The sequence below is a fragment of the Arachis hypogaea genome, chromosome 10 (assembly GCF_003086295.3).
Source record: "Arachis hypogaea cultivar Tifrunner chromosome 10, arahy.Tifrunner.gnm2.J5K5, whole genome shotgun sequence".
In the NCBI taxonomy this organism is placed as follows: Eukaryota; Viridiplantae; Streptophyta; class Magnoliopsida; order Fabales; family Fabaceae; genus Arachis; species Arachis hypogaea.
In genome coordinates, this window is record NC_092045.1 from 24,651,490 (window position 1) to 24,723,578 (window position 72,089).

Here is a 72,089-nt window from a genome sequence, read left to right on the forward strand (position 1 = left end):
TAAATAAAATAAATACAATAAAAAATAAAAATATGAAAAAGAGTATTATAAATTTTATAATATCAAACAAAAAGAAAATATTCTATAATGTTTTTAGTACTTTCAGTACTCTGTAATTTTGTATTATTTTAGACTATAAATTTTTATTATTTATGACTCTATTATTATTTATAATTATTTTTTTATTTATTTGTCCTTTTTTTATAGGATCATAATTTATATTATATAAAATTTTGATAATAAACGTAGTATATAATAATTACAATTATAAATATTACAAAGTCAGAATAAATCGATAAAATTAATACAAAACAAAAATAGAGTACATCAAAAAATAGAAAAAAATGATAAGAAATTATAAAAATTTCATAAAACCAACAACATATATCATATGAACAAAAAATTACAATAAAATCAAATAAAAAAATAAAAAATTTCATACACAACATAAATACAATGCAAAAAAATAGAAAAAAAGAATTTATATGAACAAAAAATAATAAAAATATCATAAAAAAAGTCAACTACATTTGTCATATGAATAAAAGAGCACTACACAAATAATATAAAAATATTTATCATATAAATAAAAAATACAATAAAAATATAAAAATTAAAATATAAAAATGAGTATTAAATATAATAAAAATTAAAATATTCAATTTGCTGGTAATTGAAACAAATCTGAACTATTTTGATGAAAAAAAAGTTATAACTAAGAATTATGAAGAAGCAGGAAGAACTATAAAGAACTAATCCTTTTTATAGAAGAAAATAGAAGATATAGTTGGTAAAAAATAAATAAATTTTTCATCTAATTTTTCAAAGGTGATCACCAACCATGAACGTGAAACGCAGAAGCTACAAATTTTAGCTTCTCCTGAACGTGTGTTCAAAGGCAGAATCATTTCTACGTTTAGAAAAACAAAAATTGCTAAACATAAAAGTAAAACTTTCAAGAAGTTCAAATGCACTTCTATCCTCTCCATTGTGGTTGCCAAACACACCCTTCGTTTTCTTTGTTGTTGTCGTTGCTGTGCTTGGTCTTCGGTCTCCCTCTTCTTTGTCCGCATGCTGCTACAAAGTGCAAACTGCATCAGGTATATTTTTTAATTTTTTAAGTTATTCTGTTAGTGGGTTATAATTTGATTAACTGAATAATTGATTAATGATATTGATTAACTAAATTTGTTGATTCTTGATTGTTGTTGATTATATCTGGTTGATTATAATTTATTGATTTTTGGAAGATTATTCAATTTTTTATCTTATAATGTAATATATTGTTGTATATATATTGTTGTGTATATATTATTGCTGTTGTATATATGTTTTATCAGTATTTTTATTGTATCAAATTAAAATACTAATGTAATAATACTGACAAATTTTATGTTTATTTTTGTATTAGTTATTTTTAGAATTTAAAATTTAATTTTTATTAAAATGTTAATGAAGATATATATTTTAAAATTTAATTTTAAATTTTGACTATGTTATATTTTTTTATTACCGAGTCAATTAGTTAAACCAATAATTCAGATTATCGGTTTAGTTCTTACAAGCAATTATGAATCAAAATGTGAGAGTGGACGTTAAAAGTAAAAATGAGTTTAAAGACAAAAGAGGGACTAATTAACAGAAATAATGGTTAAGATAAAAAAATAATATATCTATTAATTAACAGAAAAAATGTAATTAAGGGACTAATTTTTAACTAGTTAATAGTAATTAATGTCTTTTTATATATAATTATTCTAAACATAATTAAAATTATTAGTTTTTTTTCTACGTATACATCATTATAATTTCAAATTATAAATATATCGATATCAAACAAAATATATGAGACAACACTTACAGCTTATATAAAGATATAAAGAGCTGCGGGTTTGAAGGTTGCTATAGTGATCCGTGGTTTATTCTTTTAGTTATTCTCTTATAATTAATTTCAATGCTTTTTTCTGTGAGTTGTGTTATATACCTACTTACCTGGTGAAATGCTGTATGTATAATGAGTGAGTTATTTCGATGTGATCGATTTGGCAGGTGTATTTTGAGTTGTAATTGTTGCGATGTTACAAATTTATATAACTTTTGTTCTGTCCTTAATGGCAATACCAAAATAAATGGGTCACTGAGTTATTGGTACTTAAGGTCGAGCTTTTTTACAAAATATCTTAAAAAATTTCAATCAAAACCATAGCCATAAATATGCACATGATCATTGCCATTACATGGGATGGTGTAGTACTTGTGAGTGTGTTGTAATAGGTGGGGTGGGAGAATCTTGATGGCTATATCGAAACGTGATCTCTGTGACCTTAGGTATCATGATGTACTTTGTGCTGGTAAAGATTTTTTTATGTGGGATATTTAAATAATATTTTTTTATTCTTTATTTATAAAATGTGTACTTTTTTTATAATACTAAAATAATCAATGTATTAGTTTCTTTTTACTAAAATATCTGTTTTAAGATAATACTTAAAACTAAAGTAATTTGAATCTAGACTTAAAATTTAGACTGCTATAAATAAAAGTTTCAATTTGTTTTTCAAAGAGACCAAGTTGTTCGAAGTCTTTAAGTGGATGATGGCAGATAATTTTTATAAAAAACTTTAATATTTAAGTTAGCAAGAATTTTAGATAAATTTAAGTAAATTAAAATTAAAAAATATTTAAAATTGATAGAATATTTATAAAAAAAGTGATGATTTTGAGCATTATTTTTGTATTTCTACATTTATAGTAATGGGTGATTTTTTTTAATTTTTAGAAAAGTTATCTCATATTGTAATAGATGATAGTCTTGTAGATTGCATATGAAGTAGTTGGGTGATAACGGATGAGGCACTAGTTGCTGCACAAGTCAGGTACAGTCGAACACGGACAATGAAATCGTATCGATGCTCCAAACAAAGTCGGGTTGACAGATCCAGATTGAATCTACAGGTTTAATGAGTTTTTTTAGGATGATCCAATTTTGTTGAGTCTTTAGACTTGAACTATTTTAATTAGAGTATGAACAATATCTTTTAATAAAAACAACAATGATAATATATTTGTTGTTATAATAAATTTTATTTATTTTTAATATTTTATAATTAATTATTAAATATATAAAAAACTTAAATTAATTTTTTGTAATTATTTGAATCAATCAAATAATTATTGTAATATATATATAAATTACAATAATTATTAAAAATATTTTGGATAAATAAAGAAAAGAAGAATGTCAATTAGAGATTTTTTTAACTTGTATGTTAAAAATATATATCACATATGATTAATTCCGTGCAGAGGCTTTGACTAGTATATATATATACCAGTGCAAAATAGAAAACGAAAAATCTCTACATTTTAAAATAGTCCTCTATTTAGATAAAATAGTATATTAAAACTAAATATTTAAAGGCCTGAATACATTCATGTTCAATAATCAATATACAGTTTTATTTAAACCGAAAATTATTTTGAATTAAACTGAATGAACTTTTTTTCACACACTTTTTTTTTTTTTTTTCATCTACTCATGTTGAGAAAGCAATTTGGTATTATTGTAAGTAAGAAACGTTGAGAGTATACGTAAAGCAAGTATAGGAGAGAAAGAGTGAATGAGAAACATACATTCCCTCTTGGCAACATTCTCAATTACATTTTAGTGTTAGATATACACCAAATTCCATTAATTAATGGAGGAATAATTCTGATTTCACGAATTGGAAAAATAAAATATCACCTCTTGTTGAGCACTTAATTACGAATGCAATAATTATTCTTAGACCTATTTATTTAAAGTTGCTTGTGTTAATTCAATTACTCTGATTGACATTATATGCGGGCCAAATCGCTATAGTAAATTTTTTGCTTTTTGTCTCCAATTAATCATGTTGGAAATTGCCTTTGATCCAACATCATATAACAAAGCATATACTGAAAATTAATTTCTTCTCATGAACTAATTATTTTTTATCCACTCCCTACTATTCTTAAGGCTGAACCAATCAGATTGTCATCAATTTTTTATGCACTTGATATGCCCTTCTTTAATCTGACAGTAATTTGAAATTAAAGTTATTGGATCGGAAAAGGCCGTGAAATCTAAAATAAAGCACATTTTTTTTTGTTTTGTTTTACTAACTAGTGATCTTCTGACTTTTGAGATTGTCTAACATATATTTGGGGAGACATAAGCAAAAAAAGTATCAACACAATGCTAATGTTTCTAAGGGATATAATCATCCATGGTCGGCATGCTCTTTTCCCTGTGTCTCTTTTTCCACCCTAAGTTATCATGTAATATATGATCCTATTACGCCATTCATATATCTCCATGGCCATGGTATATCTTTCTCATAGTATTCTCAATTTTTCTAGAAGACCTTTTTAATGCACTTTTTACTTTCCCATTAGTTTGTATTGTTTTCTCATAATACTTTCATTGTTGTAAGAAAATCTTGAGACGAAAGATCCGATCCATATATAGGTGTTGTCAATTATAAAAATATACCACCATATTAATGGACACAAGAAAAATTAGTCAACATACAATTAACAATCTATTTAAAAATATGGAAAAATAGCTCTCATAGTTATATTTATAGTTTAACTTTATGATATTATAGTCAAAATTCATATATATATATAAAGCACAAAATATAATGGTGGCTAATATTTTGTTTTTACATACAAAAAGTTTGATTATTATATTGTGAAAATATTTGATTAGTCTATTTCAAACATTTTGGCTATCCAAATATGATAAAATTGATTATTTTAGTGGTTGATTATTCTAATAGAAAAATATCTATAAAATATATAAATATACATAAATATATACTTAATGGTTAATCTGTTGGTCGATTTTAATTTAAATGTTCATAAAGTATTTTTGGAAAATATATCATTTGGAGATTTCTATTTTATTTAGTCTTAAAACATATTGATATAATAATTCATTAATTAACAATAAATCTTTAAATACATCAGTTCAGATTTAAGATGAATTAATTTTTTATTTATTAAACTAAGGTGATTAAGAAAAACAAAAAAAAGTGTATTAATAAAAGAATAAATCTAATTACACTCAAATGATGATTCATTTTTCTTCTACAGTAATAATAATTAAGAAGGTTAAATTTTATGAAATTAAATTTGCAATTAAGTTTGTATAATTTAAAATCTTTCAATTAGGTCTTTATCCTGTACTATTTTAAATTTTATAAATTTGTAACTAAATCATTTTCGTGCAACAAATATTATAGTTAACATAATATTCCTCACCAAATTGAACATACACATACTTAAAGGCTAAATATTCCTAAACCTAATCGCCTTCTCATTTTCATAATATTTTATTAATAATACTACTTTTTACACGATAAAGACTTATTTCAAAATTCAAAACCATGTGAAGATCTAATTAAAAAATTTTAAACTATAAAGAGACTTAGATGAATTTAGTGAAATTATCGGGACAAATAGAATAACTTAATCTAATAAAAGAATATTAGTTTTTTTAATTTGGAATTTTATTTCCTAAGATTTTCCTCTAAAAATGTTTAAGAAAATTTGTGTTCATCTATCGAACATTATTAAACCTCGATAGATGGTTCCTTTTTGAAGTTCTAACTTTAAGCCTTTTTCCCTTTATAAAGATAGAGAGAAGGGAAGTTTCCATTATGTGAAATTCTCCTATATTTCAATTGGTTACAGTATTGCTACAATATAGTAGGAGATTTAATGGTTACCTATACCATAATAACAGCATGATGAGATCAATGACTTCATTGTGAACTAACTAACTAAGCAATGGTAAAAAAAAAAATGAAGAATAATTGTTGACCCCATCACACGTGCAAATGACAACAAAAACTCCGACATTGGTGAGTGCTCAAAAAGATGAACACTACTAATGATGATCGAGGAGGTTACTACTATTAACATTTTCACTTTGGAAACTGACATTAGATATAATAATGTCGGTGTATGTACTAGATGCTAGGATTTGACACATTATAAGGAGGGAAAAAATATAATGATGATTAAGCAACACACAAACACCACCTGGGATATTACTGATTAGGGTGGTAAATTTGTAGCCATTGTGGGAGGATTTTTCCTATTTGCTTTTTTGCTTTTTGCATTATGGGGATGGCCCATGTCCCTTTGCAAACCTGCCATTCACATTTTTGACTTTCATGTGGTGACAAACACGTGTCAATGATGGGCCATTTTTAGTGAAACAGATTAAAATTGTTTACCAAAGATTATAAAGGTATACAAATTCAAAACTTAAAATTTAGAGTAGCTCGCAGCGATTAATTAACGGGTGACGAGGGGTGAAGTTATATATGGTCGTGTTAAGAGTGATGTTGGAAGGAAGAAAAGAAAAAAAAAGCGAAAAAAGATATCGTAAATATGAATATAAAAAATAATTAAAAAAGTTTTAAATTATGGTAGATGAAATATTGTTTTTCTAGTGGAAAATATTTGTTTTTCTGGTAGAATTGTATCAATTAACTCGACCAAATTCACTGATATATAAGGTGTACAGAAGCAAGTATTTCAGGTTTATAGATTTTCTCAGAGCTGAGGTTGGGAATAGTCCCTCCTGGGGCTGGCAAAGTGTTTTAGAAGAAAGAAAAGTACTGGAAAAAGGCATTTTATGGAAAATCGGAAGGAAAATTTCTGTCAGAATACGAGAAGATTCTTGGGTCTCCAAGTTTACAGTAATAACCCCTATCTCGAATCCTAACTCAACAGACCTCCCTCTATAGGTATCAGACTTAATTCTCCCGAATAAACAGTGAAACCACAATAAAATAGCAGAATTTTTCAGTGTAGAAGTATCAGACGCTATTATCAATACTACCATTAATGATGGAGAAGATAAAATTACCTGGATGAAAGAGAAGTCTGGCAGTTACTCAGTTGCAACCGGCTACCAGACATCATTCCAATTTAACCACCCACCAGTTGAATACCTCCCTGAACGCTTTCGACATAAACAGATGTGGTCAAATATCTGGAAATTGAAGTGCCAACCAAAAATAAAGAACTTTATTTGGAAGATACTGCATGAAGGCATACCTGTTAAACAAAAACTTCACGAACGAATTCCAAGTGTTAACCCACTTTGCCCCAGATGCAACTTGACAGGGGAAACAGTGGTTCACTGCATCTGGACGTGTGCGGATTCAGTGGAAGCTTGGCAGACTTCTGAAATTACTGTGCTACCCTGCGAAGAAGAAGCATGGAAATGGTGGTTAGCAATTTAGAATGAAATAGGTCAAGCAAATCAATTAGAAGGAAGGAGAGAATTAGTTGCGAATTTGTGCTGGCAACTGTGGAAAGCAAGAAACGAGTGGGTATTTGAACAGAAGCGCAAATCTCCATTGTTGAGCTTGGAAGAAGCACGAAGAGCAGTGAGAGAGAGAGCGTATAAGATGAAACTTCCCCCTTTTTGTGTGTAACTTTGTCCGAGAAATTGGTTTCTTTAGTTGGATCTTTTCTTTTTCTGTACCCCATGTAAGTTAGCCCAATTGGGCTCAATGCAATAAATTTCTACTATCTTGGATAAAAAAAAAAAAATTAATAGATTGGAATAATAACTATTAACGAAGTCAATTCTAAAAAAAAAAATTAGAGTGAGTAATTTAAAATTATTAAAAAAATAAATTTAATAAATAATTTTTTTTAAAAATTAATTTAAAGGAGTAATTTTTTGAGACGAACTTGATTATTAATTCAAAATAGATATTGACTAAATTTGTAAAGTAATTTAAACGGTTAAAATTAAACTCATTTTAAAAACCGAAAAAGAAAAATGGAAAAGACTTTCATATACTTTCCCACCACCTAAACTACTCTTATCCTGATAGATTAAAAGGGGAAAAAAATAATTAAAGAAAAAAGAAGTGCCAAGGGTGTAAAATATCCCTTCTTTAATTTCTTCCCCACACACATACACACATCATTTTCGTCCCCCTGCTTCTTCTTCTCTTTCCACTCAACCCCCTCGTGTGCTCCTTCTCCCTCCATTAATGCCCTCTCTCTCTCCCCCTCTTTCTCTCTCTAGAACTCTCTATATATACACTAATACACACATACATATACATACACATCTACACTACTAAGTTATTGTTAATACCAATAATAACCTTAGCCTTTTACATTTTTCCATGTCTTCTTTCACATCACTACTCTTCTCTTGTGCAGCCATCGCCGCCTTCCTCATCCTCCTCCGGCGGTGGCGCTACCGCCGCCTCCGCCTCCCTCCGGGGAGCCTTGGCCTCCCCTTCATCGGCGAGACTCTACAGCTCATATCAGCATACAAGAGCGACAACCCAGAGCCCTTCATGGATCGAAGATTGAACCGGTACGGTCTAGTCTTCACGACTCACGTGTTCGGAGAACCGACCGTGTTTTCGGCGGAACCGGAAATGAACCGGTTCGTTCTTGCGAACGAAGGGAAGCTCTTCGAGTGCAGTTACCCCGGTTCGATATCGAACCTTTTGGGAAAGCACTCGTTGTTGCTGATGAAGGGGAATCTTCACAAGAAGATGCACTCACTAACGATGAGTTTCGCGAATTCTTCGATCATAAAGGATCATCTTTTGGTTGATGTGGACCGGCTCATACGGCTCAACTTGGATTCTTGGTCCGACCGGGTTCTTCTCATGGAAGAGGCCAAGAAGGTTAGTTACTTAGTTATTAGTTAGGGATGGCATACATTGATTCTCTTGAGTTTAATGTTCATGTTTGATTTTTTTTATAATTATATTAGGTATTGAAACTTGAAAGCGAGTTAAATATATATTATTTGAATTATTTTTCTATGAATTTTGAATAAAAAAAGGGTTCATATGAACTATTTGTATGAATTTCTTCTACGTAACCGCGTGCTAAATTCGGTAGACTACCTTAAATAAGAGTTTCATGTGCTATTATTATGATTGATGGTTGTCGGGTGTTTTGTTATATATATATTCTTGTAACAAATGTTTTTTCTTACATTAAATAGTATATTTATTAAATTTTGAATTTTTTATTATGTGAAAAAAGATTTTTGTTTTCTGTATAACTACTATAAATAAAATTGATGTTTGTGTTTTTTTTTTGGTTTATTTTTTTTACATGTTATAGTGTTAGTTTTTGTTATATTTCTTATCAATTATTTTTCATCACTTTTATTATTAAAAGTGGAAATTATAAAAAAAAATATTCCTCTAAAACAAAATTTTACTGAGTCAACTGGGTGACAGATCGAACGAGTCAGGTTTCTGAGAGCATCATCATCACATATCATGTGGTAGAGATGGTGGACCAGCACCTTCTTTCTGCACCACCTCATAATAATCATAATAATAATAATGTTATCGTTTGGATCTTGTTTGTTTATTTGCTTATTTTGGTTCAAAGTTAAATACCTCCTTTTCTCAAAGTGTCCAACTATAGCGCCCCAAGTAACATTCTTTTTTTTTTTTTCACATCTAATTTTAACTTTATTTTTCTCAAGCTTGGGTTGATCGATGAGTATTTAGTTGAAAGCTTAGCTTGTTATAGATAGCATGTGATTGTGATGTACCTGATGGAAAATAATAGGGAATGGTGAGTCAGATTCTATGGCTCAGTGCAATGTGTCCAAATTCTTCCATTTCAATATTTCTTTGCATATAAGTATATAAGATGAATCCCCACATCACGTTAACTTAACTGAAAAGGTTCTTTCAGCTAATAAATAATTCTGAATATAAACATTAGGTCATCATCATGTAGAGTAAGCATGCACATATATGAATATGTTTGTACATGCATGTGAAAACATTTCACCATTTCCTTTTGTTTTTCCTTTCTTTCTCTAACCCTACTGAACTTTTATATTCCCAAATAGCCAAATATGTATTGTGTAATGATGTTGACTATGACATATTGTATGTATGAATTTAATTTGAATGGGGAACAAGTGTTAATATAAAAAAGTATTTATACAAATATTTAATTATGATTATATTAGTAAAAATGATTTAGTTAATAATAATAATAATAATAATAATAATAATAATAATAATAATAATAATAATAATTCATGATTGCATGTGTCATGAAACTATTTGCTAATAAAAAGAGATAACATAAATAATTAAATTTCTAACTTTTTTTTCAAATCAGAGTTTTTTTTAGATTTATTTAATTTTTATATAGTTTTTTTTTATTTGTTTATTTTATTTTTAACTTTTAAATTCACTAAAAATCAAATTTTAAATCTTCAAGACATAAAATCTATATTATATTATAAAATTATTTATTTTAAAAATTTAAACTAATAAAAAATAATATAAATATTTATATCTCTAATAGCATGTTGTGTTGGTTGTAGATAACATTTGAGTTGACAGTGAAACAACTAATGAGCTTTGATCCAGATGAATGGACTGAGAATCTAAGGAAAGAGTACGTTCTTGTGATTGAAGGATTCTTCACTCTTCCATTCCCTCTCTTCTCCCCTACCTACCGTAGGGCCATCAAGGTGCATGCACCTTAAACTCATCATTTTTCTAATCACCTCTTCTTTTCTTTTCTTTTCTATTTTTTTTCTCTAATTATTAATACTCTTATTGTTAGTTATTATTTTGCCATGGGGAAAACATGCATTAGCAATTATTAAACCTAATCAAATAAAATAGTATATAATCCACGTTATCCTCCAAATACTGATCAACATATAGTAATAATTATTTGGTTAATTCAAATAAATAATAATATAAAATATATATTTATCGTAATAATTTTTTTATTTTTAATATTTTATTACATAATATAAAATATTTTTATTCGTTAAAAATATTTAATTTAAAATTTTAATATATTTCATGATTGTTAGAGACAAATATATGCAACATTATATATGACTCTGGTCCTCCTAATTAGAATAAATTCTTCATCCATTTCATTATAGTTATGTTATTTTGATTTCTTAGTCAAATATATTTAAATATTAAAATTAAATTAGATATATTTAACAATGTTAGAACGACTTATTATTAAATATAGAAAGAATAATAAATACTGAATATAGCTGAAATGATCTAATTATTCTCGGCTATTATCCCAAACTTGTTATATATAACTGAAATATTAATACTAATATTGAAAATGAATTGGCAGGCAAGAACGAAAGTGGCGGAGGCACTAACATTGGTAGTGAGGGAGAGAAGAAAAGGGAGTGAAAGTGATGGGAACAGAAAGAAGGACATGCTTGGGGCACTGTTGGCCTCCGGGGAGCAATTTTCCGACGAGGAAATAGTCGATTTTATGTTGGCTTTGCTCGTCGCCGGCTACGAAACCACCTCTACCATCATGACTCTTGCCGTCAAGTTCCTCACTGAGACTCCCCTTGCCTTGGCTCAGCTCAAGGTATGCAATATATTTACTTGCTATAGAAGATAAAGATAATTAATTATTTAAAGAAAAAAATATTATTTTTGTTTATAATATTTGAACTAAATTTTATTTTAGTTTCTGTCATTTTAATCGTTCTATTTTTATTCTATAACATTTAAAATGGTATTAATATTATTTCTCCACCAAATTCTTCAGTAACACTTAACAAAAGAAATAAAAAGACAGTAGGAGAATGAGATTTAAATATTTTAAAATAAAAATAAGACGATTAAAATGTTAAAACGGATTTACTCCAAATATTATTTTTAATGTTCAATCACAAAGTCAAAACAAATAAATTTATACATAATGATAAAGGTGAATGCTACGATGCCTAAAAGATGGTGTCTATTTACTAAAAAATGTTAAAAGTTATTATTTAATTTAAAAGATATAAGAATAAATCATTTTTAAAAAATAAAAACTTACTACAAAAGATAAGTTAGGTAAAATTTAGACAAAAACTCATAGGCACCATAGAATTGGCCAATGATAAATTGATAATAATTATGATGAGCACACTCTGCACTACTCTTTCTTGTTTTTATGCTGGTAACAAATAAAGGTTGTTTAACTTAACCTTCTAAGAGTTTATCTAATATGAAATATAAAGCCTATTTTTAATTGTTTGATATATATAAATTTTTATTTTATTTTATGAGTTTGCATGCATGTATATGGTTGTACATGTGAGAAACCCCACCACCCTATGCATTATATAACCATGTCCGTCTCCATAACCACCTTCCTTCTCACAATGTGGCGTTGCTCTCTTTGGACCTCATTTTCATTATCTAATCCTCTCCATCATTCTACCCTACCTCACCTAGGATGCTCTCAAGTTTTTTGAGTTTAATTAATAGATAAATTCCAATAAAATTTTCTTGTATTGCACAAAATAAAATAATAAACTAATAAAAAATTGAGTTGAAAATGGAAAGGTTTGAAGTAATACATACGACATTCTTTTTTTTATATAGTATCGTTAATATCCTATATAATTTAAATATTTAACTAACTTGCAGATTTTAAAAATATAATAATAAATTTTTTTAATAATTTTCAATGATTAAAAAAATTAATTTTTTATAATAATTTTTATAAAATATTTTTTTTTTGGTATACTTAACCTATCTCGCCAAATTAGCAAAACTGATAATTTAAGTTTTCAAGGAGGGTATTTAAAGTTGTAATGTAATCAGGCAAAAATTATATTGAAACATTTTAAAGGAAAAAAAAAAAAAGAAAACCTTGTCAGTGCTATAATTCTTCTTTGTTGTTTTGTGAACATTTATGGTTAGATTCGATTAATTACATCTTATCCCGTTAAAACATTCACCTCAGTCAATACGATTGAAAGCTTGAAATTCATCATGCATTGGGTACGTCATCTTGGTAACTTCACCATTGATGACTTCCATATATAATTTTTTGTTCATTAATTATAGTTAAATTTTATCAATATTATAATTAAATCAATTTATATTAATAATTAGAATAGAATAAAAATATAAAATATAATAGTAACTAACACGAGAATTTTTTTTATAAAAAATTGATTATATTGCAAAATTATTGTAGTTATAAATTAAATTTTATTTTAAGTATAAAATAATTTTTTACATATACATTTAATTATATAACTATCATATCGACAAAAATAACTGTATTAATTGTATAAATAGTCATCTAAAAAGATAAATATAATTGATTTCTTAAAATATTTTATATTATTAATTTATTAAACATGTAATGACTAATTTAGTTATTATTCTTTTTATTACTTATAGAATATTTTTTCACTATATATAATAGTGATCTTCATTACATTAATTTTGTTTTGTTTATACCACTACGGCAAGTTAACTCAAAATTTTAGTAATTATTTGTAAAACAGAAATACAAAAAAATTGTAGTAAAGTGCAAAGCAAAAAAAAGAAAAGAAATAAAGAAAAGAAAAGAGAAGAGAAAATAACATAATGAAAGGAGAGACAGCGGTCAAACTAAACCAATGGACAAAATTATTACATGCGAAACGCACGCTTGCCTTGCAATGCATTATGCATTCATCTCTTAATTCTTTTGACCGTATTGTTACGTTTCTTCGGTGTTTGGAATGACGGAAATACCCCTTGCCACATCCTCTGCGTAATCTCCAATTCTCCACAGAAGGTACTTTTATATGTGGCAGAGAGAACTTGTTCTGCTTCAGCTTAGGGAATCGTGTGACCTTGATTTTAATGACTATTTATCATCACACGGTCCTAAAAATTTGACCATGTCATAAATACACGACTATACTAATACAGAATTAAATTGGTGTTCCAATAGCTCGAATTAAAGTTACTAGTAATGGATAATTTCAAGAGATCTATGTTGTGTTTTAAAGGTATATACTAAAAATATAAATTAAATTTTTTTATTAAAAATATAAAAAATGTAAATATTTAATATATTTATTTTATGTTATTAAATAAAAAATTTAAAATTTTTTATTAATAAAAAATTTATCATAGCTAAACTCTATTTTTAAATAATTTATTTTAATAAATAGATTGATAATTTTATAATGTGTTCCAAAGACATATATTAACTAATCCCAAAAAAAATACATATTAACTAAACCTTTAAATTAATCATTCCTTCGTACACTTTTTAACATAATTTTTCTTCAGTAGTACTAATCTAATAATTATTCTTTCCAATTATTTTATATTTTATTCTTTTTCATATATGTTTCAATTATTATAAATGCCCACAAAAAATTAATTATTAAATTATTTATATAAAATATATATCAAACAAAATATATATATATATATATGACATTTAATTTAATAATTAAGCTTTTGTGAATACATAATATTTTTGTGTTTGTTAAAAAGTAGACTACAAAAAGAAATTAAATTAACGTTGATGTGTTAAATAAATAATTATTTATGAGAAAAAATAAAATTTAAAAAATAGACAGTTAATTAAAAATAGAGAGAGTATTGGTACTTATGATTAGATCTTGATATTAAAATAAGGAAAATCTGTTTGTGTATCCAAATATTACATCCACTTTTTTCTGTTTTAATCATCTTCTTTACGACATTCTCTTCTTTTTACTTTTTTTTTTCTTTTTCAGTATTATTGTGCTCAATTTTTTTGTTAATATAAAATTATTAATAGAAAAAGTTTAAGGGCCAGCAATTTTTGTGTTTTTTGGCCAGCACTTAATCATAAAAAGAAAAATGAGTGATTTCTCATCATTAGATGTAATCACACACCATTAAAAACACTGTTGATAACTAATTGATGGTTACAAAATACTAAAATTGCTGGCTCAAACATTTTTTTTATTAATATTTTATAGGTACCTATCCTTTTTAAGCTACCACAAACTATATATATTAAACTGCACTAACACATGGAATAAGAATTAGACTAATGGAGGATTGAATTGAGTGTTCCTCTATTGATATCTGAGACTTAATTGTACAATTTGACAGGAAGAGCATGACCAAATCAGATCAAAGAGTAAAACAGGTGCACCACTTGAATGGTCAGATTACAAATCAATGATCTTTACTCAATGCGTAAGTAATTAACAGAAAGAGTTTGTATCAATATATTTATGTTTTTTTTTGTAATTGCTCTATCTCTAAATTTTAACTTTGTGGATGCGGTTCATGGCTTCATGCAATGTAGGTTGTGAATGAGACCTTAAGGATGGCGAACATAATTGGTGGAATATTCCGGAGAGCAACCACAGACATAAATATAAATGGTAAATTACTTAAAAAAGAAATTTTTTTATGCACTATTTTCACCAGTTATATTATGTTCCCTCCTCTGTCTTCCTTATATTTATTGTCATTTTTTAGTATATTCTTGTTGAAAAAATTTACGAGTTAAAGTTACTACCTCTTATTTTTTCAATTCTCTGTTTTTTTTAATCAGTATATTTCAATCCATATTCAAATACAAACATACCAAAAAATGGTCAATAAAAACCAAAATGAAAAGAACTATATTAGACTTCACATTTCAAGAAATGATATTTGCATTTTTTTTCTTAACACGTTTTTTTATAATATAAAATACAAACGTTTAATACCAAAAGTAAAAGGTAAACAAAATTATATACAAAGTGGTAGATATAAGATTCGTCGTTGAATTTCCACCATAGTTTTGAATGCTTGGCTTGCAATAATAGGTTACACAATTCCAAAGGGATGGAAGGTATTTGCATCATTTCGTGCTGTACATCTTAACCCAAACCATTTCAAAGATGCACGCAGCTTCAATCCATGGAGATGGCAGGTGCATATATACACTTTTTGTTGTTTGATTTCTAATATTTTATTTGTTCAAATAATTTTGATCAGAAATATTTGACAGAATAACTCAGAGGCAACGATCCCTGTAAATGTATACACACCATTTGGAGGAGGGCCAAGGCTGTGCCCTGGCTATGAGCTTGCCAGGGTTGTTCTTTCCGTCTTCCTTCACCGCTTCATCACCATCTTCAGGTATAATAATTAGTTATTTTTGTCTCTCTTTGCTGCTTTAAAGATGTAATTCACATTATTAATACGATATTATGTTATAATGGCAGTTGGGTACCTGCTGAGGAAGATAGGTTGGTGTTCTTCCCTACGACTAGGACACAGAAGAGGTATCCCATCATAGTAAAGCGTAGGGAGGAGTCAAGTCCTTGTATATAGCCCCATGAAAGAGCACCATGTAGAAGAGAAAAGAAAGAACAAGAATCTTAGATTGTAGATCAGTTTTAGCTGTTAATGTTCATTATTATGTAATAAATAAGAACAATAATAAAATTATTATAATTATGTCTACTTGCATGTTGGCTTTTAAGGTATGACTTTAGATGATTCTTTCATTTTATCTAGTAGAGTATACCAACATTAAATCATTATTTAAAAGCCTTCGCGTACTTGTTAGTCCACTGCACAAAGTAAGTTAATCTAATATTAAGAGAAATATTAAGACGTGGTGGTGAATTTGTGTCTGCTGGTCATTAGGAGAATTTTAATTTTTTTCACACAATCCTGTGAATATGACATGATTTTTCAGGTCTAATTCTGATAAATATTCAATTTAACATGTTGATGAGATGCAATTCAAGCTTTTTTTGATCTAATTCTCCTTCATGTTCTCTTGACATTCACAATCTATAGTAGTAGTTTCTTTGTTAAACCCACGATTTCAGTCATATCTTATTGATGAACTGATAAGTCTTCAACAGTTTAAGGGACATGTCAGAGATTTAAGGTGCATGTGAGTATCAGAAAAAAGAACGCTTCATTTGCATGCCATGATGGCTGAGATTTTCTGTTTTAACTTTTAAGCATGACCATTTCTTTCGCAATAGCTATGTGATACAATAGTCAAAACTTGACCTCGTAACTTTCTTTTTTTTCTCCCTAAATTAAATTATTTTAAAATATGATAAAAATACATATTCGTGAATTGAGACTATTTAAATTAACGAAAAAGAATGGTGTGGCAAACAAAATTTTTTATACAGCAACTAATTAAGAGTCTAATAGTAAGTTATGTCACTTTTTTTATTAATGGGACATTTTTAACATATTTTTAAATTTGGGCCTGCTACACATACAAGCAATAAGGCCTTACAAGTGTTACAAGCCCCCAGCCCACAAACATTCCACACGCGCACTAATTATATTGAATGGAGCGTAACATTCATGCGCTCCCACTCAAACGGTTACGCTTTTCTTCGCGTAAACCGCCCATTAATGGCAGACTCTTCCACTTCTTCTACTTCTCAAAGCCATTCAGAGAAAACGCAACCCTTCCATTTTCGAGCAACATTTAAAACTCAAGATATACAACTCGTCGCTAACATTCGAAAACTCCATCAACACACCATAAAACTCTCGATCAAGAATCTCCAGAGAAAACAAAGCTATAATACTCAAGGTACGTTACATTACCATTCCTGTATATTTTTCAGATTTCGAACTAGGTTTTACTGTTCTTCTACGTTGTTGTATGTTTTACTGTTCTTCTTGCTCTACGTCTCATTTTACAGTTTATAATGTTCTAGGTTTTACTGTTATTCTTGCTTCTATGCTACACTGTTCTTCTTCGTTCTTGTAGGTGTTACTGTTCTTGTTGTTCTAGTTCTTCTGGTAACTGATTTTTGGGAGGTATATTCCGTAGTTTGGTGGGTGTATATGGAGTAATTTATTGGGTGTATATGGCATAAAATGTTGGGTGTATATTTCTGAACTGATATACTGTAATAGTCAGCACTTGCTTATATTTGCTTGTCCATGGGTGTATATTGCTTGACCTTGTAATGTTGCTTGATATTGATGCATGTTTGAGTGATACCTGACTGATATATATGGGTGTATCTGAATCATATCTATGGGTGTATCTGACTGATATATATGGGTGTATCTGAATCATATCTATGGGTGTATCTTACTGTTATCAATGGGTGTATCTGACTCATATATATGGGTGTATCTTACTGATATCTTACTGATATATCTTACTGTTACTATTTTACTCATATTGTATATTTTCCACATTTTGAAAATGAAGAATTAGGTTTTACTGTTTTTCTACGTTCTTCTAGGTTTTACTGTTCTTCTTGTTCTAGGTCTCATTTTATAGTTTTTAATGTTCTACTTGTTCTAGGTTTTACTGTTATTCTTGCTTCTAGGTTATTCTGTTCTTCTTAGTTGTTCTAGGTGTTACTGTTCTTGGTGTTCTAGTTCTTCTGGCAACTGATTTTTGGGAGTATATTGCGTGATTTGGTGGGTGTATATTGAGTATTTTGTTGGGTGTATATTTCTGAACTGATATACTGTAATATAGTCAACAGTTGCAACTGTTCTAATATTTGCTTGTCCATGGGTGTATATTGCTTGACCTTGTAATGTTGCTTGACCTTGTATATTAATGCATGTTTGAGTGATATCTGACTGATATCTATGGGTGTATCTGACTCATATCTATGGGTGTATCTGAATCATATCTATGGGTGTATCTTACTGATATCTATGGGTGTATTTTTCATTTCAGAAAAAATGGCAAGCAGAAACCAAGCTGAAAAAAATGTAAGAACAAATATATGTCTTAGATGAAATCAGTTTTATATAATAGAAATATATCTGACTATAATTTTGCTTTGTTTACAGCAAACCAAAGACCTTAAGTGTGCAACACATATGTTAAGTGAGAAATTCAGAAACATGAGCGAGGAGAAGAAAATAATTATTAGGGATTTGGGATTTGGTGGCCTGATGCACATCCCGCCGCTAAGGGTGCATCACCAAATTGTCAGATAGATTCTAAGGATATTGACACTGATTAATGTAAATGTTATATAGTCCTGTAACAAATTGAACACATGCTGTAAAAATTTTCCAATTAAAATCCAGTTTATTGTAAAATTTCTTTCAATAATTAAACTCTCTCTGCTGTATTCAAAATGTATGAATTACAGGTACTATAATATGAAGGAAAACATCAAACCAAATATACACCCATAACCTGCCATTTTTTACACCCAAAGAAAGTTGAATATACACCTAAAAATCTATCCCCCTGATGCTTTATCCCTAAAATCCTGAACCCTAAACACTTAAAACCTAAACCCTATCCCCTAACCCGTAAACCCTAAAACCTAAACCGTAAACCCTAATACCTAAAACCCTTAAACCGTTGTAAAAAAAATAGTATTTTATAACATAAAAACAAGATTCTGAAGTATATATATGTATATATATGTAAAATGTGAAATACAAGAAAATTCTGAAATACACCCAAAAGAACATTGCTTTTACACCCAAAAGAATGCATGCTCTCGCTCCTTTGTGTGCTTCTCATCCTTGTCCAAAAGTGGTGATCCAGATAGACTGGAACCCATATATGACGGTCTTCATAGAGATCTGCAGAATACACCCAAACAAAGACTATAAATACACCCGAAAAAAATTAAATTTACACCTCTGCTACAGATTTTAAACAAACATTACCTGAAAGCCACTTGTTGTCCACAAGACCAAAATTTAGCAGAAAATCATTTCAATTCCTATCAAATGAGTCTTTAAGCACACCCACGCTTCTCGCACTTCTCTCGTAATATAATTACTCACATCCTTTTCAATAAAATTTAACTCGCGATGACCCCCGACAGCCGCAACAAATGATTGGTAAGTTTTGCTTAGTCTAATACCAGCCTCCTCGTTATTCTCTATTGTACGACGAATGGACATGCTTAGTTCCCTGTGTTGTTTGAGATATTTTAGATTTCCATTTTCTCTCTTTGCTACATGTAATCAATTGGTTCTTAATCTCGTTTCCCTTCCTATTTGTGCTCCGAACTCTTGTAGAAAACCCTGCAGCCTTGGCGTAGTTCTTGTAAACTTTTTCAGCATCTTCAAGGGTGGTAAAGGTCATTCCAACCTTGGGAACAAACTGGTCATCAACAACAGAGAGAGGCTGCAGAATACACCATGTCAAAAACTAAAAATACACCTAATCATGTCTGATATAATACACCCGAACCGCAACAACTCAACTAAAATGACAATAAAAGCCATAAACTGTAAATACACAGGCTGCAGAATACACCATGTCAAAAACTAGAAACACACCCAATCGTGTCTGATATAATACACCCGAACCACAACAACTCAGTTAAAATAATAGAAAAACCAGTAAACTGTAAATACACCCACACTTCCCTCAAAAATACACCCAAAAAAGTTCTTATCTACACCTGATTGTCTGCTATAAATTCCAGAAAATTAATCAAAACTAATACATTACATTCAATCCACAGATTTATCTTCATGCGTTAGTTTGACAGTCAATGTTCACGAATTATTCACCTACACAATGCTATACAAATTACTGCAACAAAATTCATAGTAATCCTATGTAAATCAAACCTCAGGAACTTCGTTAGATTCAAATTCATAATCCACTTCGCTTGGATTCAGCTGACAATCTGAGGTTCAATCATCCATTATCTTCAAAACGAGTTCAAACTTTGATTTCAGAAAACAAAAAATCAAATAGAAAATGAAGCTGGAGTTACAGAGAGAGGAACTAACGTAAATGACGAAGAAGAAACGAGTGAGAAAGGAGGGGAAAAGAACGATCGAAGAAACCAGGGGAAGCTTCGCGAGAAGAAGAACGAGCAAATCTGCAAATAAGAAAAATGAAGAAGGAAACAAATCTTTTAAATTTGGTAGTTATATATAGCGCGTGTATACGACGTAGCCATTGGAGCGCATTTTAGGTTTTAGGGTGTTAAGTAACTTGTAAAGCATACAAGTCGTTAGTGCTTGTATGCAGAGCTTTTCTGTTTTAAATTATTTAAAAATATTTTTGTTGATAACAAAATTTAAAAATATTTTTATTAGCATCAAGATAATTTAAGTGTATTTTTTGTGATTTATCTTTTTTTTTGGGCTTGAGTTTGCCCTTTAATTAAGATATTGTTTGTCCTTTTGACAGTGGTCATTCACTATTACATATATGCTCAAATGGGCCTTCAATTGTTGTCAACAAAAAATGGGTCTTGGGCTCTTTGTTAATTGGAAAAACTATTATAAAGAGTATGTTTTCGAGTTGGGTCTCCAAAAAAGGAAGTGTAGCAAGATAGTCAAAGCGCGGCAGTGTAACCCTTTAATTTAACTATGAAACATCGTTAAGGCTATATTTGGTTGGAAGGAAAGAAATAAAAAAGAGAGAAAAGAAAGGAAAGAAATTGAGTGAATTTTTATTTTTTTAAATGTATTTGGATGAAAAGAAAATAAAAAGGAAAGAAATGTTATAAAAACACAACTTTACCTTTGTATTATAAAATACATTGAAAAAAGTGAAGGGGTAATATTAAAAGTTGTGAGAAAAAATAAGTTGAAAGAAATTTATATCAAGGAGCCTGTGAAGAAAAGTTTAAAACAATAGTCGTAATGCTCACATAAATGGAAAACTTGCGTACGAAGAAAATTAAGGTTCATAAACCTAAATATATAGAAAGTAAGAGTAGGGAGTCAAGGATACAAAATAACAAGCTCCTAATTCAGCCTGTGAAGCTAAGGTTGGGTAAAGAAATATTTACATACATATATATGTATCCCAAAATCCAAAATACAAATATAGACCCTAATTCTCCTTAAACCTCTAAGAGGTACAAAATAAAGTAGCTGTTCGGAGAGTTAAGTACATATATAAACATAACTATACATGCCATACAACCTATCTTAGGGTCACCTAGCCTAAGTTTTCACAAGACATTATATATTAAATACAAGAAACCAAAACTATATCTTGGCCGATTTTCCGATAACCCGGAACACCTCAAGCGTTTCCGAACCACAAGCTACACAACTCCAGCCCCCCTTACCAACGATACCCAGCCTCCAAATCTAATCCTCTAGCTTTTAATTTCTCAAATTAACTCCAACTGATAACCAATTTCAATCTAACATCACAATTATCACTATAATCAATATAGAATTCACTAAATCAACATCTCACAAACGATTGGAGGATTCTTACCTGACCCACAGCTCAAACAAGCTAAACCCGACAATACTCGCAGGTTAACTCGAACCTAAACACCGAAATCATGTAAAATTCAACATAATTTCACATTGGGTTGCAAAATTGGGAAAGAGAAAATTAAAAAACAAAACGTGGATTCCTTACCAAATTGACCACCGGGCTTTGTAGAGATTGACGCTGCGATTGCGTGGCCACAAACGGTACGGCGATCGGAGCTCCAGCTCAAAAGTTACAAGGATTTGATTATGGAAGTGAGGGTTCGTGTTTTGGAACTCTCTTCTTCCCTCTCTTGAAGCTTCCAGCGTGAATTGTATGTTGAGGGAGAGAGAAGATGGCTGAAGCCATCTTTATTAAGCGTTAAGATTGGGCCCGGTTTGTCCCGTTCGACTCAATTATGGGCCGATTTCTTTAAAATTAGTGTTAAAATTCATATTTTAATTTTCTCCATCATATTAAATCATAAAAATCACATTTCTAATTATCTTTATTAATAATTAATTTATTAGATAATTATTCGTAAATTATTTGGGGTTTACATTCTACCCCCCTAACAGATTTTTTTCGTCCTCGAAAATTTGCTCTCAATTCTCCATATACGCTCCCTCTGATTCAACTGATCTCTTACCATTCATTTTGTCATTCTCCAACATCAATTTAATATCCTATTCCCCGTTTAAGCCTAAGCTAACCCGTTTGTCTCACTATTAGCTTTGTTTAACTCTCTTAACGAGTACAAACTTCTTTAATATCTTATTTTGAGTAAATATGTTATAACCTAAGCCGCACATTCTCACTCTTCATACTCGATCATGTGTTAATCCTTGAATCATTCTCATACCTCAAGACTCCTTTCTCTCATCATTACAACTCTAGACTCACCAAAATTACTGTGCTTCCATAGCGTTACTCTGATTATAAGTCCCCAAGATTCTACATCGTTCACTTATTCAGCCAAAGCATTCCTTGAATCTCTCCATCTTTCTAACTAAATGTTATCGACCTTTGCCCTTGCTACAAGAGTCCTAATCCCTAGGCGTCTCCACCACCTAATCCATTATTGCCTCCATCACAATTCCTAGGTTATCCGCTCCATTCTTTCAGTAGTAGCTCCCACAGAAGCAACCATATTGTCCAAAGTAGCTTGAAAATCAATCGTACTACCTTGCTCGCGTTCACGAGACGTCATTTGGGTCTTGTCGACACCGAACAATTGATATTAAGGTGATCAGTCTTAATATCTAAAGTCTAGTGCTTCGAATCTCCAAAAGTAATGCTCATGAATATTTAAGCTATATATGTCAAGTAGACATCCTAAATAGTATGTACACACAGACAGAGTATGCTCAGAAGCATATAGTCAGTCCATTCCCGAGGCTCTACGGGAATGAACTGCTCTGATACCATAATGCAACACCCTACCAAACAGAGTCTTATGCTTAAGTCATAAAGCTGAGGTGGCAAGGTACTACGACCTCTAAAAATAAAAAATGTATAAATATATAATAATAACAATAATAATAATAATAATAATAATAATAATAATAATAATAATAATAATAATAATAATAATAATAATAATAATAATAATAATAATAATAATAATAATAATAATAATAGTTGAAAGAAATTTATATCGAAGAGCATGTAAAGAAAAGTTTAAAACAATAGTTGTAACACTCACGTAAACGGAAAACTTGCGTACAAAGAAAACTAAGGTTCATAAACCTAAATAAATAGAAAGTAAGAGTAGGGAGTCAAGGATACAAAATAACAAGCTCCTAACTCAGCCTACGAAACCAAGGCTGGGCGGAGAAATATTTACATACATATATACGTATCCCAAAATCCAAAATACAAAGATAGACCCTAATTCTCCTTAAACCTCTAAGAGGTACAAAATAAAGTAGCTGTTCAGAGAGTTAAGTACATATATAAACATAACTATACATGCCATATAACCTATCTTAGGGTCACCTAGCCTAAGTTTTCACAAGACATTATATATTAAATACGAGAAACCGAAACCATATCTTGACCGATTTTTCGATAACCCGGAACACCTCAAGCGTTTCCGAACCACAAGCTACACAACTCCAGCCCCCTCACCAACGATATCCAGCCTCCAAAGCAAATCCTCTAACTTCCAATTTCTCAAATTAACTCCAACCGATAGCCAATTTCAATCTAACATCACAATTATCACTATAATCAATGTAGAGTTCACTAAATCAACATCTCACAAAAGGTTGGAGGGTTCTTATCTGCCCACAGCTCAAACAAGCTAAACTCGACAATACTCGCAAGTTAACTCGAACCTAAACACCGAAATCATGCAAAATTCAACATAATTTCACATTGGGTTTCGAAATTGGGGAAGAAAAAATTGAAAAGAAAAACATGGATTTTTTTTACCAAATTGACTACTGGACTTTGTAAAACTCGACGCTGCAGTCACGTGGCTGCAAACGAGGCGGCGATCGGAGCTTCGAATCAAAAGTTACAAGGATTTGATTATGGAAGTGAGGGTTTGTGTTTTGGAACTCTCTTCTTCACTCTCTTGAAACTTCCAGCGTGAATTGTATGTTGAAAGAGAGAGAAGATGGCTGAAGCCATCTTTATTAAGTGTTAAGATTCGGCCCAGTTCACCTTGTTTGGTTCGTTCGGCTCAATTTTAGGCCGATTTCTTTAAAATTGGTGTCAAAATTTATATTTTAATTTTCTCTATCATAGTAAACCATAAAAATTATATTAATAATTATCTTAATTAATAATTAATTTATTAGCTAATTATTCATTAATTATTTGGGATTTACAGTCGCCATCACCGTCGTTTGTGCTCGCCGTTGGGGAAGCCGTCTCCGGAGAAGCTGAAGGCGAAGGAGGGAAGGAAGCCGCACCATTCGTTGCTGCTTCTGCCATAGTCTGTCGCTTCCAATCATTGCTGTTCGTGTCAGTTGCCGCCGCTATCGTGGTTGTCACACTTCTAGTAGTCAAAAATCGCCGCTGGAGCCCCTGTCTTTTTGGTAAGCATTTTCATTTCGGAAACCCTTGTAATTGGTATTCTGTTCTATGTTGTTAAAGGATATAAGGTTTTGGTACCGTAGGATTGAGTTTCAATTATTGCATGTTGGTGAATTTAAGTGCTGCCATGGCTGCGGATATAGTGGGGCTGTGGTTACGGCTGCCGCTGTTGCAAGCCAGGAGAAAAATGAGTTTTGATGTGTTTTGGAGTTTCGAAGTTTCGACAATCGAGGTAGGGACGATTTTTTAAACTCAATTTACTATCAAGAATTGTTACAAGTCGATATTAATGCAAAAAATATATCTTTATGATTTTCTTAAGTCATATGGATTGAATTGAATTATTTTGGATGACTCTAATAGTCTGTTTGATTGAATTATTGATTGGTTGTGGTGGCTTAAAATTATAATTTTTAATTGATTATGTTGAAGTTGATTTAAATTGTGATTTACTGGGACTGGTTTGATTTTGCCAGTAATGAATTAATATTTAGAAATGATTTGAAAAGAGTTTGAGAAATGGTCTGGATGGGACTCAAGAAAGGTGGCAAAGTTCGAGTTTTAGGGAAGATGCTGCCAAAATTTTTATAAAAATTTTGGAAAGTTTTATTTTGGTTAATTTGGATTGAAGAATTGTTTTCTTTGATTTTAATTTATTTAAGAAACGAATGAATTATGTTTAAGTTTAAATTATTGAGAAAAGACTTATGTTTTGAGTTTCATTAAGAAATTACATTTGAAAAATTTTAGTGAATTTTAAAAGTAATTTGTTTTTGATTGAATAATTCTGGTTTGTGACGTTTTGGAAAAAGTTGAAGAATTCGAATTTTGATTTAGCAAAATGGGACGATCTCCGAGCCTTTGGGAATGTTTTAAATTTAAGAATGAAACTAAAATTAATTTTGCTTTAAATGATTTGGTTTTAAAATTGGTTTGGAACTTTTGGTTTAAATAATTTGGTTTTGGTTTAAATGATTTGGTTTTGGTTTAAATTTTATTTTGATCGATTCAAATTGAGCAGCTATGATTTTAAAATTTTTTAATGAATTTAAGGAAATGAGATTGGTGATCATTCCCCTAAAATCTAAAGGCCTTGTCGAGGGGTTTAACTAATAAATGATTTTCTTTTGTCTTTTGAAAAAAGAATTGGCTTTAAGTGAAATTGTTTTGAAGGTTTTGATGAATGTCACAAAGAGGTGGTATTAGTTAAAGGAAAAAGAAATTTGAGATTTGAATTACCTTGGCAGTGTGCAAGGGTTGTGGTTCGTCCCACTTGCTCTGGGTCAAGATTTTAAAAGATTGTAGTTTTGAATGTGAGCTTTGACCTAACAATGATTGTGGTAGTGTACCGCTTGTCTAGTGTCGCAATGTGTGTGAGGATCGTGATGGTTTACCACCCACGGGTGTGTGCTTTCCAATTGAAAATCTTGCGAGGATTGTGGTGGTGTACCCCTCGCAATGGTGGGGATCGTGGTGGTGTACCGTCTACAAGTTTTCAGGAGGACGATATCTGGATTATTTACCGGATTTGTTGGGTTCTGGCAAAGTAATTGACACGTGAGCTCACGGCCCAGTAGGACAGGCATGCATCATACTACATTTGTTTTCTTTGTTTGAGTTTGCTTAAGTGTTTTGGTTTACCTATCTAATAATTTTTGTCTAATTGTCATTTGTTGTACTTACTGTAATTGCTCTCTGATTGTATTTGTCTTACATTATTGGTACCTATGATTCATTATGTTTTGGAATTGAGTTTTGATGGTGATTTGTTTTGAATTGGGCCAGAGACCGAGTTGATTTGATTTGGGTCAGAGGCCGAGTTAATTTGATTTGGGTCGGAGGCCATGATTGGTTGGATCAGTGGTAAGTTTGGTTAAAATGGTTTCTTAGTAAGCGGTAAAATGTAAGGAATCTTATTTTGCGTAAAATTTTTACAAGAAAAATATGTTTTAGATTTGGATAATGAACTGATGATAACGTGATTGAAAATAGTTTTATTTAAAATATCTTCTTATGACAATTCTTAAAAATCCTCTACTGAGAACCAGCGAGGGCGATATTCTCACCCCCTACAGACTTCTCTTTTCAAGACAGACGAGGAAGCTTGCGGTGGTTTTGTTAAGTTCTTAGATATGTTGTTATTGTGTGTGTGTGTATTAGTCATGGTTTTTACCTCACCTTTGTCATTATAAGTTTGTAAAAGGGATAGGAGTTGTATGATTTGTATATATGTATATGCATGTTGGTAAAAATTTAAAAGTATTTTCAATTTTTTCAAAAAAACAGCGATACAGTTTCGATTTAAAGGCTCGTAATCAAATTTACTTACTTCCCAACGACTAATTTCTTCTATGCTGCCTACACCATTTCATTACATCCACATCACCAAATGACACTAATTTTGAATCACTCACGACTTTGCATTATTAGATTCAGATCCTACTCCTCTCCCTATTTATACAACAGACATACAACTACCTCAAATACCTTCCAACTATACTAAAAAAAAAAAAAAATACTCATACAAGGATTACTCAATCTAAAACAGGATTCATATAAAAATTAATTTTAAATTTTTAATTTAAAATTAATTTAAAATTATAAATAGATATAATTAAATTTAATTTGATAAAAATAAACGTATCATATTATTATACTTATATGATTAATTATGTTTATTCGGTTTTGAAAAATTAACTATTTAAAATGGTTAATTTCAAATTAAAAAAATGTATTCGTCTATTTTTAATAAACATCCTCACATTATTTTGTTTTGAAAGGGGACTGCAGCCACTATAATCTTTTAAGTGTCTCAACAAAAATTTCAGAACATAATCACAAAATAATTCTAAATAATTAAAAGCAATATCGAATTCAAGTAAAAAGCATATAAATAATTATAAGTCAGCATAAATTGTGGCTTAATTTTAATTTTTTATCATTAAAGAAAAATAGGAGCTAATAGAATAACAAGCTTTAAAAAACATATTTTAATGTTGTTTGATGTCTTCATTTATAAGTCTAATTTTTAGAGCTTTATTCGAAGGTATTTTGTCTTATAGTACTTTAATACTTAGATCTTAATTTTTATTACAATATTTTTTATGTTCAGATTATTTGTTTGCAATTATCATTCATGGAGAGGACGAGATAATGAATGAATTCGAATAGGAGCATGAGGATGTTATTTTTAAATTAGTCGTTAATTTAATAATTAGCTATAGATAACCTATTTTTAATGTTGGTTATTAAACCGTCCTATAATTTATCATTGTCAATTGATTCAGCCATTCACTGTCTTATAACCTAATATTTTTCTTTGGTTACTAAATTACTAGCTAACTTAATTATTAACAACTAACTGGTTAGTGATCGATTAGTGAACAAAAATTTTTATCCTAACTTTTATGTTGGTTGCTCAATCAATCTCCAAATTTGCCATTAGTAACTTGTTTAGCTACTAAAATGTTTTTAATCATCTCAAAGCTTATTTTTTCATCTTGATTATTAAATCGATCACTAATATTTTATTTAAATATCACCATTTTTGCTTAGTAAATATCTAATAGATCACAAAATTGATGGTATAATAGATTAAAATATATTTTTTACATTGCGCACTTGGTTTTTCTATTATAGATGCCAATAATATACATTACGATAGACTAATACTTAATTGAGCGCTTATTCGAAACAATTATAAGAATCGATCATCTGAGCTATAGTTCATAATAAAACACTAATAACATGATACAATGATAAAATTAGTAAAGATATAATAATTTATATTTTCTGATGATAAATTTAATCATTTTTAGTGAACATATTGTTCGAGATGAAACTTGATATGAACTTGAAGGAGCTATTATGTTTAGGGTTTAATCCGCCATTTTTAGACATTAAACATTACAGCGAATCATTATATAATTTTTTATTAAATTAGTTGTTCAAACTTATAAATTTGTAACTAATCTTAATAGGATGTATTTTTGTCCTTTTTAAAGTAATTAATACAATATTTAAATATTTTGAATTAAAATTAAAATTTTGTTTTCTATAGCTAATTATTTAAATAATCTAATTCTAAAAGAGCTCTTACTATTCGAAATAAATAATGAGGCAAACATGTAAATATTAGTTGAGAGTTAATATTTATAATTAATTTGATAATATCCTAGTACCAACGATAGCCAAAATTGAATTAGGTTATATGTATGTCTTGTTTACAACTCTATATAAATTAATTCGATTTATGTGTAAATAGAGTAAATCGAATCAATTAGATTCGATTTATATAGAGTTGTAAACGGGACATGCATATAATCCAATTCAGTTTAGGATATTGGTCTAATTTTAGTTGATTTATCATGTATATATTGTACTAGTAGTAAATTGAATAAGCCTAATTTAATTTATTATTGATACAAATTATTGACATTTTTTACTTTTAAGTTAATTATTTATTTTTTTATTAATTTTAAAACATAAATATCAATAAAAAATACTCACATTTAGATTCAAATAAAATATAAGAAAAATCAAAACAAATAAAAATAGAAATTCAACTTTTGTATTTTAATTCAAATAATTGAAAAAATAAAATAAAAAAGAGAAAACGCGTGTTTTTAATTAATCTTTAAATATATTTTTTAAAATTAATCCTCGAATGTAGTAATTTTATCATTCTAAATTCAAATATAAATTTTTAATATTTAAAATAATCCAGCAACTTTAATTTTAAAAGAACAATTTTGTATTTTAAAAATTAACTAATATTATAGGTTACTTTTTTAGAATTAAATCATATTTTTAAATCAAATTAAATAATTTTAATTTTAAAATATATTTTAATCTTTTAAAATTAACTGTAAAAAATATTCTTATTTTATTATTTTTTTACCTTTTATTTTTGTTTTTATTATAATAGTTCAATATCAATTTCAAAATAAAATAGCTCAAAATAAAAATAATATAACAAAAAATTTTAATTCAAACAAATTTAAATAAAGAATTATAAAATTATTTTTTTATTACTATAGTTTTTAATTTTAACTCACTACAATTTTAAATAAAAAAATTAATTCTAACTTAAAATGAATTTGAGAAAAAAACATAAAATAAATTTTAATAACCTAATATCAAGGTTGTAAAAATTGGACCAATGAATGAATCGGTGAAGCAACGGGTTTATTGGTTTAGTGGTTCGACCGGAATTCAGTCGAAGTTTAACCGGTTTAATTAAATATAAATAAAATTATTAAAAATTTAATATATAATTTTTAATATTTAAATTTAATAATTTCTAAATCTAAAATTTTTAATATGAAAATAATTTTGGAGTTATACCTCAACATGAGACTAAAAAGTGTTATACCTCAAAATTAGACATTAATAGTTTTCTTAAAAATACTAACATTGGATACATTAAGATGCTCAGTAAAAACACTAATAGAGATAATACATTCATAATAATTAAGACAGGATCTCTCCATTATTTAAAAAAAATGGTACCAATAAAAATAAAATATCCTCTAAACTACATTCTCAACAATTACCTAATTTTAGAAATTTCTACCAAGGGTGACTTTATGTAGCCAAAGAGAACACAACATATAGAGAGACACAACATATAGAGAGATTAACGTAAAAAAATACTTCAATGCAGAAACATGTCTGTGAATGCCATGATTGATTGAATTGGGCGAGAATTTGTCATGGCTACAGAAGCGAATCAAATTCCAAAATCTAGAAATTCAAATTACAAATTACATCCAACCATTATAGCAAAGTTCAAAATGATAACAATTTAGAACCTAGAGAATTATATCAATTCATACCGCATTCAAAATAAAAAATTATATTCAGCAAAATTCAATAGGGCAGAATTTTGAATTTATATAACAAAATTCAAAATCCAAAATTCTAAAATTGAACTTATATTAAATTTATATTCAATAAAATTCAGAATTACATAATGATTAATTCATATAATTACAAAATAAAAAAATTGATAAGCAGAATAAGAACTCTGCATCAAGCCATCAATTCATATAATTAACAAAATAAAAAAATTAACTAACTTAAATCTGAACTAAATTCCTCATTGCAACAACCAGCAATTCATACAGTTAATTAAAACCAAATAGAAAAATTAATTGAAAAACCCAAAAACTCACTGCGGTTCACGGCGGCAGAACAGATGTCCAACTACGATGTTGATAGAAGCTGACGACGCCAACACCAGAAGCTTTAGTGTTTAGAGTTGAAGACGACGACACTGCTGACAGCTGTGCTGTGGGGGTGTGTCGTGTGTGTTCTTCCAAAGACCAGACGACGATGATGCTAGACGCTTCAAACCGCGTGGGTGGCAACCGCTGGTGGTCAGTGACTCACTGCCGGCATTGATTGTGGTATGGATGGTAGAGTCCCTCTGCTCGTTGGAGGAAAAGGAAAGTAGGGTTGAGGGAGGCGTGGTGACAACTGAGTGCTGAATGATTTGGGGGTGGGTTAGGTTAGTGGGTCGTGGGTTTTGTTTTTTTTTAGTTTTATTTTTTTGTGTCAAAAAATGACACCGTTTTGGGCTATTTTCAAAACCGGAACTTCAAAAAATCTACACGCGGTTTGTCCGGTCCATCACTTCAACCGATTTTTTAATCGATTTTTCGCAAAGAAGTTTTGGAGATCAATTGGACCAGTCAGATAACCGGTTCTCGATTAACCAGGTTGAACCGGCTGGTTCGATTCGATTTTTAGAACCTTGCCTAATATTAAAACACTACTGAATTTAGCCCCCCCCCCCCCAAAAAAACAAAAACCAATAAATTTTTTTCTCTATTCATACTAAGAGCTTTTAAAATTTTAAATGCAAACTTTACTTTTTCTTTTACTCATAGAGTTTAAAAATTCTATTTATCTATGGAGCACCTAGTCGCGTCCCATCATTGCATGGTGGAAAGTTTGAAGAAAACAAGATAGAGACAAAATGGTTTCTTAGGCCTATATGAGGCAACACTTGGAAATGATCTAAACATATAAAGAGCTACAGGTTTTAAGTCTTGCCACAATGATGGAGGTTTGTTCTTTTGGTTGTTCTCTTATCATTGATTTCAATGCTTTTTTTATGAGCAATAATGCTCCACATTCGTATAAAATACATATCCAAGTCATTCAAACAGTTTTTCGTTAACGCGCCTCTCTCTCCCCCCAAGTTACGTGAAATATATGTGCGCCCCTCTCTCCCTCCTATCAACGTAATAGATGAACCTCTTCTTCAACGTAAATATTCTTCTTTCTATTCTCTTCTTCAATGTTAATGATTTGTATTGTAATTTTTGGATCTGCAATCTCTACTACTCGTCGTTCTTCTTCTTTTTTTTCTTTTACTCGTTGTTCTTCTCTGCTGCTCATCCTTCTTCTTCCTATTCTTCTTCGTTTTCTTCTTCGATTTTGTGGATTCATCTTCTTCGTTTTTAGATTTTAATATTCTATTAAAATAATGAATGATTCAACTTTAAATCAGTTGAATGAGAGCGTATTGGATTATTCTTCTAAAACGAATCAAGCGGACATGGTTTGGATTTTTTTAATCGAATTGAATTGAATTGATAATATCTCAATTGTAGACACAGGTGTTTTGAATTTATATAATGGATAATATTTTGTTCATTTTGTACTATACAATTGTTTCACCATAATAACGTGTTCGATTCATTCTACAAAAAGCTGTTTGAATTTGATTTTATTTTGTTCATTTAGTACTATACAATTGTTTCACCATGATAATGTGTTCGGTTAATTATGTAGAAAGCTGTTTGAATTTGATTTTATATAATGGATAATGTTCCATTCATTTAGTATTATACATTTGTTTCACCATAATGACGTGTTTGGTTCATTATGCAGAAAGCTGTTTGAATTTGATTTTATATAATGGATAATGTTCCATTCATTTAGTACTATATAATTATTTCACCATAATGACGTGTTCAGTTCATTATGCAGAAAGCTGTTTATTGCAAATATATATTTTTTTCCCAAGTCTCCATTCCAAGTGATCCACTAGTTTATTGCAAATAATCTCTGTTATATGCACACAAGGAGCAAGCGCGTCAAAGTAATTAGTTTTTATGAGTTGTGCCACATTATTCTCATTGAATTTTGTTGTATTGCTATTCCTTTCTAAGCTTCCCAATAAGTAAAATTCTTTAACATCTCCAGATGAAATATTAAAGGCCCAGTCTTTTGTATTAGATTCATAAATTTATTCAAGCACTCTTTTAGATTATTTTTTGAATCGAATTGAATGGAATGCAATTGCTAAATTGAATTGAATTGAATGTACGCAGGTGTTCTGAATTGAATTAAATTGATAATCTCTAAATTGTAGACATAGGTGTTTTGAATTTAATTTTATATAATGGATAATGTTTTATTCATTTAGTAATATACAACTACTTCAACTTAATAACGTCTTCGGTTCATTATGCAGAAATCTATTTTGAATTTGATTTTATATAATGGATAATGTTATGTTCATTTAGTACTATACAGTTGATTTACCTCAGTAACTTGTTTGGTTTATTATGAAGAAAGCTGTTTTGAATTTGATTTTATACAATGGATAATGTTCCGTTCATTTAGTACTATACAATTGATTCATCTGAATAACGTGTTCAATTCATTATGCAGAAAGCTGTTTTGAAACTAAATACTAATGGAAACATTTTTTTAATAGTGATATATGCACTTTTTCGGTCCATCCAGTGTATTAATTTCGGTTCATTTGGATTTTTAGGGCTATTAATGTTTGATAAATACCTTGATTTCCATTCACTATGAACCTAGAACAAAATAGCAGCCAGATAATTCCAACAATATATACATTAACATCTCAGACCGACAAGACAAGAACTAATCCATCCTAAATAAGATATATACATTAACATTAGATTTCTAATAATATTTACATTAATATTCACATATATACATTGAAAGAAGCAGTGTTTATTTTTTAAACAAGTTAAACAAAATAGTGTTAATTACAACCAGTCAAACAAAGTATATCCTATTTACTATCTAAATCTTTAGATGTGAATTTACAATAAGGGCTGGAGAGGGTAGCAGATGGCTTCAGGAGTCTTATTGCTTCAGATTCTCGAATCACTTGGTTTCTCATTTTGTACATATGCTTACGTTATAGCGCGACTTCTTCTTCTTTGTCACCATTGTCTTCTTTATTTTTGCTGTAAGGACAAAAAAATTTGGTCAATAATTCACTCAATACACTGACAAGCACAAGTAGGCACATTTTAATCAAGCAAATCAAAATGAGCAACTCCACTGAACCGAACAACATTCATGTGCTGAATAAAACGTGATAAATATTCATTCATCAAGAAAAATATTTCTGCATGCACAAGGACTCAACTGAACACACTAACAATCAAGTGAATCAAAATGAGCAATTCCACTGAATCGAACAACATTCATGTGCTGAATAAAATGTTAATATTCAATCATCAAGAAAAATATTTCTACATGCACAAGGACTCAACTGAACACACTAACAATCAAGTGAATCAAAATGAGCAACTCTACTGAATCGAACAACATTCACGTATTGAATAAAACGTGATAAGCATTCAATCATAAAGAAAAATATTTCTGCATGCACAAGGACTCAAATGAACACACTAACAATCAAGTGAATCAAAATGAGCAACTCTACTGAACCGAATAACATTCATGTGCTGAATAAAACGTGATAAACATTTAATCATCAAGAAAAATATTTCTGCATGCACAATGACTCAACTGAACACACTAACAATCAAGTGAATGAAAATGACCAACACCAATGAACTGATCAATATATCACAGAAAGAAAATAACAGCACATTTTCTATTCGTATGCCCTAGTTACGCAATAAAAATGGATTTAGAATAAGCTGATCTACTAAACGAAGCAAATCAATCCACTAAACCTTAAATCGAACTAGGAGAAACGCGAGTTTTGAGAGAAATTAAATGAACATAATAATGACCGTTTTTCTCATACTTTGCAGAGTCTTTGTTCTTGTTTTTGTTTGTTTTTCTTCTTTCTTTCGAAAGCTTGACGCGATTTTGGAGTAGGAGCAGTTTTTGCAGAGAATACGATCAATGTTTGAGAGATTTTGAGAGAAATTTAAACTTCTTTAATGCGGTTTTGAGGTTGAAAAAGGAATGTTGTTTCATAATAAAGGCGCGAATGAATGTTAAATGTTTTGGGGGTTTGGGTGCGTGAATACACGCTCATTTAATGGAATTGAATTTTTTAGTGTTAAACCAGTTTGTATGAACTTAAATAAAAAATTACATGAATGTATAATATGACCGTTCTGTGAGTGGTGCTATGTAATGTATAATGAGTGTGGGTTATTTTATATTAAATAGAAAAACTTAAGAATCACTAAAAATTAGTGTTAAGGACCACTAAAAAGATTTTTTTTAAGTAATCAAAACCGATAAATTAAATATATATGATAATTAAAGAGAAAACAACAAATATTAAATTTATGAGTAGACAACAATATTTTTGACAACAATATTTTCGTTATGGAAAAACTTCAAAATACTATATTCTTGTTTTTTCAATAAAATTTTAGAAAATATAACATAAAATTTTAAATGTCACAAAAATTTCTTTCTTTCTTCCAAATGGGTGGATTATAATTTCCAAATTAAATCCATAGTATTAGTATTAAAGGTGAATAGATAATGAAAAAAAAAGCCCTCTAAATTATTTACAAATTTATCGGATAGACAAAGAATTTCCAAAATCATCAATTTAAAAAGGAATGACACGATATAGTGATCTCAAATTATTTATAACGAAGGAGATAAATCATTATTGTCTACTTGAAAATATTGTATGATCCTTCTCTTTAATTAGTTAATGACAAATATAGTCTTCTTAATCCTTTCTTTTCATCAAGTACTCTCAACGGTCCTACATGCAAAATTTCCCCAAATTTTAATAGACGAGTCTCATAACCAAACATATTTATCTCTACACAACTTTTTTGTTTACTTTTACAAAGCTTCCAAAATAAAGGGAAAAATAAATTAAAAAAAGACAAATGTCAAAATGTAAATAATAAAAAGGCCTAAAATGAAGAGTAGTTTTTCCTCTGAGGTCCACAAAATAAATGTGAAGCAGCCATCAACCAGTCATCCAAGCACACCCATGGAAGATAAGGCAGAGAGATAAGCCACTTCTTCTTCTCCTCACACACACTCGTCTCCACACTTCCATCACAAACTTGTGAAAAAAATATCATATAATAATAATAACACATTATATATAAATTAAAAAATATAAATATACAGTTATATATCCTTCTATTCCCACTTTGTCCATTGATTCAGAGAGACATAGACACCTTAACACCACCAATTAATAATGGCCACCGCCGGCGCCGCCGCCACGTCATACTTCTTCGGCACACGCCTCACAACCTCAACCCCATCTTCTGGAAGGTTCCACGCCCTCTTCAACCTCGGCACCAAGAAGGCACCACCATCTCCACCACAGAAGAAGAAGGAGCCTGCGAAGCCGGCAAAGGCGGCGAAGCCATTCTCCTCCGGTGACCGTCTCGTGTGGTTCCCGGGCGCACAGCCACCAGAATGGCTCGATGGATCAATGATCGGAGACCGCGGATTTGATCCCTTTGGGTTCGCGAAACCCGCAGAGTACCTTCAGTTCGATTTGGACTCGCTGGACCAAAACCTGGCGAAGAACGAGTATGGACAAATCATCGGAACAAGGATTGAGACCTCAGACGTGAAACCGACGCCATTTCAGCCGTACTCGGAGGTTTTTGGAATTCAGAGGTTCCGTGAGTGTGAACTTATTCATGGAAGGTGGGCCATGCTTGGTGCTCTTGGTGCTTTGGCCGTTGAAGCTTTGACCGGTGTTGCGTGGCAAGATGCTGGGAAGGTAATCATTTTTGTTTTCTCACTCTTTTTTTTAAGAATAAATCTGCATTAGTTGGGTCAAAAATAGTAAAAATTTTTAGACGAAAGTTGATAGTTAAGAAGAGATAATTTAATATGTTTGATTAAATTATTATTTAATAATTTTTAATTATTATTTTATTTAAAAATAACTATGTATAAATTTTTATTTAATAAATATAAATCTAATTTTGATGATATTATAATCTTGTATAATTAGATTCATTTGTTTTACAGTTCTCTAACCTATTTTCGGTGGGGCAATTAATCGAACACTTGGTGGTTAATCTTTCTATGTATCTTTTGTTACACATGCTTTTTGTCCTTTTAAAGCTTTTTAATTAGTGTTTTTAATTTTATCAATGACATAAGAATCGGAAACAACCTGAGTGTGGAAAGAGTGCTGAAAGTTCGTGACAGGACAATACGATTAACATGTACAAGTTGATTTTTAATTATTATTATTATTATTAGTTTATCACTATTGTTATTGACAAGTATAACATGGTCCCATTGTGTCTGTATTAGTGTAATATACCTTTGACACAGAGTTTTGTGGAGTGTGTCTTATTGTTATCCAGTAAAGCATTGGTGTGGTTATGGGGTACTAATTGCTATGATGATGATGACTTGCCTGGCTAAAAACGATGAAGACAAAAGTTTTCATTATTATTTGATTTGTTTGAACATGTTTGATTGGATCCTATTTTTCATACACGAACAAAATAGTAATACCCTGCATTATTTTAGCCCTACACAGGTGCTATTGTGCTAGAAGTTTAGTTCAAGGAAGCTTTTAATTTCCAGTGGAATGGATTATTGCATTAATTAAGCATGAGATTAGCAAAAGATGACACTCAAAAGTAGGTCTCATGATTTTTGCATTATCTTCATAGACAAAATAATATTCCATCTAACTCAAAAAATTTTTTTTTATCAAATTATTTTATCCTTGAATTTGGAAAAGTGTTTTAATATTAGATGGAATACAAGAGTACAGACACATCTCATGATTTTATTCCATCCTAATGTTAGAGAGTTTTATGTTTGCTTATTATGCTAAGATAATAGAAGTATTTGCCAAAACAAAGGAACATAAATATTGTGAAATACAAATCTATGTGTACAAATAGACAGACAGACAAAATTTTGAATTTCTATACATCAAAGACGTAATAAAATAGTAAAACAAATATAAATTTCTCTTTATTCTCGGTTTCAAGATATTTACCGATTATGTTTATATATAAATAGAAATTTATGGACAGTTGTCTTTACATAAAGTTGATAGTTGAGAATCGTTAGATAATAATTTAGTTAAACATATCAAATTATTTAGCAATTTTCAGCTATCAATTCATAAGAAAACAATTGTATGTAAGTCCTAACCTTATATATATAAGTTAACCTAACAGAATATTGAAGATTATTCAAGCTCACAATCTTGTGTTTTCAATTCCGAAATGCAATTTTCTCTTATTATAATCAGGTAGAGCTAGTGGAAGGATCATCATACTTGGGATTACCACTTCCATTCTCACTAACAACACTGATATGGATTGAAGTGTTAGTGATTGGATACATTGAGTTCCAAAGAAATGCAGAACTTGACCCAGAGAAAAGGCTATACCCTGGAGGCAAGTTCTTTGACCCACTTGGATTGGCAAATGACCCTGAAGAGAAGGCAAGGCTTCAACTTGCTGAAATCAAGCACTCTCGTTTGGCCATGGTTGTCTTTCTCATCTTTGCAATTCAAGCTGCCACAACAGGGAAAGGACCCATCAGTTTCATTGCTACCTTCAACAAGTGAGAAACAAATCACACGTAACTTTAGCTCCTCATTATTCAATCTTATTGTACAATTTTTTGTTAATTTCTTTTCTGTACACCAAGAAATGAGAACTACTGCTATGTATAACTTTAAAACTGTGTTAATGATGTATGTATCTATGTACTTTGTTGACTTTTGTATTAATACTATATAGATTTAATTTTAATATACTCTCGGGAGAAGTTTATAAGAGTTTTACCTAGATATTAATAGCATATTATTATGTTATTAAAAGTAACTATTTTAAACTTATGAATTAACTGCTTGAATAATTATTTGAATATATGAATTTGATTGGATCATCGTGTAAAATTTTTTATAATGACAATTAAGCGGTTGGATTTATATGTTGGACATATTAAGATATAGCTTGTATTAAGTTAGTTATCAGTTAGCACCTAATTAGTTATTAGTTAGTTAGAGTGGCTTTACAGTTAGCAATCAGTTTAATCTGTTAGAAACTCCAAGTAAAATAATAGAATTCATACATCAATTCACAAATATCTCTCTCTCTCTCTCTCTCTATATATATATATATTCCAAGAAAGTTCAATTTAGTTGAAGATAAAGTGATTGGAAAAGTGTCTGAAGAATTTGAAATGTGGGAACAGCATGATGAATGCTCTCGTCAATGGAAGCGATGTTTTTAACTACGTGTATGAGATTTGGAAAGCACCTGAAGAACATTTCGCCGCAAGGTTAAAATCGATCATCAAAATGCTGAAGACTCAACCAAAATCAATCAAGAAGCTTGGTTTAACCGCCTTAGAATACTTACCAAAGATTAGCAAGGTGGTGAATAGGACACACGGTGTAGCAATATTTTCATAGATTCAATCAGAATTTTCAGCATTTCCAATTGCTACACACAAATTGAGCCCCACCACCAAATGCTTCCTTTCACAATGGACCATCAAATGCAGCTTTTCGTAGTGGCAGCCAACAACAAAATCAGCATCAAAGGTCAAACTCAGAGCCTTAAGCTTATTCACATTCCCAAACACTGCCTCAGATTCAGGTGCCTCTCACCACATAGCGTTCGACCAGGTGACCCTCATCATAGGATCAGAGTATGAAGGGCCAGAATAAGTGTATGGAGGTGGAGGTAATGGAAAAGGTATGCGCATTGCTAATGTTGGAAAATCTCTTATGTATTCATCTATATCAAACCATATATTCAAACTCCAGAACTTGCTACATGTCCCAGCCATCTCTAAAAATCTAATTAGCATGTCAAAGTTTGCACTAGATAATGATGTATTCTTTGAGTCTTGGCCTTATTTGAGCACTGTAAAATGCCAGGAATCCAGGAAGATTCTGCTTCAAGGTAAATTCAATAAAAGACTTGTAGATTTGAAGGAGTTCACATTCAAAGACAAAATTGAAAAGATAGAAACGAAAAGAATTTCACAGCTGCAAACAAAGTTAGTACAAATGTTGCTTTTGCTACAGCTTCAAGAAACATAGAAAATGAGAGTTGTTCTATAATAAAACATTGTAGTAGTGAGTCAAGTTGTAATAGTGAATCAGATGTAGACAGAAACTGCTTAATGCATTTAGAATGTGCAAAAGAAGAAATCGTTGAATATAAAATTACAAATGTTAGTAATGTAGTCAATAAAGAGTCTGTTGCAGAAGATAAAATTATTGCTTCTAGTCATGTTAGTAATTCAAAATCTATTGCCAAGAAACATGTCATTACTGCTGATGAATTTGTGAATAAAACAGTTGTTTGTGATAATTCACAGTGCAAGCCTAATGGTTCTAGGATCACTACTACAAATTCTGTTCGTGACAGGACATATTAAAGTAGACACCTATATTTAATTACATTTATTTGATATACATTATTTTGGTGTTCAATTGTCTTTGTATTTGATACTTGTCTAAAATTCATCACTTTATTTTCTTAAACAAGTAGCAAAAAGAAAGTCTCATAAATATTTTCTCTGTGGTCGAAAGCATTATAATAACGAATTACTAGCTAATTAGGTTGACATGCTTGCAGTGGATTCTTACACTTGAAAGTTGAAATGACACCATGTGTGCCCGAGAATTACGACGGATTAAAGGATATTTCCAAATCGTTTCTTTTGTTCGAAGAGAGAGGGAAGAAAAAAAAAATATTGAAACAGGTGTTATATACAGGATTTTTTTTAAATAAATAAAATAAATATTTTAATTACAAGAAATATGCATTTTGGAGCGTTTTTATCGAAAAGCATTACATTTCTTACGAGATAAATTAACACGTATCCCGTTTACAGTAGAAGAAATACAGTCTATATTTTGTTTATAGTGTAAACGAGATACGTGTTAACTTATTTCATTTACATAGTAAACTAGATAAGAGGGAAATTATGACATTTACACTGTAAACAAGATACGTTAAGACAATTTTCAACTTATAAAAGAATGTGCAACCCTTTGTATTTTCCACAAATATTTTACTACTTCTTTGCTACATATTTCTTCCGAAAATAAGTCAAAATGTCTAGTAGTAGTATTTTTTTGGTTGTGTGTATCTGAATTGAGGTATGAGAAATAATGATAATGGGGTGACATTTGAGTGTGAGAATTCCATTCTGTTGCGTACCCGGCCAGTAAGTTCATTGACAAAATTGAAGAGTCTGATATTGGGTAGGATTGGTAGTAGTGGGAGAAAAGAGATCAGAAGGGTAGGGTACGGTATAGGTTGCTATCACCGATGGAAAATGAAGTTTTTCGGTTTTGTCTTTTTTGACTCCATGGTGACGAGCATGTGCGCCTAATGTTTGACATCTATGGGAGAATCGTGGAAGAGCAAGTGATGGAGCTTTCTGCGGAGGTTGGCGACGTTAGTGGCGGTAGATCTGGGTCGTCAGACTTCGTCCAGAATGATCCACCTCTCACACCACCACCGATTCATGTTGCCAATCCAGTGGTAGACATGGAGGTCGATGGTGAGGACTCTGACGAGGAGTATGTTGCAGATAGCAACGAAAGCGGTTCCTTTGAGGATGATGATGAGGAAGAGGTTGTACCACAGACCCTGGTTGAGGCATCGCGTAGGTATCTTTTGCCTCCCCCGCGTCCAATTCCAGCCTTGTCATTTGTACCCAATCATTATGGTACCTTGGATTTGGACGCGATGATGTAAGAGGAGAACCCATTTACCAACACAGATGAGGAAGATTACAACTTAGACGGCGGAGTGGAGTTTAGGGTTGACCACAGATTCAAAAGTAGAGATGCAGTAATGCAGGGTGTTCATAATTACAGCATTCACAGAAGTGATGAATATCGAGTAGTTGAGTCGGATCGATTAAAGTCTCATATGTGTTGCCAGCAACATGTAGCAGGCTGTCCTTGGAGTTTTCGAGTTGTTCTCTGACAGAATCTCGGATACTGGTAAGTTAAAGATTCATTTTCTTCTATATTGTCTTCTCATCCAACTCCTAGGCTCTGGTCCCGTATCATGTTTGAAAGTCACAAAAGCAACCACCCACGAGCTCTCCATTAGCACGAAGTCCGAAGTGGTATGCGACGTCCTGTAGGGTGATCATGCACTCACCCCATGGCATGTGGAAGGTGTGGGTCTTTGGGCGTCAACGCTCGACGAATGCTGTGATCAGGGAGTTGTCGAATACAAAATCCCTAAGCGGCAACGCATCACCGAGCTAGCCTCCCTCAGGTATAGGATAATGACGTCTAGTAATGGGAGTGTGTGACTCACTCTTCTCAGAAGAAATAGACGAGACCTCTGGTAAATAATAAAAATACTAAATTAAAAATTAATTTAGATTATAAGTAAACTATTCAAGCAAATAACTACAAACATTTAAATTATAAATTTATTTACAACAAAATATTTACTTGAATAATAAAAATATTTAGTAAAATAATTAACTTAAACGCCTGTATAATATAATGAAAATTAAAATGTCTCCTAAAATAACTAATGACTACTCTAATAAACGTCTATTTTAATTAATTTAAATAAAATTGTTTTGTAAAATAATGAATAATAAAATTCATTTCGCATCACCTATATATGGTAGATTAACTAAAAACATTTACTAGAATAATCAACAAATACATCTATATAGATAACTTAGTTTAAGTAAGAAGAAAACTTAACAAAAAATAATTTATTTAAATATTTAGTAAATAGAAATATAAATATTTTGCTACATGATGCACCACTATTTCATGGTACATCTTGTACTTAATTGAGTGGATTTTATCCACTAATCTCACACCTATTCATAGAAATGGCATGTTTTACATTTTTCTTCCTGATTTTGTGCTATGATTGAAAATATGCTTCTTTGGCCTTATATTTGCTAATATTAATCCTCTCTTATTACCATTCGATGTTGTGATATGTGCGTTAAGTGATTTCAGGAATTACAGGGCAGGAATGGCTTGGAGGATGGAAAGGAAGCATGCAAAAGTGGAATGAATACAAGAAATTGAAGGAATTGCAAAATTGTCAGCCCTGACCTCTTCGCACTCAAACGGTCATAACTTGAGCTACAGAAGTCCAAATGAGGCGGTTCTAGTTGCGTTGGAAAGCTAACATTCGGGGTTTCGAAATGATATATAATTTATTATATTGTCCATATAGCTAAGCGACGCGCATGTGTGAATCACGCGCACGCGTCATTCTGCAAAAAATTCAGCGTCCCATAAATCGTCCCCAGTAATTTCTGGGCTGTTTTTGACCCAGTTCTCGGTCTAGAAAATACAGATTAGAGGCTGCAGAGTGGAGGAATCAAGGACACTTCTCACTTTTCATAATTTTAGGTTTTAGATGTAGTTTCTAGAGAGAGAGAAGCTCTATCCTCTCTCTAGGTTTTAGAATTCCTAGTTTTATGCTTTTAAGTTGGATATTACAAAGAGTTGCTACCTCCGTGAAGTTTTTATCATTCTAGTTTTTTTTCTATTTTCTTACTCTTTTATTTCCTATTTGATTCCATTATTTCTTGATTATTTTCAATTGAGTTTAATTGTCATGTCTTCTTTCTACTCCCTTTACATGAATGCGAATTTGGCATCCATGTCAATGGAGTAGGCTCCCAACTTGATTTTGGAGTTGATTAATATTTGAGACCCTTGAGTTAGAATACTCAAGAGTTAATTAGTAATTGGAAGTTGTTGGCCAGCTCTCTAGTTATTAACGCTAATCCTTCCCAAGGGAGAGGATTAGGACTTGTGAATAGAAATTGGCTCCCAACTTACTTGGCTTCCTTTTATTCAGTAAAGGATAACCAAGTAGAACAACAACCTATTACTAATTACTCTTGGGAAATCCAACAAGGATAGAACTTCAGATTAATCTTCTCCTAGTCAAGGCTTTCTATTTCAATTACATAAAACTTCTTGTTAATTTTCATTGCTTTAATTTATAATCTTTTATGTGCCCATTGCCCAAACTCCAAATTTCTCAGAAAACTCAACCAATAATAAAAACACTTCCCTGCAATTCCTTGAGAGACGAACCGATGTTTAAATACTTCGGTTATCAATTTTATTAGGGGTTTGTTACTTGTGACAAACAATTTTTTGTACGAAAGAATTCTTTGCTGGTTTAGAAGCTATACTTTCAACGAGACTTTATTTGTAAAATTCTTTACTAGCAAAAATCCGCTCGTCACTACATGATTAGGTTTATTACAATTTATTAATAATCTAAATTAATATACGTATTCTTAATAATAACTTAGCATACTAGTATTTAAACCTAACACCATATCCTAACATTTAAACCAAACCTAGCCTTAGTTAATAACCTTAATTAATAACTAAATCAACAACATCCATTTTAACTTGTACCTAATATTATATCCTAGCATTTAAATCAATCTTAACATATACTGCATGTTATCTACATAAAAGTACCCTAATTATAATAACACATCTATACTTTAACATAATCATAAAATTCAAAACAATACTAACCTCAAAGTTGGTTGCTCTTGCGATGTGTCAAGTCTTGTTTAGTCTGTTAATATTTCTATCATGATTATCAACACGAGCCATATTCTTCAAGTAACTCAAAAATATGATTAGAAAAGGTTAAAAGTAGAAAAAAAGTCAAAAGAGAGAAGTCAAAGAGTCTAAAAAAGGGTTGTAGATGAGATACATATATATGGACATCTGTTTCTCTTATTTCGTATATATTGTAAACGAGAAAAGAAAATTACACAACACGTGTATAAATGTAATACGACCACGTCGTTTCGTACTTTATCTCATTTACAGTATAAATGGAATACGAATTAATGTATTTTATTACACTGTAAATGAAATAAGAGATGCAATACTTTTTGATAAAAACTTTTTAAAATACATATTTTGATAATTAAAATATTTATTTTATTTATCTAAAAAAATATGTTATATATACTCTTTTTCCGTACATAATGTAGGGATAAAATAAGGCAAATGGACATTATTTTTAAAATGTTACACCTTTATTGTAGTTATTCAGAATGAGTGTGGTCTATGATTTATTTAGAAGTCTGAGACTGACTTGTTAAAAAATCTAGAATAGTATAAAATTTGTTAATAAGTAGTAGATAATAATATATAAATAAAATTTTTTTATATGTTTATTAAGGATAAAATATATATTTTGTCTCTAAAATTTATTAAAAAAATTTAAAAATATTCTTAAAAATTTTATTTTATTTTAATTTTATTCTAAAATTTTTTTATTTTTATTAAATATATTCTTGAAAACTAATTTTTTAAAAAATTTAAAATTAATTTAACAATAACTTTACAAAGAGAGTCATCAAGACAAGTAATTAGCTCTTAGTTGTCAAGTATTATTGTTAAATTAGTTTTAAATTTTTTAAAAATTTAGTTGTCAGAAATATATTTAATGCAAATAATTTTTTTTAAAATAAATTAAAACAAAATAAAATCTAAAAATATTTTTAAAATTTTTAATAAATTTAAGAGACCAAAAATATACTTATTTACTAAAAAAATTGATAAATAAGTGATAAATAATAAATTTTTTAATCTAAATTTAAAATTCAAATCTTATTTATAATTTTTTAAATAAGCCTAGCTCAGCTTAACAATGTTGCATGCTTAAGATTTTAACGGTAGCCTCACCCTCATTTTTCCTTTTTTTGAGTATTTATCTATTTTAGTTCCTAAAGAATTTCGGATCAAACGTTTTTGTCTCAACTAAAATTAATTACTCTTGGTTTCTAATAATTAATTTCATCAGTCACTTAAATTCTTTGTTTCGTCAACTCTAACGGAAGACAAAATGATCACTGACAACTCTAACAGGAGACAAAATGATCACTGACCCCTCTGTTTGGAAACGACACCATTCTCCCCCAATTTCCATCATATCTCGCATAACCCTAACATTCATACTCTCCTTCTTTACTTTCACAGTCTTCTTTATCTTTTCCTTCTTCCTCTTTAACTCCAAGATCAAGTCATGGTGTAACTGCCACGCGTGTCACACCTGTCTCAACATATCATGGACCATACACTTTCTAAATCTCTGTGACTGATACACCCACCTCTTCCGCACTTCACCCCTCTCCCCAGAAGCATCCACCTTTACGTTCTCGATAACGACATCACCTCCAACTCCGACAATGTCCACCACATCCTCAAGACCAAGTTCCACAACTACCTCAAGGGCACGTCTTTCTTCACTCGCCGACAAGCAATATAGATTGTTGGATATTAGGACATTATGAGAAGATTCTCCTTCGATTATATGCAAATTCTCATTTGAAATGGACTCTAACTGCTTCATTCCTTTTCTCCCGAAGTCCAAGATGGCAGACAGCTTCGATCAACCTCGCAACCAAACTATCAGTATAACGTGTAATATCGCCGTCGCCGCTCATATGCAAACTGAAGCGATTATTGAACATTTGGTTCAGAAAAGAAGCTGAAGGAAGCGATCAGAGTGGTGGACAATGTGGTCATAGAGATGATAGGATAGAGGAGGAGGGAGATGGCAATGACAACGGCGGGTCTTAACAAATCGGACTTGCTATCTAAATTCATGAAATCCATCGAAGACGACAAGTACTTGATAGGCATAGTCATTAGTTTATTGGGTATGAATTGGTTAGAACAAATCGAAGATTTTTCTACTTGTGAACATTGAAGTTGCAGTGTTAGACTATTAGGGTTATGCGAGATATAATAGAAATTGAGAGAGAACAGTGTCGTTTCCAAACAGAGGGGGTCAGGGACCATTTTGTCCCCTATTAAAGTTGTCAGGGACTATTTTGTCCCCCGTTAGAGTTGACGGAACAAAGAATTTAAGTGACTGACGGAGTTAATTGTCAGGAACCAATCGAGTAATTAATTTTAATTTGAGATTAAAATGTCTAATATAAAATTTTTTGAGGATCAAAATGAGTAAATATTTTTTTTTTTAAAATCAAATTAAGCCAATTGCAGGACAAACCCAAAGCTCTTGGCAGGTCACCTCATATGGTTCGCCCCTGTATACTTGCTTCATTTATATAAGTGTTACATACTTACATTAACTTCTAATCATTCTTTGGATCTTGAACTGAAGTAAACCTGGTGGCCTCTTGTTTAACTTTAATTTTTTTTTTTGGGAAGAATTAAACTATAGTTAGTACGTTCAATCACATTACTGTACGATGCATACTTGAAAATACATTTATGTGGATAACACTTAACATCACTCTCCAACCTCACAATTTGTTTGATATATTATATTCATCAATAAATGATGAAGAAATTACCTATTGATGTGGATGCTTTAAGTTACTCTAACAAATAGTAGATGCTTAAGATTGTTGAAGCTTTTCGTGACAAGTCTAAAGAATTATTGGTTCTGAATAAATTGACTTGCATTTATTTTAAAGAAAGAATGGCTACCATTTAACAAGTGGGATGATGACTGGTTCAGCACCTCTTTGTAGTTTGTAATCACTAATCAATGTCTTCATTTTCAACAGGGATTTTACGTTTTGAATATAATAATTTGAGGAGTAATATTTTAACAAAAGAATTTGATAAATTGGTGTAATAATCTTTTAGAATATTAAATAAACTAATTTTTTATTCTTTTTTTAAATTTTAGGTAATTTAGTCCCTTAATAATCATATTAATTTTTTAGAAAAAGTAATGATTACTTTATCATTTTTAAAAATATTAAAAAATAATTTATTGTTTTAATTTATAAGAAATTAATTTATCTAATGTTTTAAAAAATTAGAGACTAATTTATTTCATCTTTTCTTTAAGAACCGATTATTAATTATTAGATACAAAAGTTATTTAAAAACTATTTAAAAGTAGAATAATGCTAGATAGTCAAAATATTATAGATAATAAATAAAAATACATGATGAATAATATTTGTATTGATAAAAGAGTGTACTTAACTTAATTGACATAATTAATTTTTTTATAACTATCTTTTCTCATTTAATTACACCAAAAATCAATTCTAAATTTAATTTAAACTAAATTTTAAAAAATTCTCTTTCATTATTAGATTCATAATTCTATAATTTTTTTCTCAAATAAAAATTTTAAATTCTGATATTTTTAATCTTAAAAAAAACTCAAATCACTTCAATATATTTTAAAAAAAATAAAAACATTTTAAATTTGATTAGTTTCTATTTAGTAAAAATAAAAAAACTTCTAAAATTATTAGTTTTTTACCTGCAAAATAAAATAAAAAATAATAAATTAGTACCAATTCGTTGATTATAGATATTATGTGTTTAAAATTATAAATATTATACACACAAAATTTTGGATGTTAAATTAAAAAAATTTAACTATTTTTACTATACAATTCATATTTTACACATGGACTATTAAAAAATAAAAATAAAAATAAACAAAAATTAAAAAATAAATTTTTAAAAATAATTATTAACTCGCCATATTAAAATCAATAAATAAGCATACATATGAATATTAAATAAAAAATATTAAAACAATTAAAACTATTATTCATAAGTGTATATATGAGATCATTTAAAAAATACAATAAGATACAATTTAAAATTTGATAATATTAATTATAAAAATTTATTAATTATGGACATCATATGTATAAAATTATGAATGTTATGAGTACCAAATTATAGATATTATGTATATGAACTTATAGATGGCATAATCACGAACTTACAAATAATATCTCATATATCAGTAGAGCTAGTATAATTTTTCATACTCTCAAAAATTACTTGACTGTAAATAACCTCATCGAGTGAGTCTATTTATTGTTTCACTTCTTCAACTTCTTCCAATATAAGCACCGTATTAAAATCAAATTTAAATATTATATTACCAAAAAGGAAATTATAATTGGTTGTGAATTATTTGGCCTAATCCACCTCAAATAAGACTTAAAAAATTTGAAGAGTGTAACATGCATGTATTGGTTCTATTTACAAAACACCCTCAATTGCAAATTCTATATCTCTAGCTCTCCCAATAATTCTTCCAATTGTTTCATCCATGCTTTGTTATGTCAATAATAAAAATTCAAAGTTGAGATTTTTTTTTGTGAATGAGGTAGAGTGAGATGAATCAATGAAAGGGTGAGTAGTTACATAAGAAAATAAATTAAAATTAATGTGAATCAAAGAGTATTATTATGATTAGTCTTTATTTTAATAATATATACGAAAATTAAATTATATTAAGTATTATTAATATGTGATATGTTACATCCTAATAATTAGGAATATACTATGATTAATATGTGAGAAGAATGAAATCTGCGATAAATTATGTGGAGTTAAATTTCGAAGTATTTCCTAAACTTGTATTTGAGTCTCAAAGTGATTTCTAAAGTTAATAATTACTCAAATTCATCGTCGAAATTGTCCTCCTAGACTCATAGTAGTCACTAAAATAATTTCTGTCAATCTTTACCATTGGAGACGACTGAAATGACGTCATTTTTTATTTATTAAAATAAAAAGAAAAACACGCTCCTCTTTCCCAACCCCTTTTCCGGTTCCCTTTTTCCTTTTCCTTCCACACTCCCCTTCTCGTTCCCCTTTCCCTTTCCCAACTCATCCCCAATTCACTTTTCTTTCCCCTTCTCATTCTCTAATCTGAGATACTTTTCTTTCTCCTTTCTCTCCTCCTTCTCCAATCTAAGACCCTTCTCTAAACACATACCATAAACAAAATAAGGAAAGAAACATAAAAAACAAGAAAAGATTCAGTTTAGTTTGTCATAACATATCAAGAATAATAATAAAATAAATTATATTGACGTACATTTTTTGCTACAGAGAAGACAATAAGTAGAGCAGCAATAAAACAAGCAGCAACTATTCTACTAGTAAAAAGTTTTGTTGACTCAAATATCAAGATCGTCTCCTAAAATGATGAACCAAGATCTGGATGAATTCTATTCTCACCAAATCAAAATGCAATAATTAACAAGAAAAAGAAAAAAAAAGAGAGCGAGAGAAAGAGACATACATCTGGCTAGATGAAGCAATAAGTGCCTCCACATGTTTGGATTGTTCTACCTTCATCAGCATGAACTTGGATGTTAAAAAATTATTTTAATTTTTTAATTTGTTTGTAGGCAATACATATATTAATTGTAATCACAAATTATGCTATTTTAAATTAAATGACTTATATAATGGTGATCTCATTTATTGTTATAAATGCTAAATTGAATACATTATAATTACTTTTAATTTGAAATTAAATTAGAATAAAATTAGATATAATCTTGCACTTTAGATATATTATCTTTTAAATTTTAGATATATATCTTTTAGACCTTAGATACTATTTTTATTTGAGTTTTAAGGTTTAATAGGTGTCATGCTCAAATATAGATAATGTCTTCAGAATTTCGGTTCTCAATACACCAAAAATCGCCTTTGTCATTTTTTTCTCATCAAAAGAGTCACAATTCGGTCCTATTAAGAATACAAAAGGCTTTTATTGAGGAAGATCGAAAGAATCACAAGACTGAAACAATCTTTTCATCAATTTTTGATTTTTATGAGTAAATCTACGCTTTTACATTATGATATATTTTTGGTAATTTAATATGAATGATTTGGATTAATAAAATAATTTATTTTAACAAGTGGTATTAGAATAATTCATAATTTAATTATAAAAAATATTTAGTTTTATTTTTTTTACTGGATATATATATATATATATATATATATATATATATATATATATATATATATATATATATATATATATATATATATATATATATATATATATATATATATAAAAGAACATATATACGTGCGACTGTGTGCGTTTGTATATATGTCTTTAAGTATTGTTCCACATATATAATATATCGTCGTTTGGGTTATCTTTGGTATACATATATTATTTGGTTATACATTGATAGATGCATGTATATATTTTATATGACGGTCTTCCTTAATTTTTTTTAATATAATAAATAATAAATTGATTTATTTTAAAATATTGATAAAGTATTGCTAAACTTTGATCATTTTAGATCTAATTTTGTGTGCTATTAATTTGGTATAAAATTAATTGATTAACCTTTTACGATATAAGGATTATTATGTATACGTCACTTATGTGAATATTAATCTACTTAAAGAAATATTTATATTTAGTCAAATTATGTGTACACATTAATAATATTTGAGTAATAGAAAATAATATTCATTATTTATGCAAATCGTAATCGACTCAAAGAAAATTTATTGTTTGGTCAAATAATGAGCATTACACACTTTTGTTTATTTTCTATTAATTATGTGATCAACAATCGGCCCAAAGAAAGGTTATTATTTGGCTAATTAATAGAAAATATATGCGGTAATAAATAGGTTGCAAAATTGAAATTTCCATGTGCACATTCAGTCGATCCAAAGAAAGGGTTAATGTATGACATAAATTTTGACAATATTTGATTACTGCAATGAGAGTATCACTTACAGTTAGATTTTCTATCCAAAGATTGAAAATTAATGTTGTTCTAGATATCTCAATATAGTTTTTTTTTCCATTATTTAACTAATGTTTACTGCATGTTTTTTTTGTTCTAATCCAGAAACTATGACTTCAGTTACTAATATTTCTGCACAAATTAGCAGTATTCCTATGCTGAATGGTTCAAACTTTAAGGATTGGAAGGATACTATGGAGATTGTCCTCGATTGTATGGATAGGGATATAGCTCTTCGAGAGGAGAAACCCACTTCCACTCTAGAAAATCTAAATGAGATTAAAATAGAGAAGTGGGAGAGATCCAATCGAATGAGCATTATGATCATGAAGCGCTCCATTCCTGAGGCGTTTCAGAGCACAATTACTGAGGATAAAGATACGAAACAGTTCTTAAAAAATGTTGAAAAATTCTTTGTTAAGAATAAAAAAGCAGAGGCAAGTAGCCTCCTTTTGAGCAAATTTGTCTTCATGAGGCATAAAGGTAAAGGAAACATAAGGGAGTACATTATGGAAATGTCTTATCTTGCTTTTAAATTGAAAGCACTAAAATTAGAGTTGTCTGAAGATTTACTCATGCATTTTATTTTGATATCCCTTCTTGCACACTTTGGACAATTCAAAGTGAGTTATAACACTCTAAAGGACACTTGGTCCCTAAACAACTTATATCTCACTGTGTGCAAGAAGAAGAGAGGTTGTAGCAAGATAAGACTGAAAGTGCTCACATGGTTTCATCTTCTTAGTATAAGAGGAAGCGTGATACTACTGCGGACGCACATTCTAAGAAGAAAAAGGCTAAAAAACAGGATCAAGCTTCAACCTATTTCTTCTGTAAGAAGGTGGGACACATGAAGAAGGATTGTACCAAATATGCCACTTGGCGTATAAAAAAGAGTATGATTCTTACTTTTGTTTGTTCTGAGACTAGTTTAAGTTATGCACCTGTTGATACTTGATGGGTAGATTCTGCTGCTACTACTCATGTAAGTGTTACTATGCAAGGTTGTCTGTGGAGTCGACCGCCAAGTGATGCAGAAAGATACATCTATGTGGCAGACAGCAATATAATTGCAGTCAAAGCTATAGGAACCTTTAGATTATGTTCCACGAGTGAATTTTACTTGGATTTATTTGAGACATTTTATGTACCGTCATTTAGACGGAACTTAGTTTCTATTTCTCATTTGGACAAATCAGGTTATTTTTGTTCGTTTGGAAATAATAAAGTCAATCTCTTTTATAATTCAAATAATATTTTCTTTGGTCATTTGGTAGATAATCTATATAGGCTTGATTTGAATTTCTATAATAATAAAATACTGCAAATAGGTACAAAACAAAGACTAAATAAGAATTCGGCATCATTATGGCACAAACGCCTAGCTCACATATCTAAACAGAGAATTTAGAGGCTCGTGTCGGATGAAATCTTGGACCCCTAAATTTGGTGAACTTTGAAGTCTGTATTAAGTGCATAAAGGGGAAAATGATAAATGAAAGAAAATTATGTGCCGTGAGAGCTAAAGATGTCTTAGAACTGATACATATCGATATATATGGCCCATTCCCTACTGTCTCTTGGAATGGACAACGGTATTTTATTACGTTCATAGATGATTACTCTTGTTACGGGTATCTATATTTAATTCATGAAAAGTCCAAAGCCTTAGATGTTTTCAAGTCTTTCAATGCTGAAGTTGAACTTCAACTTGAGAAGAAAATTAAAGCTGTCAAATTTGATCGTGGTGGTGAATACTACGGAAGATATGACGGTTTAGGTGAACAACATCTTGGGCCTTTTGCTCTTTTTCTAGAGGAGTGCGGTATTGTTCCACAATACATCATGCCAGGCAAACTTAGCATGAATGGTATTGCAGAGCGAAGGAACCAAACTCTTAAGGACATGGTGAGAAGTATGATTAGTCATTCTTTCTTGCATGAATCATTCTGGGGAGAAGCCTTAAAGACCGCAGAGAACATCCTTAATAGGGTGCAAACAAAGCAGTTAACAAAATCGCTTATGAAATTTGGAATGGGAAAAGATCCAGTATAAAGTATTTGTATATTTGGGGATGTCCAACTGGGATGCTACCTTATAAGCCGCATGAAAGAAAATTGGACTCAAGAACAATTAGTTGCTACTTTGTTGGTTACGTTGAGCGTTCACGGGGGTACAAGTTTTACAATCTTGCATTAAGGTCTATTTTTGAAATGGAAAATGCGAGATTTATTGAGGATGTTGAGTTTAGGGGGGAAGAAAATATTAGGAATATTGCTTTTGATGAGGATTCTGTAACTAATAATGATCAGGTCCTTGTACTTATTATTATTCAAGATACAGTTATAGTATAAGAGCACAATGAGAATCTTACTGCAGATCTAGTTACAATACAAGAGAACAATGAGAATATCGTTGTTGCTCAAGATACTGCTACAGCACAGGAAAATAATGAGAATCCTCCTCAACACCAACCCATACAACAAGCTCAACAACCTCAAGAAGTGCCATTAAGGAGATCCAACAGAGAAAGGAGAAGTGCAATTTTAGATGAATATATAGTCTATCTCCAAGAACATGAAAATGGCATTGGTTTGACAGAAAATGACCTAATCAATTTTCTTCGAGCCATACAAAGTTCTAACTTTGAAAAATGGATCGATACCCTGAAAGAAGAGATGAAGTCTATGAAAGACAATGACGTTTGTGATCTCGTAGAATTACCTGAAGGTGTGAAACCAATTGGTTGTAAATGGATATTTAAAACCAAAAGAGATTCTAAGGGTAATGTCGAGGGATATAAAGCTCATCTAGTCGCTAAAGGCTTTACTCAAAAGGAAGGCATAGACTATAAAGACATTTTCTATCCGGTATCATCGAAAGGCTCTTTTAGAACCATAATCGCACTAGTAACTCATTTTGATTTGGAGCTACATTAGATGGATGTAAAAACAGTATTTCTCAATGGTGACATTGATAAAACGATGTATATGGTACAACCAAAAAATTTTGTATCAGGCGATTCAAAATCTATGGTTTGTAAGTTAAAAAATCCATCTATGGTCTCAAACAAGCTTCTCATCAATGGTATCACAAGTTTCATCAAGTCGTTACTTCATATGATTTTGAGGTAAATATCATAGATGAGTGTGTATACTGCAAGTTCAGTGGGAGTAAATACATCTTTTTGGTCTTATATGTTGATGACATTTTACTTGCCAGTAACGATAGGCTTGTTGCATGAAACTAAGAAATTTCTATCGAACAAATTCGAAATGAAAGATCTTGGTGATCCATCTTTTGTATTAGGAATCGAGATACTAAGAGAACGCTCTCAAGATATTTTTGAATTATCACAAAAGAACTATATTGAAAAGATTTTAAGTAGATATGGCATGGAAAGTTGTAGATCAATACACACATCCGTAGCTAAAGGAGACAAGTTCTGTCTCAAGAAATGCCCCAAAAATGATCTTGAGAGGACAGCAATGCGTGATAAACCTTATGCATCAACACTAGAGAGTTTAGTGTATGCTCAAGTCTACACACGTCCCGATATATCATTCATAGTGAAAGTGTTGGGTAGATACTTGAGCAATCCAAGCATAGATCATTGGATAGTTGTTAAACGAATAATGCATTATCTGAAAAGAACAAAGGATTACATGCTTACTTATTGGAGATTGAAAGATTTGGAGATTATTGGGTACTTTGATTCCAATTTTATGGGATGCCAAGATAGTGGACGCTTTACTTCACCTCCTGTACCTCAGAAGAAATCTGGACAGCTAGCAGAAGCTTCTAGACGAGTGGGCTTAACCGTAAAGGACCCACCCGAGTACAGAGTATAAATGAGGAGGGACCTACCCCTCCCCAGAGGTATATCACCCTACTAGCCCTAATTAGCTGCCTCTTCATACGGACACTGATTTTAGCATTGGAGTCTTCTTGCAGGTGGCTCCAACCGCCGACCCACCAACAACTCGGACAGCCATCTCACCCTAGAAGCTCGCGCCCAGGCTAGATTATACCTCACCTGGTTGCACCTACTCTCACCGCATCCGATCCACCATTCTCCCGAGCAATCGAACATTGGCACCATCTGTGGGGACCTAGCACGAGTATGGAGCTCTTTCCTCACATAGAGGAGGTACAAAAAGAGTGGGGAGCCCGCTTGAGAAGTAGGGTAGGCTCTGCGGCCTCCTCCCAAGAGCGCTCGAGACCATTGTCCCATAGGGACAACGGGTCCTCTGGATCTCCCGGGAGACGCCCATTCGGTGGTACCTAGTCACAAAAATTACACTCACACTATGTAATTCTGCACAACTAACCAGCAAGTGCACTGGGTCGTCCAAGTAATACCTTACGTGAGTAAGGGTCGATCCCACGGAGATTTTCGGCTTGAAGCAAGCTATGGTTATCTTATTATTCTTAGTTAGGATACCAATAGGATTCTTTAGTTTCAATTATAAAAAGTGAAAGAGCATGAAATGAGTGTTTGTTACGCAGTAATGGAGAATATGTTGGAGTTTTAGAGATGTTTTGTCTTCTAAATTTCTGCTTCCCCCTGTCTTCTTCTTCACGCACGCAAGGTTCCTTCTATGGCAAGCTGTGTGTTGGTGGATCACCGTTGTCAATGGCTACCATCCGTCTTCTTAGTGAAAATGGTCCAGGTGCGCTGTCACTGCACGGCTAATCATCTATCGATTCTCACTCATGCTGAAATAGGATCCATTGATCCTTTTGCGTCTGTCACTATGCCCAACCCTTGTGAGTTTGAAGCTCGTCACAGTCATTCAATCACTGAATCCTACTCGGAATACCATAGACAAGGTTTAGACTTTTCGGATTCTCAAGAATGCTGCCAATGGATTCTAGCTTATACCACGAAGACTCTGATTAAGGAATCCAATAGATACTCATTCAATCGAAGGTAGAACGGAGGTGGTTGTCAGGCACGCGTTCATTGGTTGAGAATGGTGATGAGTGTCACGGATCATCACATTCATCATATTGAAGTGCAAATGAACATCTTAGAGAGAAACAAGCGTGTTTGAATAGAAAACAGAAATAATTGCATTAATTCATCGAGATGCTGCAGAGCTCCTCACCCCCAACAATGGAGTTTAGAGACTCATTCCGTCAAAAAGTATAAAGTTCAGATCTAAAATATCATGGGATACAAAATAAATCTCTAAAAGTTGTTTAAATTCTAAACTAGTAACCTAGGTTTATAGAAAATGAGTAAACTAAGATAGATAGTGCAGAATTCCACTTCTGGGGCCCACTTGGTGTGTGCTGGGGCTGAGACTTGAGCTTTTCACATGTCTGGGCTGTTTTTGGAGTTAAACAATAGGTTGTAACCTGTTTTGGGCATTTAACTCCAACTGGTAACCTATTTCTGGCGTTTAACACCAGAATGGAACATGGAACTAGCGTTAAACGCCAGTTTACATCGTTTATCTTCGAGCAAAGTATAAACTATTATATATTGCTGGAAAACTCTGGATGTCTGCTTTCCAACCTAATTGAGAGCGTGCCAATTGGACTCCTGTAGCTCCAAAAAATCTATTCTGAGTGTAGGTAGGTCAGAATCCAACAGTATCAGCAGTCATTTTTCAGCCTAAATCAGATTTTTGCTCAGATCCCTCAATTTCAGCCAGAAAATACCTGAAATCACAAAAAAAACACAAAAACTCATAGTAAAGTCCAGAAATATGAATTTTGCCTAAAAACTAATAAAAATATACTAAAATCTAACTAAAACATACTAAAAACTACATAAAATTACCCCCAAAAAGCGTATAAAATATCCGCTCATCACAACACCAAACTTAAACTGTTGTTTGTCCCCAAGCAACTAGATAAATAAAATAGGATAAAAAGAAATCAAGAAGCAATAATATCTCAGAGTTTTAAGTGAAGCTCAGATTCTAATTAGATGAGCGGGACTAGTAGCTTTTTGCTTCCGAACAGTTTTGGCATCTCACTTTATCCTTTGAAATTTAGAATGGTTGGCATCCATAGGAACTTAGAATTCAAATAGTATTATTGATTCTCCTAGTTTAGTATGCTGATTCTTGAACACAGCTACTTTATGAGTCTTGGCCGTGGCCCTAAGCACTTTATTTTTTAGTATTACCACCGGATACATAAATGCCACATACACATAACTGGGTGAACCTTTTTAGATTGTGACTTAGCTTTGCTAAAGTCCCCAATTAGAGGTGTCCAGAGTTCTTAAGCACACTTTGTTGCTTTGGATCACGACTTTAACCACTTAGTCTCAAGCTTTTCACTTGGACCTGCATGACACAAGCACATGGTTAGGGACAGCTTGATTTAGCCGCTTAGGCCTGGATTTATTTCCTTGGGCCCTCCTATCCATTGATGCTCAAAACCTTGGATCCTTTTCACCCTTGCCTTTTGGTTTAAAGGGCTATTGGCTTTTTCTACTGCTCCTTCTCTTTTTTTCACTGCTTTTTCTTGCTTCAAGAATCAATTTCATGATTTTTCAGATCAACAATAATCTTTCTCTTGTTCATCATTCTTTCAAGAGCCAACAATTTTAACATTCATAAAATTCAATATAAAAAATATGCACTGTTCAGGCATTCATTCGGAAGACAAAAAGTATTGCCACCACATATAAATAATTAGAATTTTCCTTATTAAAAACTCGAAAAAAAATATTGCCTCCTTATTCTAAAAATCTGCTATTTTATTTATGTTTGATGATGATGAGAAAAATAAATTATAGCTTAATTGGAGATAAAATCAAAATAGATATACTAATTACTACTACTCATATATAACTTCTAAGGTAAATTCCTAGTAAGAACAATTATCACAGAGTTAAGGCTAAGATTAGGACTCAACAACCTTTATTTTGGGAGGTGGATGCTCCCTTTGTCTGTAGAGTGCGTGGTCCTTCAAGAGACAGCTTCTGATGCTTCAGTTTCCTCAGTTCACGCCTTTATTTGTTCTCATCATTCTCCTATTAAAGGAGTCTGGGTTATCTTACAGTTGAGGCAGCTTGAAGATCTCTCTTATTTTGTCAGGGTGGAGGTGAACAATCTTCCTTCTGACCAGAGTTTGATAGTCATAGAAGGCGATTCCAGCTATTCTCTGCCTGTCTGTTTGCCACAGATTAGAATAGAATTCTTGAACCATGTTTCTTCCCACCTTTGTTTCAGGATTAGCTAGGATTTCCCAGCTTTTGTTTCGAATTTGCTCTTGGATCTCCAGATATTCGTCTTCTTTCAGATCGAATTTAACTTCTGGGATCACTGACCTTACACCCATTATTTTGTAGCAATGGTTTGAATGTTCTTTGGTTAAGAACTTTCCTTGATTCCAAAGTGGTTTCGGAATGTTCTCTTTCTTGCCTCTTGGAATGTTTTGTTTCCCCTTAAGAGCCATGATCTTAGTGGGTATTGGTTTAGTGATCACGGATAAACACACCAAACTTAGAAGTTTACTTATCCTCAAGCAAAAAGAAAGGAAAGAAGAGGGATAGATGGAGATTCAAGTTCGAATTATGGAGGAGAGGAGGGAGCCAAACGTGGATTTAAAGGGAGGGGGTGGGTGTTCGAAAATTTTGAAGAAGATATGATAGAAGATATGATTTGTAAAAGATAAGTATGATAGGAAAAAGATGCAATTTAAAATTGAAAAGATATGAAAGATATTTGAAAAAGATAAATATGAATTTTGAAAAGAAGATATGATGAGTTTAAAAAGATTTGAGAAGAATTTAAAAAGATTTGAAAAGAATTCCAAAAGATAATTGAGTTTTGAAAAAAATTTGAAAAGAAGTTGAAGAGGATTTAAAAAAAAAGATTTATGTTTAGAATTAAGATACATTTGATATCTTTGAAAAGGGATTTGAAAAATTAGGATTTGTAATATGTTTATGCAAGAAATTATGGATGGAAACATGAAAATTTGAAAAAAATCAAGTTGGGAACAAAAATTTCCTCCCTTCCACAATCCTGGTGTTAAACGCCCAACTAGTGCATGTTTTGGACATTTAACGCCCAGTTGGTGCTTGGTCTGGGCGTTTAACGCCCAGCTGTTGCTTCTGGCTGGCGTTTAACGCCCAGCTGTTGCTTCTGGCTGGCGTTAAATGCCAGAAACTCTTTTATCACTGGGCGTTTTTCTGAACGCCCAGGATGCTGTAAATCTAGCGTTAAACGCCCAGAAGCTACTTCCTTCTGGCATTTAACGCCCAGATGGCTATCTCTACTGGCGTTAATCGCCTAGTAGATGCTTCTTTTGGGCGTTTAACGCCCAAAACAGCTCTTACTGGCTTTTTCGCACCAGTGAGCTTCTTTTTGCTGTTTTGTCCTCTGAATCCTTCTATAACTCTGTGAACTCATGCAATTGCCATTTTACCTTGAAGATAATTAATATGAACCTGTAAAATTATCATGTAATTAACAAATAAGCTTTGTTAATGGCTGGGTTGCCTCCCAGCAAGTGCTTCTTTATTGTCTTTAGCTGGACTATTACTGAGCTTTAAACAAGTCTTAGTTTTGAGCATTCTTGCTCAAAATTGCTTTCAAGATAACGTTTGACTCTCTGTCCATTAACAATGAACTTTTTGTTAGAATATTATCCTGAAGCTCTACGTATCCATATGGTGACACACCTGTAATCAGATATGGTCCTCTCCACCGGGATTTCAATTTCTCGAGGAATAATCTGAGCCTAAAATTAAACAGCAAAACTTTTTGCCATGGCTCAAAGACTCTGGATGAAAGCTTCTTATCATGCCATTTTTTTTGCTTTCTCTTTGTAAATTTTTGTATTTTCGAAAGCATTGAGTCTGAATTCCTCTAGCTCATTTAACTGGAGAATTCTTTTCTCTCCAGCTAACTTGGCATCAAGGTTTAGGAATCTGGTTGCCCAGTAGGCCTTGTGTTCCAGTTCCACTGGCAAGTGACAGGCTTTTTGATGTGAGCGGAAATTGGCAGATTAAAAATTAATTAGAAAAATGGCATTGCGAATACAGTTCTTAACCGGCAGAAATCCACTCGTCAATTTAGAAAAGGGTTGTCACAAATTTTAGAAATAAAATACTGGGAGTATGAGTCCCAGGTCGTCTCCCAACGAGTTGCAGGAATATATGTTATTTTATCAATCAGAGGTTTTCAAAAGGGGTTTTGAATTTGTTGAACAGAAAATTAAATTAGAGAATTTATATGATTTAAATAAAATCTTGACCGGGAGAAGATTAATTGGAAGTTCTATCCTTGTTAGAATTTTATCAAGAGCAATCAATAATTAGTCATTGTTTTAATTTAGTTAACCCTCAACGAATGAAGGAAAGTCAAATTAAAAGTCAACTTCTATTCACAAGTCCTAATCCTCTCCCTTGGGAAGGATTAGAGTTAGTGATTAACAAGTCAAACAACAATAAACCAATTACAATTGAACTCTTGAGTATTCTAACTCAAGGTTCTCCTTTTAATCATCTCCCAATCAAGTTGGGAAACTACTCACTCATCATAATTATAGACTTCACAAAATCAATGGGGAAAATAAAAGAAGACATAATAAGTAATAATAAAAGAGATTAATTAAAAATAAAAATAGTCTTGTATTAATGAACTATGAAAAATAATCTAATGTCAACTCTAGAGGAATTAAGAATATAGAAGAATAAATGAAAACTAAATAACAAATTATAGTGACTAGTACCGGAGGTAGGCTCTTCTCAAAAGCTAAAGCCAAAATCTTCAAAATCCTAATTTATGAATGTTCAAGAGGAACACCTAGGGGAGGAGTAAATTCAGATCTAAAAGCTTGAAACTATGCGGAATGAATTGTTGTTCTGTCTCTGCATGTTCCCTGGCTCTAATCTGTGTTTCTGGGCCGAGAATTGGGTTGAAATGCGGCCCAGAAACTCTGCCAGCGACTTTCGTAATTCTGCAGATCGCGCACGTCATGCGGCCGCGTCGTCCACGTGATCGCGTCACTCAGCGTTTCTCATACCACGCGTGCGCGTCGTCCATGCACTCGCGTCGTTCGTGCAGTTTCCAATCCGCGCGGTCGCGTTAGGCATGCGAGTACGTCACTATGATTTCATCCATTTTGTGCGGTCGCGTGAGCCATGCGACCGCGTGACTTCTCGCTGGTCATCTCCTTAATTCCTTGTATTCCTTCCACTTTTGTATGCTTCCTCTTCATTCCTTACGCCATTCATGTCCTAGGAAGCCTGGAACACTTAACACACATATCACGGCATCGAATGGTACGAAGGAAGATAAAATATACAACTAAAATGTCTTTAGAAAGCAAGTTATCAATCATAGAATATTTTTAGGAAGGAATTGTAAATACATGCAAATCATATGAATAAGTGGGTGAAGACTTGATAAAACCACACAATTAAATACAATATGAATCACAAAATAGTGGTTTATCAACCTCCCCACACTTAAACATTAGCATGTCCTCATACTAAGTTGAAGGAGATAAATATGAATGAATAGGAACATGTAAGACTCATGTAATGCAATGCAACCTATATACATATGAATGCAACTATATGATTTTGTCTACATGATTAAAAATAGATAAGTTCTCTAAGACAAAACATGGGGTAGATTTCACTAATTCAAATCATATTGTAAAAGCAGATAAATTTGTAAGAAGATAGCTTGTGAAAGCAGGGAATACAGGACTGAGCATTGAACCCTTACTGTTGGTGCGTGTGCACTCTAATCATCTCTAGCATATGGGGTAATCACTCTATCCCTCTCTAGTCATGCTTTCAAAAATTTTGTTTTTCACCTAATTAATCAACAATTTTAAAATGCCAATGCAAACATCATGAGGTCTTTCCATGGTTATAATGGGACTAAGATAAAGGTGAGGATACACATATGGCTAAGTGAGCTTGTATATTGAATCTTTAATTAACCTAAGCTCCTACCTAACATACATATACTCCATATAAATTTAATATTCATCTTAGCTACCCAAAATCTCCTTTTCACATTCCATATTCATGTATCAACCTTTATTTTAATTTTTATCACATGTGCATTGATTATTAATTCTGACTTAACATTGGGGTGATTTTGTTCCCTTATTCACTAAAATAAAGAAAATATTTTTATTATTTTATTATTTTTTTATTTTTTTTCAATGCACATAGATTTGTAATTTTTTTCTTTTATGGTTTCACATGAATAGGTACCCAAATTCTCTTTATTTCATCATGACATATTTTTCTATTACCCTTTATTCTCACAATTTTCCCATACTCAATTAACATACAAATTCTATCTTAAGTTAACCAAAGATTCAATTGGAATTTTCAATTGTTTTTTCGCTTAAGGCTAGTAATGTGGTAAATTATAGAACAAATGGGATTAAAAACAGCTCAAAGTGGTTAACAAAGGTAATTAAAAGGGTTGGCTTATTTGGGATATGTGAGCTAAACAAACAATGGCCTCAATCATATGCATGCAAATAACACATTAACATTGGACATATAGGGTAAAACAAAATTCAGATTACAATCATAGAGAAGAAAACACATAAGAATTAAAAGTGTTTATGGTTAAATAGTGTAACCATGTATTTAGGCTCAAGGTCTCACGGGTTGTGTATTCTTTTAGCTCAAAAATCCTATTCCAATTTCAACTTCAAACAAATTTAACATAAATATTTTGATTTAATTTAGTGAAATTTTCAAAAATTATATGGTCTTAAAACAAAATTATTGTCTTTTCAATCAGGTAGAGCATGCATGCAATTAACCTACTAATATGCAATCTATCCTATACTAAAGAGAAAGAAATTGGTGTTAGGGGAAAAGAATTACCTCCGGAAGTCAGGTACTGACCGATCTCCCCACACTTAAGGTTTTGCACCGTCCTCGGTGCCATCTGTCAGGAACAAGGGTGGGCTGGTGGCAATATCTCCACAGTTGGGACCGTCATGGCTCCCTGTACTGGTGAAGGAAGTGGAGTCCGGAGTGCCTGGGTCCTCGTCAGGTCTGTGGTTGCCTATGAGTAGCTCTTTGAGGTATTTGAAATGACGGTAATTACGGCGCTTTCGGAGCTTTGCTTTCTGGTCTTGTTGGTCCAACCGCTTCAATATTTGATGCAGCAGCTGACTAGTAGAAGGTGGGATGTCTGCAACATCTTCTGTGGACTGGCTGGTAGTGGTAGGTGGAGGCCTGAGATATCTCCCGTTAGGGACATACTGATCATCCCGTGGAAGTATGGCTTTGGTGTCTGGTGCACGAAATTGCAATCACACTTTTGCAATCCCGCACAACTAACCAGCAAGTGCAATGGGTCGTCCAAGTAATACCTTACGTGAGTAAGGGTCGATCCCACGGAGATTGTCGGCTTGAAGCAAGATATGGTTATCTTGTAACTCTTAGTCAGGATATCAATAATTCTCAGGTTTAATTGTGAAAAGTGGAAGAACATGAAATAATTACTTGTTTTACAGTAATGGATAACAGGTTGAGGTTTTGGAGATGCTCTATCTTCTGAATCTCTGCTTTCCTACTGTCTTCTTCTTCATGCACGCAAGGCTCCTTCCATGGAAAGCTGTATGTAGGGTTTCACCGTTGTCAATGGCTACCTCCCATCCTCTCAGTGAAAATGTTCAACGCGCTCTGTCACAGCACGGCTAATCATCTGTCGGTTCTCAATCGGGTTGGAATAGAATCCAGTGATTCTTTTACGTCTGTCACTAACGCCCAGCCCCAGGAGTTTGAAGCTCGTCAAAGTCATTCAATCCTTGAATCCTACTCAGAATACAACAGACAAGGTTTAGACCTTCCGGATTCTCTTGAATGCCGCCATCAATTCTAGCTTATACCACGAAGATTCTGATTAAGGAATCCAAGAGATATTCACTCAGTCTAAAGTAGAACGGAGGTGGTTGTCAGGCACACGTTCATAGGTGAAAATGATGATGAGTCTCACGGATCATCACATTCATCAAGTTGAGGAACAAGTGATATCTTAGAATAGAAGCAAGCGTGATTGAATGAAAAACAGTAGTAATTGCATTAATCCATCAAGACACAGCAGAGCTCCTCACCCCCAACCATGGGGTTTAGAGACTCATGCCGTAGAAGATACAATGAGAAACGTGTAATGTGTCATGAGGTAAAGATACAATGTCAAAAGATCCTATTAATAGTGAACTAGTAACCTAGGGTATACAGAAATGAGTAAATGACGTAAAAATCCACTTCCGGGGTCCACTTGATGTGTGCTTGGGCTGAGCATTGAAGCTTTCATGTGTAGAGACTTTTTCTGGAGCTAAACGCCAGCTTTTATGCCAGTTTGGGCGTTTAACTCCAATTTTTGTGCCAGTTCCGGCGTTAAACGTCGGGAATTCTGAAGCTGATTTGCAACGCCGGTTTGGGCCATCAAATCTCGGACAAAGTATGAACTATTATACATTGCTGGAAAGCCCAGGATGTCTACTTTCCAACGCAATTAAGAGCGCGCCAATTAGACTTCTGTAGCTCCAGAAAATCTACTTCGAGTGTAGGGAGATCAGAATCCAACAGCATCTGCAGTGCTTTTCAGCCTCTGAATCAGATTTTTGCTCAGGTCCTTCAATTTCAGCCAGAAAATACCTGAAATCACAGAAAAATACACAAACTCATAGTAAAGCCCAGAAAAGTGAATTTTAACTAAAAACTAATAAAAATGTAATAAAAACTAACTAAAATATACTAAAAACATACTAAAAACAATGCCAAAAAGCGTATAAATTATCCGCTCATCACAACACCAAACTTAAATTGTTGCTTGTCCCCAAGCAACTGAAAATCAAAATAGAATAAAAAGAAGAGAATACACTATAGACTCCAAAATATCAAAGAAACTTGGCTCCAATTAGATGAGTGGGACTAGTAGCTTTTTGCTTCTGAACAGTTTTGGCATCTCACTTTATCCTTTGAAGTTTAGAATGGTTGGCCTCTATAGGAACTCAAAATTCAGATAGTGTTATTGATTCTCCTAGTTAAGTATGATGATTCTTGAACATAGCTACTTTATGAGTCTTGGCTGTGGCCCAAAGCACTCTGTCTTCCAATATTACCACCGGATACATACATGCCATAGACACATAACTGGGTGAACCTTTTTAGATTGTGACTCAGCTTTGCTAGAGTCCCCAATTAGAGGTGTTCAGGGTTCTTAAGCACACTCTTTTTTTCTTGGATCACTTTTTATTTCTACCTTTGCCTTTTAGTTTAAAAGGCTATTGGCTTTTTCTGCTTGCTTTTTCTTCTTCTCTTTTTTTTCTTGCTTCAAGAATCAATTTGATGAATTTTTAGATCCTCAACAACATTTCTCCTTTTCTATCATTCTTTCAAGAGCCAACAAATTTAACATTCTTTAAACAACAAATTCAAAAGACATATGCACTGTTCAAGCATTCATTCAGAAAACAAAAAGTATTGTCACCACATCAAACTAATTCAACTAGTTTCAGAGATAAATTCGAAATCCTGTACTTCTTGTTCTTTTGTAATAAAAACATTTTTCATTTTAAGAAAGGTGATGGATTCATAGGACATTCATAGCTTTAAGGCATAGGCACTAAGATACTAATGATCATGTAATAAGACACAAACATAGATAAACATAAGCATAAAAATTCGAAAAATAGAAAATAAAGAACAAGGAGATTAAAGAACGGGTCCACCTTAGTGATGGCGGCTTGTTCTTCCTCTTGAAGATCTTATGGAGTGCTTGAGCTCCTCAATGTCTCTTCCTTGCCTTTGTTGCTCCTCTCTCATGATTCTATGATCTTCTTTAATTTCATGGAGGAGGATGGAATGTTCTTGGTGCTCCACCCTTAGATGTCCCATGTTGGAACTCAATTCTCCTAGGGAGGTATTGATTTGCTCCCAATAGTTTTGTGGAGGAAAGTGCATCCCTTGAGATGAATCTCTCCATCTCCCATGGCTCAGAGGTGGAAGCTTTTGCCTTCCCTTTCCTCTTTCTAGAGGTTTCTCCGGCCTTAGGTGCCATAAATAGTTATGGAGAAACAAAAAGCAACGCTTTTACCACACCAAACTTAGAGGGTTTGCTCGTCCTCGAGCAAAAGAAGAAAGAAGAGAGAGAGTGGTGGGGTAGGTAGGGATCCTGTGGGGTCCACAGATCCTGAGGTGTTAAGGATAATTCATCCCTGCACCAAGTGGCGAGCAAAAATGCTCCTTCTGCCAATCCTGGCATTAAACGCCGGGTTGGTGCCCATTTCCGGCGTTTAACGCCAGCTTGGTGCCCATTCCTGGTGTTTAACGCCAGTCTGGTGCCCCTTTCTGGTGTTAAACGCCCAGAATGGTGCCAGACTGGGCGTTAAACGCCCATTTGCTGCCCTTACTGGCGTTTAAACGCCAGCAAGTTTTCCTCCAGGGTCCGCTATTTTTCTTTCTGTTTTTCATTCTGTTTCTGCTTTTTCAATTAATTTTGTGACTTTCCATGATCATTAACCTATAGAAAACATAAAATAACAAAGGAAAATAATAAATACAACATTGGGTTGCCTCCCAACAAGCGCTTCTTTAATGTCAGTAGCTTGACAATGGGCTCTCATGGAGCCTCACAGATACTCAGAGCTATGTTGGAACCTCCCAACACCAAACTTAGAGTTTGAATGTGGGGGTTCAACACCAAACTTAGAAGTTGGTTGTGGCCTCCCAACACCAAACTTAGAGTTTGACTGTGGGAGCTCTGTTTTGAGAGAAGCTCTTCATGCTTCCTTTCCATGGTTACAGAAGGAGAACCTTGAGTCTTATAGTTTGCACTGTCTGCAAGCCACGGAGCTTCCTGAATAGCAAATAATTTCTCATCCGGAAAGGTTTCAGAGATCTCAAAAGGAGGGAGGGATGCTCCTGCTACTAGTTCTATTCGGGACAGGTGATCAGCTACTTGATTCTCTGTCCCTTTTCTGTCTCTTATTTCTATATCAAACTCTTGTAGAAGCAACACCCATCTTATGAGCGTGGGTTTTGAATCCTGCTTTGTGAGTAGATATTTAAGAGCAGCATGGTCAGTGTACACAATCACTTTTGATCCTACTAAATAAGATCTGAACTTGTCAATGGCATAAACCACTGCAAGTAACTCCTTTTCTGTGGTTGTGTAGTTCTTCTGTGCATCATTTAGAATACGGCTACCATAATAAATGACGTTCAGAAGCTTACCATGCCTTTGTCCCAATACAGCACCAATGGCATGGTCACTGGCATCACACATTAGTTCAAATGGTAATGTCCAGTCTGGTGCAGAGATGGCTGGTGCTGTGACCAGCTTAGCTTTCAGAGTCTCAAACGCCTGCAGACACTCCTTATCAAAGATAAATGGCATGTCAGCAGCTAGCAGATTACTCAGAGGTTTGGCAATTTTTGAAAAATTCTTTATAAACCTTCTTTAGAATCATGCATGCCCCAGAAAGCTTCTGATTGCCTTAACATTGGTAGGTGGTGGTAATTTTTCAATTACTTCAACTTTAGCTTGATCTACCTCTATTCCCTTGTTTGAAATTTTATGCCCAAGGACAATCCCTTCCGTCACCATAAAGTGACATTTTTCCCAGTTTAAAACTAGGTTGGTCTCTTGGCATCTTTTCAGAACAAGTGCTAGATGGTTAAGGCAGGAGCTGAATGAGTCTCCAAATACTGAAAAGTCATCCATGAAGACTTCCAGAAATTTCTCTACCATATCTGAGAAGATAGAGAGCATGCACCTCTGAAAGGTTGCAGGTGTATTGCACAGACCAAAAGGCATCCTTCTGTAGGCAAATACTCCAGAAGGACATGTAAATGCTGTTTTCTCTTGGTCCTGAGGATCTACTGCAATTTAGTTGTAACCTGAATAGCCATCCAAAAAGTAGTAATATTCATGACCTGCCAGTTTCTCTAGCATCTGGTCTATGAATGGTAAAGGAAAATGATCCTTCCTGGTGGCTGTGTTGAGCCTTCTGTAGTCAATACACATACGCCACCCTGTAACTGTTCTTGTAGGAACCAGTTCATTCTTTTCATTATGAACCACTGTTATGCCTCCCTTCTTGGGGACAACGTGGACAGGGCTCACCCAGGGGCTATCAGAAATAGGATAAATAATCCCAGCCTCTAGTAACTTAGTGACCTCTTTTTGCACCACCTCCTTCATGGCTGGATTTAGCCGCCTTTGTGGTTGAACCACTGGCTTAGCATCATCCTCCAATAGGATCTTGTGCATGCATCTTGCTGGGCTAATGCCCTTAAGATCACTTATGGACCACCCAAGAGCTGTCTTGTGTGTCCTTAGCACTTGAATTAGTGCTTCTTCTTCCTGTGGATTTAAAGCAAAGCTTATGATCACTGGAAAAGTGTCACCTTCTCCTAGAAATGCATATTTCAGGGATGGTGGTAGTGGCTTGAGCTCGGCTTTAGGAGGCTTATCTTCTTCTTGAGGAATTTTCAGAATTTCTTTTATTTCCTTTAGTTCCTCCAGATCAGGCTGAACATCTTTAAAGATGTCCTCTAGCTCTGATTCAAGACTTTCTGTCATATTGACCTCCTCCACCAAAGAGTCAATAATATCAGCGCTCATGTAGTCATTTGATGTGTCTGGATGCTGCATAGCTTTGACAACATTCAACTTGAACTCATCCTCATTGACTCTCAGGGTTAATTCCCCTTTTTGGACGTCAATAAGGGTTCGTCCAGTTGCTAGGAAAGGTCTTCCTAGAATAAGAGTTGCACTCTTGTGCTCCTCCATTTCCAGCACTACAAAGTCAGTGGGAAAGGCAAATGGCCCAACCTTGACAATCATGTCCTCAATTATGCCTGATGGGTATTTAATAGAGCCATCAGCAAGTTGAAGACATATCCGGGTTGGTTTGACCTCTTCAGTCAAGCCGAGCTTTCTGATAGTGGATGCAGGTATTAGGTTGATACTTGCCCCAAGATCACATAGAGCTTTCTTGGTACAAGTACCCTCTAATGTGCATGGTATCATAAAGCTTCCTGGATCTTGAAGCTTTTCTGGTAAGCTTTTCAGAATGACTGCACTGCATTCTTCAGTGAGAAACACTTTTTCAGTTTCTCTCCAATCCTTCTTATGACTTAAGATCTCTTTCATGAACTTAGCATAAGAAGGTATTTGCTCAAGTGCCTCTGCAAACGGAATCTTTATTTCAAGAGTCCTTAGATAGTCTGCAAAGCGGGCAAATTGCTTATCCTGTTCCGCTTGGTGGAGTTTCTGAGGATAAGGCATCTTGGCTTTATATTCTTCAACCTTAGTTGCTGCAGGTTTATTCCTTACAGAGGTGGTTGGAGAAGCCTTTTTAGAGGGGTTACTATCAGCACTCTCAGGTGTCTGATTCTCCATTGGCGTTTGAACGCCAGGATTGGGTGAAGAATGTGCGTTTAACGCCAACTTTTCCCCCTTTTCTGGCGTTTGAACGCCATAACTGGGCAAGGAATGGGCGTTTAACGCCAGCTTTTCCCCCCTTTCTGGCGTTTGAACGCCAAGAGTATTCCTCTCTGGGCTCTTACTGTCCTCAGAGGGATTTTGGACAGTAGTTTGGTCATCCTCTGTCAATTGTTCCTTTCTTGGCTTTTTGCCACTTTGAGCTGAATTATTCAATGTCTTCCCACTCCTTAATTGAACTGCTTGACATTCTTCTATTATCTGTTTAGATAGCTGCTGTTTTGTCTGATTCAACTGTGATTCTATATTCTTGTTAGCAATTTTGGTTTCTTGGAGCATCTCTTTAAATTCTGCTAACTGTTTTGTCATCAGGAGTAATTGCTGATTAAGCTCAACAATCTGTTCTTGAGGATTAGGATCAGTAGTTACTGCCATAGCTTCTTCTTTTGTAGAGGACTCATTGCTTGAGTATAGATGTTGATTTCTAGCAACAGTATCTATGAGCTCTTGAGCCTCTTCAATCGTCTTCCTCATATGTATAGATCCACCAGCTGAGTGGTCTAGAGACATCTGAGCTTTTTCTGTAAGCCCATAGTAGAAGATGTCTAACTGTACCCACTCTGAAAACATTTCAGAGGGGCATTTTCTTAGCATACCTCTGTACCTCTCCCAGGAATTATAAAGGGATTCATTATCCTCTTGTTTAAAGCCTTGGATGTCCAGCCTTAGCTGTGTCATCCTTTTTGGAGGGTAAAATTGATTCAGGAATTTGTCTGATAACTGTCTCCATGTTTTTATGCTTGCTATGGGTTGGTTATTCAACCACCTCTTAGCTTGATCTTTTACAGCAAATGAAAACAGTAATAATCTGTAGACATCCTGATCCACCTCTTTATCACGTACTGTGTCAGCAATTTGTAAGAACTGTGCCAGAAACTCAGTAGGTTCTTCCTGTGGAAGACCGGAATACTGGCAATTTTGCTACACCATGATAATGAGTTGAGGATTTAGCTCAAAGCTGCTTGCTTTAATGGGAGGTATACAGATGCTACTCCCATATGCAGCTGTAATGGGGTTAGCATATGACCCCAGAGTCCTTCTGGACTGCTCAATTCCACTTAGGTCCATGATGGAGAAAGGGAGATGATGCTGATATTATTTTACTTTTATTTTTTTTATTTTTTATTTTTTTAATTAAATGTGATCGAAAATAATAAAATAAAATAAATGGAAAATAAAATAAAATTTCGAAAAATAAAATAAAATAAAATCAAAGCAAATTGTAAACTAAATTAATTAATTAATTAAAAAGATTTTGGAATTAGCAATTAAAAAGATATGATTGAAAATTATTTTGAAAAAGATATGATTGAAGAAATTAAAAAGATTTGATTTTTGAAAAAAAGATATGAAAAGATCAATTTTTGAAATTAGAATTTTGACTTGGTAAAAAAAGATATGATTTTGAAAATCTTTGACTAATTTAATGCAAAATTTCGAAAATAATGAGTAAAATAAGGAAAGGATATTTTTTGATTTTTTAAAATTTAATGAGGGAAGAGAAAAACAACAAATTGACACTAACTTAGAAATTTTAGATCAAAACAAAGAGAACAAACAAGAAAACTTTGAACATCAAGATGAACACCAAGAACAAATTTTTGAAAAATTTTTAAGTGAATAAAAGCACAAAAGACACCAAAATTTAAATTTGAAACTAAAATAAAAAAAGACTCTAAACCAACAAAAATAAAACAGTCCTAATCTAAGCAACAAGATAAACCGTCAGTTGTCCAAACTTGAACAATCCCCGGCAACGGCGCCAAAAACTTGGTGCACAAAATT

At 32.1% G+C, this 72,089-nt stretch overlaps 2 protein-coding genes and 1 long non-coding RNA gene across 4 annotated transcripts; 2 read left to right on the forward strand and 1 right to left on the reverse strand.

The window, feature by feature from the left end:
• Positions 1-786: 786 nt before the first annotated feature.
• LOC140175827 (uncharacterized) lies at positions 787-7,247 on the reverse strand. The gene is made up of 3 exons (XR_011866520.1): positions 7,099-7,247; positions 6,908-7,003; positions 787-1,074 (listed from the first exon to the last, which is right to left on the reverse strand). It is a non-coding gene; the product is annotated as an uncharacterized lncRNA (long non-coding RNA).
• Positions 7,248-7,922: 675 nt separating this feature from the next.
• LOC112715407 (3beta,22alpha-dihydroxysteroid 3-dehydrogenase) lies at positions 7,923-16,295 on the forward strand. 2 transcript variants are annotated; one of them, XM_025767175.2, is made up of 8 exons: positions 7,923-8,705; positions 10,388-10,537; positions 11,176-11,424; positions 14,946-15,032; positions 15,145-15,223; positions 15,653-15,759; positions 15,838-15,968; positions 16,055-16,295. In XM_025767175.2, the coding sequence occupies exons 1-8, from the start codon at positions 8,190-8,192 to the stop codon at positions 16,161-16,163; spliced, it is 1,428 nt and encodes a 475-aa protein (XP_025622960.1). In that variant the 5' UTR covers positions 7,923-8,189; the 3' UTR covers positions 16,164-16,295. The 2 variants fall into 2 exon arrangements, with proteins under 2 accessions (XP_025622960.1, XP_025622961.1); XM_025767176.3 differs by lacking the exon at positions 10,388-10,537 and having other exon boundaries at positions 7,936-8,705.
• Positions 16,296-36,036: 19,741 nt separating this feature from the next.
• Positions 36,037-39,031, forward strand: LOC112715409 (chlorophyll a-b binding protein CP29.3, chloroplastic). Its single transcript, XM_025767177.3, has 2 exons — positions 36,037-37,015; positions 38,522-39,031. Exons 1-2 carry the CDS (start codon positions 36,479-36,481, stop codon positions 38,840-38,842), a joined length of 858 nt encoding a protein of 285 aa, XP_025622962.1. The 5' UTR covers positions 36,037-36,478; the 3' UTR covers positions 38,843-39,031.
• Positions 39,032-72,089: the final 33,058 nt, after the last annotated feature.

Bases quoted from the DNA above. Each gene is read 5' to 3' on its own strand.
- LOC112715407 (XM_025767175.2), top strand. From the start codon at position 8,190: ATGTCTTCTTTCACATCACTACTCTTCTCTTGTGCAGCCATCGCCGCC. The intron at 15,224-15,652 runs GTAAATTACTTA...TTGCAATAATAG, and splicing joins CACAGACATAAATATAAATG to GTTACACAATTCCAAAGGGA. The intron at 15,969-16,054 runs GTATAATAATTA...TTATAATGGCAG, and splicing joins CGCTTCATCACCATCTTCAG to TTGGGTACCTGCTGAGGAAG.
- LOC112715409 (XM_025767177.3), top strand. From the start codon at position 36,479: ATGGCCACCGCCGGCGCCGCCGCCACGTCATACTTCTTCGGCACACGC. The intron at 37,016-38,521 runs GTAATCATTTTT...TATTATAATCAG, and splicing joins CGTGGCAAGATGCTGGGAAG to GTAGAGCTAGTGGAAGGATC.